The following is a 71,871-nucleotide window of genomic DNA, read 5'->3' on the forward strand; positions in this document are numbered from 1 at the left end:
TCTTCAATTCCTCATCGTCCTTGTCAGTAGCAGCAGGAATGGCCTCTAACCCATCTTCCAGAATGTACCAAAGTTCCAGAAACATAAGATTGAATTTGAGAGTTTCCTGCCAGCGAGTAAAACCCTCTCCTTCAAATCGTTCTAACCTATTAAAAGTTTGATTCATGACGGTGATTGCGCAGCAGCCATTGAAGATTCACCCTCCATGTCGATAGTAATTGTCGAAAACTTTTGGAAAATTGACACTAAAACAGGATGAAGAAAAGAATGTTGTATTAGGGTTCAAGGCTCTAATGAGATTATTTTCGACAATTATTCGACCCTTTCCCAATTGAATTGGCGAGTACAAACAGGTCAATGAATATCGCCGTCAAGATACTTGAAGCCCCACAACAGTGTTGGATTCAAAGCTTGTACGACCTTGATCCAACCAAGAACACACTGGTTTTGTTTCTGATGATGCTTGTAAGAAAGAAAACAGAGAGAGTTGAGATGTGTTTTGAATGAAAAACAAGTCTCCTATTTAAAGAGGAAATCACACCCTTTGAAGATGACTCTTCATCTCTACATGCATCTTTTCATAGTGAACAGGCGCGTCTCTTCCTTCAAAGCGAACCTCGAGAACAACCTAAATACCTACAATACAAGGGTTTGTTGAAAATATTCAACAATTACACCTTCCACAGTCCAGTGTATTTCCTTCATTTATCCAGTCCACAGACGGTAATGTCAGGCTGTTCATTCGTACACAGTTCATATAGGGGATATAGATACCACACTACTAGAGACGACTCAAGCTGTGTGTGGTATCTATATCCCCTATATGAACCGAATCTCATGTTTGAGATTAGTAGTGCAATTGTTCACAACTACATAAACAACCAGTTCATTCGCAATTTGAAGCTACGCATCCAACCCCAATTCGAAGTTTAACTAATGTTTTGCTACGTAGTTTTGTTCTAGCAAAAGATTTAGACTTGCTAATTTCATTCAATGGATAACAAACAATATGGCCACTCATGTAAGAATATCACAATTCTACAAGTAACTACCATGGCAGATGTACAACATTGTGCATTCATCAAAAGTTCACCCAATTAGATAAACAAAACTGCATACAATATGTAGAAAACAAAACCTCTAGAAACCCCAAATGTTGCAATTACAGGGTTTATAAATTATCAGATAGTATACACTGTTATAGAAACCCCAAATTTTACACAGTTAACGCAACCATGAGTGTAATTTGATCATAGGCCATTTTTATACAATGATTCTTGATTTTTGTTTTTCCCTAATGCGATACGAATATGATCTTTAACAGATTGATGTTAAAAATTCTAAGAGAATGAAAACCAAAAGTAGAGCCTAATTTACAAACAAAAACAGACCTCAAGGCCTCAATCGCTGCAAACCCTCACGAGCCAACACGGAACTAGGTTCAATCTTCTTCGCACTTTCATACGCCACTCTGGCTTCATCAACCATCTCCTTCTGTTCATAACACTGACCTAAAATACAATAGGCTTTAGAATTCTCTGAACTCAGTTTAACCGATTCAATCAAATCAGCAATAGCTGAATCAACTCTTCTTCTCCGATTAATATCTATATGTAACTCAGCACGTTTAAACAAAGCATCACCACGTTCACGATCTGATAAAGATTTAACTGCTGGTAATGAAAGAGCAGAATCAAGTGACTTTAAAGCAGATGTTTTATGACCTTGTAGATCTAAAACTAAGGCTTTCAATATATGAGCTGCTGCATCTTTTGGATCTAACGATAAAGCTTTATCAGCTTCGTTGATAGCTTCTTTAGCTAAATTTGATGATGTTGCTTTGTTTTGAGTAGATCTTGCTCGAGCTAAGAGCTGTGCGCCTAATACGAAATGGCGTTTTGCTTGTACGGTTGCTTTGTTTCTGAATCTCATGTTTGAGATTAGTTTTCTGGGGTAATTGTTCATTACTAAGAACATTATTACTCCCAATAGAAGGAGAAGAGCTTGGATCATAATATCTGAATTCATCCTTTCTTCTCTCTGGAATTCGATCTACTGAGTGAAATTTGGCGACAAATTGGATGCTGGGAATTGGATTTTGACTGAAAAAGGTTTTGTTTTCGTAAAGTCTCTAAAAGTTAGTTTATTGTTTTTGTGCGTCTGTGACTCGACGTTGTCGTGATGGAGAGCATGGCTAGTAACGGGTTGGACCAACGACGGGGAACCAGTAGGTTAGTTCTGCATAATCCAGATTGCGGTCGTCTACAGACTCTATAGTCAACACAGTACTGTAGTCCTAATTTATTAGTCGTAGTTGGGTTCTACAATAATGATGAAACCAGACAAGTATTCTCTACAGTCTACCCCACACTACCCCCGCCATAATACAGATGTAACCAAACAACAAGACCCGTCAAATTCTTGCAGAGAAGCAAAGCAGTGTTGGAGGGGTTGGGATGTGCTAAAGCATTGGTGTTAACTCATTAATAATGTAAAACACAGTGCTTCTGAGATTGGAAAATAGGAAGTTCATAAGAGACATAAAGCTTATGTTGGATTCTTTTGCTTTGCCAAAGATTAGTTATGTGAGAAGGAATGTTAATCACGTAGCTGATTTCATTTCAAAAAAAGTTAGGAAAGACATGTTAATTGTTGAGGAATTTAGTAATGATGTGTCGCATCTTGAAACTCTGTTATTCAGATATATTGAACCTGATAAATTTTAATGGATAAAATTCTCCAGTTATCTAAAAAAAAAAGACCCGTCAAATTTTGCAAAGAAGCAAGATTCGAGGTTAGTGGTAATTTGGGATTACAATGAGTTTAAGATAAGAGAATACGAAGAAATAACAACATGCCAAGAAATCTGACAAGAGAAAGAGAAAAATTATTGGAGTAGGACAAAAACAAGTATGACTAAGATCCAATTAAATCAGAGGAAAAATGGTTCTTCTCGGAATTATATTCCAACAATTTTTATTTTTTTCTTTGGAAAGAGGTGTTCCCAGAATAGGAGTGATTTGTTCAAATTTCTTGTTACTAGAGATGAAAATTACATCGTCAAAGAAATCACCAATGAAGATTCCATCGCCGGATAATGATGAAGACTCTGGTGAAGATTTCGTCGCCACAGACAACAAAGATGAAAACTTCGTCATTAGAGAGCATCGATATTGATCTTAAAACCCAAGCTAATAACCAAGAACCGTAATTAAAGCGAGGTAAACCTTCAAAGAGGAGATAAAACTACTATAATGGTGTAGATAAGTAGAAAACATGATAACAATTAAAGTAAAGTAACTGACTAAACTAGAAAGCAAGAAACAGTGAAGAAACCTGCTCAGATCTAGCCCAAACGAGACTACATCTGAGCAGAGGAAGAGTTTTCAGTAATGTGTTTTGTTGGAGAAGAAAAATGAGTGAGAAAGAAGAAATAAGGAGGAACAAAGAACGCAAAATTTCATTTTACGTACCTAGTTTTCTAATGAAATTAGAGTTTTTGGGGGGAAACTTAAGATAATAATAGAGGTATTAAACCTGAAATTTCAGGACAACACAAAGTAAATACAATAAGATTGATTGTAAGTGACTTTCAAAACAGAACCAAGTGATAAAGCTCAGTAACATAATCTCAATTAACAAAATCATGTATACCAAAATTCTGTAACAATAGTAGTAACGCCCGACCCAACATGGGAGAGACCAATAATGGTAACAATAACACTCGCTTATGTACTGGAGAGTTTGGATTGTTGATTACATGATCCACAACCCTAAAGAACATTTTAAAAAATTTATGAAAATCATATAAACTTCCAAGGAAGGTTTATCAAAATCTTTAATGGTTGCAAAATGAAGATTTCGTCAGAATGATCGTTGGAGGCGGAGGTTCCCATCGAAAAATTCTTCACCAAACTTGGCACTAGAGATCATATGGTGACCCAACATAAGAACCATATTACCAAGAAGAACACAAGATCCATCACTGAAAACACCATACCAGACCTACTAAAACAAACAACCGAAACAAAACATGATCTAACCGAACCTATGTCAAAGATAAACCCAAAAAGAAGAATCGTATGATATGTAAAGTTATCAAAATAAAGCCGATCTAAACAACAACGCTGAATTTTTTGTTAAAGATGCGATTTGCTTGTAGATTTGAGTTGAATATGGTAGCATGTATTTGTCTCATCAAATCCCAACCCATAGTTGCACGAACAACCCACAACTCAAACAAACAAAACCAAAATAACTCGGCAACAAAAACTATAACTTAAGCAATAACATAAGTTAAAACACAAGATAAATAAGAACTAAAGATGGAAATGATATTAAAAGAGGCTGGGGTTCAACACAGTCACATGGCAGCTTAGATCTGGTCCAAGAGAGTCAATGTGAGTAGGCGGCGGCTAGGTTTTTTAGGTTTTTGGTTTAGAGAGGAAAGAAAAAATTTAGGTTTTCTTCATTGAGTTTTTGGAAATCAATCTTATGTACTCTCTTTTAAATGGGGTTTTTATTTATTTATTCGAAGTTTCATTTAATTAATTAGATAGTTAATAATTGACCCATTATTTGGTGGAAGGTGATTTATGTTGTTTTTTGGCACCTTTGGAAGGAAATGAACAACAGGGCTTTTGGTGGTAGGGCTATGGAAGTTGAGGAACTTATTTTTTCTTATAAAGAAGACTATTTTTCTTTGGTTTTTGGATAAGGATGTGTTTAAATCTGTTTCTGTAAATCAGGTCTTATTTCATTGGGATACAGTCATCCGTATGTAATTTTGTGAATGCACTGTTCCTAGGCTTGTAATTATTTTTCTTTTTTAATATAACCTTTCCTTATTCAAAAAAAATAATAAAATTTGACCCATTTTCATGCATGCTTATAATCTTATTCTTATTACATAACTACCAAAAATAACTAATCAGATAAAACTGAAATTTTACGTGAACACTTATTCGAGAGTGTGCACATAATTGGATTGTATCTCATTTTGTTATATCTCTATCTCTCCTGCCCACTTGGCGATGATGAGTTGGTAATACTTAACTGGCTCCTACATATCTACAATACATGATCAATTGTGTGCACACCTTTTTTTTTGTATATATGCGAAAAGGCTGACGCCGACAACACCAATTTTTTCATTTGGACCTATAATACAAAACCTAATACAATTGCAAGTAGATAAACTTAATGATCCTATAAACAATATGTAATACGGTTTATCTTTCTTGTACAATCAGTAGTTTAGATCAGAGATCCGTGAACCTGTTTGTATACAAGAACTCTAGACGATCTCAAAAATCAATATCCAAGATCAACCTAGTATATATCGGAACAATACACGAACCAGATTCCAACAAGAACAAGTCTTGTAATCTATATTTTAATATACGAATACTCAATAACAAGTCTTGTAGGTTCCATATAGTTTTAGTTAGAAACTGTCTAGGTCGTTAATCGAATCACTTGGTTTTACTTTAATTATATCAAACACAAATATAATGCGGAAGTAAAAAGTAAAGCAAGACATGGAGAAATTTTTTTAACGAGGAAAATTACACCTGCAGAAAAACCCCGGGACCCCATCCAAATTTGAACACCGAATCGTATTAAGCCGCTACAGACACTAGCCTATTATCAGACTTCAGACTGAAATGTAGTTGAGGCCAAATCCAACCTCCAAGCAATTTAGTTACAGTCGCGCTCCTTACGTCTCTTGAACCTCGCAATGCTCTATGCAATTGATTGTCTTAGTTGACGTCTTTTACAGCCTAAGAGTTGCTTCGACCTAAGTGAATACTTTTTGATATTCTGATTTCACAAAACATTGGTTCGGTTTCCCTTTACATGTGAATCAAGGTTTCGAAAATCTTGTGCTTGTTTTGAACAATTTCAAGGTAAAAGTAATATCAAAACAAACTTGCATAATTAGGGTTTATACTCTTCAAAACTTGTAGAGATACTTAATTATTCTACAACAAGAACAACTAGAAAAAATCTAGATATATCTTGTTAAAACTTGTTAAGGTATGAGACACCTTATATGAAGTTTTTCTTTTTAATCTAGATTTTGACCAACTAGTGTCGACGTAGGATCTTAGATTGAAATCTAGCAATTCTAGGGTTTATGATCAACAATCCTTGAATGGCCTTATATCAGAAGAGAATAACCTTATAGTAGACAAGGATTATTAAAATAACCTAGATTACAAGTTGCTTAACTGTCAAGGAAGATTATTACCAACATGTGATTTGTAATCCTTAAGCGAAGTCTTATTGTCTCACTCTTGTCCACGAAGAACAACGGTAGTGGAAAACAACCTTATGAAGCACACACAAATTTTCCAAGTGATGAATTGCATAACTTACATGAACCCTTTATTTATAGTGAATGGTTGCTTGAATTAAGCAAGTTCGTGATTTATTTCCTTTTACAAGACTCTCCTTATTTTGAGAGTCTTTCCTAAGTTACAACTCTGGCATAAATAATTAAATAAATGATTACATTAGCATAATTTCAAATAAAATATTAAGATATTTCAATATTGTGGGACCACTTGGTTTGTAAACCATATAATATATTTAAATATTTCCAAATGTTGGTCTTTAAAGAAGAATCCTGCTTGCTCTTCCAAGCAAAACTGAGTGATTCAGTCAAGATCAAACTCTTCTGAAAATACAAATAATGCTCGAATGATGACCACCAAAAAATACCAAAATTCTCATAAATAATCAGTCATCGACATGGTGGCCCATGCACTACCGTATCCTGTCCTGGTCGATCCTATTTTTGCCACCATGGACGATCTATCACATATGTTGATTAGTCATTCAATTAATCCTATGTGAAAAGGAGAGGGTACCAAGTACACCATCAACTTTTTCATTCGACAACATGTATGGACAAAACTCAATACAATTTCAAGCATACTAACTTAATGATCCTTGGGTATATGTGTGTGGAGTTTATATATGTATCTCTTCTCAATCAGTATGTATAAACAAAAGGGTCCATGGACCTGATTGTTAAGAAGAGTAGTTGGACGATCCCAAAAATCAATATCCAAGATCAATATAGTCGTATCCAAATAACCCAATCGGAATTATGTCAAATAACAAACTTGTTATCTATCTTTCAAGATACGAATTCAACAAAAAACAAGTTTTGTAATCCATCACAATTGGATGGACCTATCTACTGAAATTGAATACGTACTACTTCCGTAAATCCTATTTTAAAGATAAACAATATAATGGGGAAAAGAAAAAACACAAGTCACCATAAGTTTTGTTAACGAGGAAACCACAACTGCATAAAAACCTGGGACTTCGTCCAGATTTGAGCACCAAACTTTATTAAGACGCTATGGACACTAGCCTATTATCAGACTTCGAACTGGAATGCAGTTGAGACCGAATCCACCCACCAAGAGATTCAGTTAAAGTCACGATCCTTACGTATCTTGAACTTCGCAAGGTCCTAAACAATTGATTCCCTTAGCTGACGTCCTTTATATCCTAAGAGTTTCTCCAAACTAAGTGAAGACTTTTGATACCAATATTCCTCTAACAGATAAGCCTATTTGACTTCCCTTTAGATCAAATATCAAGGCTTGGAAATCTGCTCGCAGTAGACAAAGCTAGCAAACCTCAGAATCCAGAACAATTATACTCACTTAGATGAAAAGCCTGGATCTTTTACCAATTCTCAAGAACAATCTTCAACTTATCAATTAAGAATAGTTTTCAGATATCCATCTTGAGGAATCAAAAAGTCTAAGACGAATAGAACTTTGTGATTTTTATCTATGTTACATGAAAGTGATTATTAGAACCTCGATAACAAAAAAATAAGATCGGGATTCACGAGCTATCAAGGTAAAGATAGTAGATCCTAGCTTCACGAATCCCCAAAGTTAAGTCTTTCAGTTATAGACCTAATTATGTTTCTCAGAAGAAACCTAGGTCAACAGAGGACGACTCTAGCAATCAACTAGGACACAAAGTGTGAGAGATTGAATTTTCTAGTTAAAGGAGCATCTCTATTTATAGTTTTTCAAGAACGAGGGTTGCTTAGAATTCAAGCTAAGAAAAATTGAGAATCAAGCAAACACTTTATATGTTTAGATGAAGCTCTAATTAGGGTTTCAAGTAAGCTTGTGAGAAATTATCTTGAAAATACAATAAAAGAATATACACTTTGGTCCACTAACAGAACCGTGTATACTGGCCGTTCTGTTTTTGGAAAATATTCCTTTCGAACTATAAGCAAATTGATGTTTATTCAAACAAATAAGAGTTTAATCATGATGCACACACACACAAGTGTTTTAGAAATCAATAAAGTCGTAGAAGTGTTTAAGAGAGTCATAGCAATATTAAACATATTAAAAAAAAGTCTTTGAGCATCTGCTGAGTTTTACTAGGACCACTTGTGAAACGGTTCGTGAACCACGCGTAAGGCTAAAGTTCACGAGTCAAAGAGCCACGGTTCGTGAACCGGGTTCGCCAACCCTACGCAGCTCGAAAACTCAGATGTCTACGGTTTGTAAACCGGGTTCGCCAATTGCTAGCATATTCTACAACATTAAAAAATCAGTTCACCACGGTTCGTGAACTGTCCCCAACTGAACTTACGGTTTGTGAACTAGATTCTCCAACCTTCCCTGTATTTATGAAACTCATATATTTATGGTTTGTGAACTGGTTCGCCAACCTACCCTGTGCAAAAATATCAAAAGTTTTGAATTTCTCTCTTATGATGTTTGAAACATTCTCAAATGATAAAATTAATTGTATGGGCGATTTTCAGTTGATCCGCAAATTAATTCTCGAACAAAAAAAATTGTTTCAAACTAATATTGTTAAGGACCTTTGAAGATCTATGATTTAATCATATTTTGAGATATTTAACAAGGCAAGCTTGAGTCAAAATTTCATCTTTGTAAATCTACTAGAAGTCATACAACATAGTCTGAAATGATATAATGGTAGGATAGTGACTAAAATAGAATATTTCAATCCTCGTATACCTGATAAAAGAACTACTTTAAATGTCTTCGTCGATCTCCAGTCTTCGAGGGTGATGTCTGATACTCAACTATCAAATCCTAACCTAGTCCGAGACTTTACTTAGTAGACTAGGAATCAAGATATAGTTTTGATCAACTAAAATTGACAATAAGCTTGAGATAGGAAAAATTGTGGGTTCGACCGAGCATTGCTCAAACGCTCTGCAATCCATTTTGGTGTATCCTCTTTACATCATACGGACAATCATCCATATGCTGCCTAGTCGGTCCCACCACCACCAATGGCCGGTCCTCAAACTTGTTGGTCAGTCGGTCCTCATACCTATTGGTCGGTCTTTCATTAATTGCTCATTGGTCCATCAATTTCCAAATTAGGGTTTGCAGAGCATAGTTCTAATTAGGTATGATTATCAATAATTTTTATATGGATCCAGCTATCAATATTTCATTGGTCGATTATCCAATATTTCATTGGTCGACCAACCTGTTAGAGCATTGCTCGGTTGAACCCACAAGTTTTGTTATCTCAAGCTTGTTGTCAATGTTAGGTAATCAAAACTATATCTTGATTTCTAGTCTACTAAGTCAAGTTTCGGATAGGTTAGAATTGTAGTTGAGTATCAGAGATCACCCTTGAAGAGTGAAGATCGACGAAAACATTTGGAGAAATTCTGTACCAGGTATGTGAAGACTAAACCATTCTATTTTACTCACTATACCATCATTCTATGTTTTGAGACCATGTCGTATGACTTATAGTAGATTTGCAAAGAAAATGTTTCGAGTCAAGATCGTCTTAAGAAAAATCTCGAAATATGATTTAGCGATTATATGTTCAAAGGTCCTTAACAATATTAGTTCTATGAATTAATTTGTGGATCCATTGAAAATTGCCCATGCAAATGATTATATCACCTGGGAATGTTTCAAACATCATAAGAGAGAAATATGAGTTTACTGAAATTTTTACTCAGGGTAGGTTGGCGAACCAGTTCGCAAACTATAGATATATGTGGTATAGAAATACAGGAAGGTTGGCGAACCAGTTCGCAAACCACAAGTTCAGTTGGGAACAGTTCACGAACCCGGTTGGCGAACTGTGGTGAACTAAGTTGGATGAATTGGCTAGCAGTTGGCGAACTCGGTTCACGAATCGTGATCAACTGAGTTTGGTAGTCTTGTAGGGTTGGCGATTTCAATTCACAAACCGTATCACCCTGACTCGTGAACAAGCCCTATGGTTAGCAAACTGTTGTACCAAGTGTCTCGATAATGGTTAGCAGATGCTTAAAGACTTATTATTTTAATATGTTTAAAATTGCTAAAACCCTCTTAAACACTTCTAAGACTTCATTGATTACTTAAAAACTTATGTGTTTGTATCATGATCAATTTCTTATGTGTTTAAATGAACATCAAATAGCTTTTAGTTCTTTGGATAACTTGCTAAATCAACCGAACAATCATTATACACAGTTCCGTAACCGAACTTAATTATGTGTATAGTCTTCTACTGTAGTTTGAAGACCTAATTTTTCTGCTTGATTATCGAGTTATCTTAGATTGAATTTTAACCTAATCTTGGTATATGAAAACTATAAATAGAGCATCTCTGTCAACTGGGAAAGTCAATCCCCGACACTTTGTATCCTAGATGATTATAAAGCCGCCCTCTATTGACCTTTTAGGTATACGACTAAAAGACTTCGCTTGGGGATTCGTGAATCAAGGTTCAACTATCTTTACCTTGATAGATCATGTATCCTAATGTCGCTTTTTTGTTATCAGGGTTTTTGTAATCTCTTTCAGGAAAGATAGATAGTAATCAAAGTTCTCTTCGTCTCGGAATTTGTGATTCCTCAAGATAGATATCTAAAGACTGATCTTAGTTGATCTTTCGACGATTGTTCTTGAGAGGTGGTTAAGAATCTAGGTTGCTCTTCAGGAGTCCTAAGTTTCGGATTTGTGAGTTTGCTAGCTTTGTATTTGCAAACAGATTTCCACACCATGATTTTTGATCTAAATGAAAATCAAATAGGCTTATCTGTTAGAGGAAGATTGGTATCAAAAGTCTTCACTTTGCCGAAGCAACTCTTAGGCTGTAAATGACTTCAACTCAGGGAATCAAGTGCGAAGAACCTTGCGAGGTTCAAGAGACGTAAGGAGCGCGACTGTAACTGAATCACTTAGATGGTGTATTCGGTCTCAACTACATTCCAGTCAGAAGTTTGATAGTAGGATAGTGTATGTAGCGGCTTAATATTGTGTGGTGTTCAATCTGGATGAGTTCCCGGTGTTTTTCTGCTATTGCGGTTTCCTCGTTAACAAATTTTTTGGTGTTTTGTGTTTTTCCTTTTCTTCATTATATTGTTTATCTTTATAATTGTATTTACACAGGTTTGTACGTATTCAATCTAAGTGGATACATCCGCTTAATTGTAATGGATTAAGAGACTAATTTCTTGTAAAATTCGTATCTTGAAAGATATATAACAAGTTTAATCACTTGGCATAATTCCGATTAAATTATTTGGATACGACTAGATTGATCTTGGATATTGATTTTTAAGATCGTCCAAGTACTCTGCTTAACAATCTGGTTCACGGGCCTTGCGCTTATATATATACTGATTGAGTAAAGGTTGAGATATTAACTCGATATACATATTATCAAGGATCATTAAGTTGGTCTACTTGCAATTGTATTAAGTTTTGTCTGTATAGGTTTCCGAACGAAAAAGTTCGGTGTATTTGGTATCCCTTGCGTTTTTCACAATCAATATTACATCTGTCGATTTACTAATATTTTAATATCATAATCTCTGTTTTTTCATTCTACCACTCATGTCATGGTGGATCGAGGATGAATATTTTATAGTAACTCTGCTTTATTCATCTTCATCTAATTTCCTGTCAAATGCTTGACATATCAAAATACATATTTGTCCATGATGGATTCAACAATCTCATCAGCCATGTGCTCATCAATCCAAATCATTCGAGTATCATTGTTGCCTCAGTTGGAACCATAATCTGTCATAATCATCAATAATCTATTAGACTCAACGTCCATGGTCTGCAAAGCATAATTGTTATCTTAGGAGACACCTTATGCTGCATCTATCATAATGACAAGTCACAAAGCATGTCAAGTTCTTCATTAAGAATTATGCTCGACTCATCAAGCTAAGACTCACTGTCTATCCAAGTCAACAATTGACCAAATACATACTTGTCTGCAAAATAGACTTCACATGAAACATCAATCATGTCACATGGGGGATATTAGGGTTTTGGTCTGGCCTACAACATGTGAGATGCAACAATACATACATGATGAGAAAGTGAGTAAGCCATGCTGGCAGTTGAAGGAGTAAATTGAGTAGCGGATGGAAAATCAACCAAGTCTTCCTCGCAAAGCGAAACTGGTTCAACCACGATTCCCCACTTCACTACTCTTCTACTCCTCTTAAACTGTCACCACTTATTGGAGATCGTATTAACTACCCCTGTTATAAATAGGTCCCCGACCTATGATATGAATGGAACTTAACATAATTAAACTTCAACGCATGATAGTCTATCATTATCACACAGAAGCTTTCTCTCGGTCTACCACAAAGAAATCATCTTCGAAGCAGTTTAATATGTCATCCACAATCAATCAATTACCATTGATCTCACATATTCTCATCTTTCCTCCCTACAGATCGACCCTTATCCTTCATTGTGACCGAATTAAATATGGAACGACCATTTCTTGGTTTAGGCCAGAGTATTACAAATTGATCTCTCGATCTCAAAAGCACTCCCGTGCGTGCATCTGTTAAAGGTTTTAGATGATTTGCTTCTTCGAGCATCTTCCTTCTCCACCACTTTACGCTTTAACCAGTAAATCTTTTTTTATCCATCAACATTATGATACACAAACCAATGTGGCTAATGATCCATGTACCCTGAGTATGATTCATGTTTATCTAACTTGATTTGTGTTCAAGTTTTTAAATATACAGGTTAGAAGAAACAATCAAAGTCAGTGACTTTTGGTTTCTGGTTAATACTGCAAAGAAAAGATTTCAAGTTCAAGCTTGTCTTGTTTAAACTCTCGAAATATGATTCAAGCAATGGATGTTCATTGATTCTTAACAACCTTGGTTAAGAACAATTTATTGTTCATAAACTATTTTTATTTCAAGTTGACCATTTGGAAATTACCCAAGTAATGGTATTCATTATCTATGGCTATTAGAAATATTTCAATTGTTTAAAGGGAGTTTTCATAACTACTGAAATTATGGAAACAATGTAGGTATGCATACCCAGTACACCTACCTTAGTGAACGGAGTTCTGGAATAGGGTATACACGCATACCCAGTACGCTACCCTAAGATTTTGAGTTCGTGAATGAAAATATATACCCAATACATGTACCCATGGGATCTGAGTTCGTAAATGGCTAAGGGTAGATACACTTAGTATACGTACCCAATAACCCGAGTTCACGGATTGGTTCATAGGCATGCATACCCTTATACATACCTACCTAGTATCGAACTAGGTAGGTGCTCATAAACTATTTCACAAATCACTCCATATTTATGAATTATGGTTTTAGTCGTGAGTGTTATTCAACAACTCATGATGCACGATCTCTATATGACTCACTCTAGCAGAAATGGGCTCTAAAACGAAAAATGCTGCCACATAAGTTTCGGGAAAATCAGACGGGAAAGCATTCTCCGCAAGCGTCAATAGTCCATGTCTCCCTGACATATGACCAAGGAAGAAAACGTTTTTTTACTGGTGGTCATTCCCAAAAGAAGTTTTTACCAGTTCTTCATAGAAATATCAGTTCCGACTCGACTCTCTTTTCCTCTTTCTTTTTCTAGGGCACTTTATCTGGTTCCATTTCTTCTTAAATCTATTCATTATTTATTCCCAAATCCAGCTCAATCATCTTCAATTTTGCCACATACCCCATTCAAAAGCTTCAAGCAAACTCAGATCCGTCTCTCTTTCATTGAGTAAATCAAATTCTCCGAACTGATCAGGGTAACTTTTTTTGATTGATGATCTATATTGGATTATGTGATTTCTGAATCTCGACTAAAAATGGTTAATTATTTTTCTTAATTTGTTTCTTTTGTGTTATTACAGGAAAAGTTGTGGCAACTTATATTATGCACGTTTATAATTGTTGGAGCAGAAGTAAAGTAGTGGAACCAGTAACTCATACTCATTAATGAATCTTGAAGAGGAACATGAACATTGTTAAAGGTGTCGCCGACCTTATACGGAGAACATCTGGTACCCAACCTGGAGAATCTGGTGGTCCTTGGTCACAATCCGAGAGATTTTCTGTTCCTTCCCCAAGAATTTGCTTCAGGTATGAACTGCTTTTTATGGTTTGATAAGCATCATAAGTAGAACTTGCACATGTTTCCTTTTTTTTTCCTCCAAAACAAGATGGTAATGCACAATTTGTAGTTGGGTCTTTTAAGGGGTTTGTGTTGAGTTGAATTTTACTTGTAGTACATATTTGAGAGTTTTTCCCTTTAGTAAGTACAAATCACTATATGTTACATATCACCTCGACGTATGTGTTTTCAACCGTGAGGCTTGATCTACACATATGCTCTATGTTTTCAGTGAAGCTGGTGACGAGGCAATTCTAAATACACTTTGGAAGAGACATGAAAATGCAAATGATAAGGTGCGTCTAGTGATTATTTTTAGCTATATATGTATATATTCTTTTTCTTTTTGGACAGATATATTTGGTCAATTACTTCTGCAACTTGCTTTACTTGTCACTCTACGACTAGTTATATTTACTAAATTGATGAATCTTTTATTGGAGAAGTTGTTAGTTTGTGTAATGAATTGAAGCAAATAGCAAGAAACAGAGTAGGGATGGCCTAATAGACTAAGAATAAACATTTGTTATTAGTTTGTGTAACTAAGAATAAACATTTGTTAGTTGCTGGAATTAATTTGGGCTGTTAGTTTGTAAGTTTTACACGGTAATAGACTCATGCAATATTTACTATATATTGGTGTCTTTTCCATTCTTCGGTTCTGCTTAGCTGTTTGTCTGTATGTATTGGAACCTGTTCTGAAGAATCATTAATAAATAAAATCAGGGATACCCATTACACTTGCCTTGCAGTGGGATTCCGGTACTTAGTTGATTACATGCTTGCTTGCGCAGGTAGTACTTTGCTTGATTTTTTAGATTCTTTTGGACCTTCATCTTTCTTCGTCACTTTGTAGGAAGAAAAGAGAAGGTTGTTTCTTATCTTTCTCAAGCAGTTCTTGCTCGTATACGAGAACTGGGAGCCTGTATATTCCGGTCACTTAGCAGAAGCTGGTTCATCTACCTCCGCTATCCCGGAGTCTTCATCAGGTTTTCATGATACCGTTATTGGCTGCTCTGCTGGACATCCTGCTGAGATCATACTTGTTTTAACTCAAGAGATTGCTCAGTTAACTTCCCATGTTACTGAATGTAAGTTGGTCTGCTATGTTGCCGAGTCTTCGCCAAATACTTTCTTCTCTTTTCTTTTCTTTGGAATCAAGGTTCTCAGCTTATGGTGTATATGAAAATATTAGTAAACGGAGGCTAGTTCCTGCTACAAAGAGTTAATTTCATTTTTTTTCTTACAATGGGAGTAATTAAGGGTAAGGAGGCTGTCTTTATTTCTTATAATTTATGACTGTCCACTCTGATTCTGTCCCATGCCTTGGATAATTTTATTTCTAGATAGCTAATATCGGGGTTGTATGTTTCCCTCCTAATTCAGTGAACAGCAGCTCTGCACAGTATACTAAAGATCCTCTAGGGGCTTCTCTGAGCTTTAACGTTGTTACAGAGGGGGTACTTGTCTTAGAGGTCTTGACAATTATAACTCGCTCAATGCACAACTGCAGAATTTTCGGCTACTATGGAGGGATACAGAAGCTGACTGCACTAATGAAGGGTACATAATTTTGTTTGCTGTTTCAATTTTTCTTTGTATAATTTCTGTCATCGGTATCTTTATCTCTGTACATCTGTGAACACTATTTCTCAGCTGCTGTTGTCCAACTCAAGACATTCACGGGTGCTCTTGCTGTCGATGAAAACTTAACAAGTCTTCAAGTGGAGAAGCCTAAAGTCTTGCAGAAGATACTTTTATTCGTCGTGTCAGTGACTTGTACCTTCATTAATTTGAAGGCAACTGTAAACAAGGGGGCTCAGTTGTTCACAACGACTGGGGAGTTTTCTCTCCCAAGTGGAGAGGCTTGCTTCACTGATCTTTCAGGTGATACAGGGGGCTCTTTGTCGGAGTCAAGAGTTCATTGGCATCAAAAGGCAATCGTATCGGTGATGGAAGCAGGTGGCCTTAATTGGTTAGTAGGTAAGGTATGCCATTAATTAGTTTTGGAGTATCTTTCAACTGGTAAAGAAGCACAGTATTTGATTTATCTGCATTTTCCCTAATTCTAACTTTTGCTTTTCCAAATGCAAAAGTTTTAAGCTGAATCCATGAATTACTTAATTTAGTCTCTCCTAGGATTTTTTAGAGCAACGTTTAAGAAGAATGACTCCGGTCACTCTGATGTATCAGTGTGAGATTTTTTCTCAGAAACATAAAGAAAGAAAAGAAAGTACAGAAATCATAATATTTTTTCACAGAAACATAAAGAAAGAAAAGAAAGTACAGAAATCATAATAAAAAGGTAGATGCAAAGCTAGATATATTCTCCTTTGACACCCTCTTCTTGATCTTCCAGCAGCTCTTGGCCGTATAAAACTTCTACTTTGATAGAAAACCTATAAGATATATCCATGTATCGATCTGTCATGATTTTCAGTTCATTAGATAACTTCTGCGGGGTAAAGGAGGGATTCACTTGCTCTCTCATGTGGGGTGGAGGTCTAGTATGTGTTAATAGTAAAATATATACATGTATGATTATTAGGCTGGTACCTGGTAGTATAGGGCCTTCAGTCATGGATAGAGATTCTTGTTTGTATCATTTACTTTTGCAGTTGAATAAAGGGTGATTGTGTACCTGTCCCAGTTTTTCAGTTCTTGTGATCGCTTTCCATAGTAAAAAACTTCACAGTTTTGCGCTATTTTTTCATCTTACAAATATTCCTTCACTCTACCAGTCACAAAAATTGATTATTTTGTTCCAGAACTTTTGCGCGTAATGAGAAGACTTAGCATGAAAGAACAGTGGACAGACATATCACTCCAGTATTTGACTTTGAGCACACTTCAATCTGCACTGTCCGAAAATCCTAGGGCTCAAAATCATTTTAGAAGTATTGGAGGTCTTGAAGTTCTACTGGATGGGCTTGGATTTTCATCAAACAGCGCATTGGCAATAAAAAATAATTTGAATGCTGATACAGACAGGTAATGTGAAGTCTTAAAGCTTTTTATTCTTTCATTTTCCGGTTCTATCATTTTGTCAATGTTTCTGCTTAAAAACAGTGATGAGCTCTGTCACTTCCATGCACTGTGCGTCTATTTGTATGTTCTTCTGCGATGGGAATTTGTGAAACAGCCATCTTATTTGATCGGATACAAATAGCCAATACTTCCATGTAAAAAATGTTTTTTAGGCTAAACCTGATGTTTTCCTCTATTAGAGCATCTTCAGTTCCATAGTTGCAGTAGCTATTTTGTGACTGGGATTCCTTCGCAATTTATCATAATAGACATCTTGCTAATAGGGTCAAGAGGCCCTTCATTTGGAAGATTGCCGTTTTTTCAACAATGGAAAATGTTCTTGGTTCTTCATGGGATTCTTGATCTGTCCCCCCCCTTTAATTATCTTATACATACACTTATCTTTTTCTAATTCTTTTGCAGTACTGAGAATCCATTTTTGGCAATCATCCAGCTTCAAGTTCTCTCTCTGGAAGTCCTACGAGAAGCTGTGTATCCTTCAAAAGTTTTGGTGCACGTTTCATCTGATTGCGGTAAAATAAATTTTATAAAATGCAAACATTAGGAAATACATATATCTAGTGAAAGAGGAACAATGAGGCTGGTAACAAGGGTCAGTTGGTGGAAACTAATGCTTGTAGCTCTGTACCATAACCTCCATATCAATACTAACACATACTAGCCCTGAATATGTTGAATAAAGATCTATCACACTTTAAGGTAGTTTGATCAGTGGACCTTCCGTTGATGTCAGGCCATGAGATATAAGGACATTAAAGGCTATGCAGATGATGCAATGAAATGGTTTCATTTATCGACTCTTTTGGTGAAATCCACATGCAAAAGAATGAAACATGTAGGAATGAAATTCCTCGTATAGAATTCCAAACTGACCTACTGCTTTGCTAGAGACTGTGAATGATGTAGCATCTGGGGTCAGTTGGGAAAGCTCAACTGCCCTGTCCCACAGGCCCACATGGGTCTCAATTCAGAAGAGAAGTCAATCTGCAATAAGTAGGCACAATTTGGCAAATATTAGTTTTTTGTGGATTATGATACAGATGAAGCTTTAACGTATTCCAATATGATCCTCTGAACTCCCATTGCTGTACAAAAGCTAGGTTTCTATGCTAAATGCAACAGATCGAAATACACTTTAATGGAACTTTAGAAGCGGCAACATTGAGATTCTCTTCTCTTGTTTCCCAAGGTGGATTAAGTTTTGAAACCTTTCATGAATCTCATGAACTTCAGGATTTGTTATTATTCTTGTTTGCACTGAATTTGGTTGACATCCTTAACCATTTTCCAGCTTTGGAAATTTGAGTAACTTGCAGTTCCTTTGTGAAATCGGAAGAGTGCATAAATTTGCAAATAGTATATGTTCACCTGCTTTCATGCTTCAAGAGATCCAACAACAGAGAGTGAATTCAGTTCATTCTGATCTCTGCGCACCTATTTTGGTTTCTGAGAAGGACGTTAATGTTAAGACTTCTTCGATGGAGTCACTATCAACCTATTCTTTTGATTTCGGTTCATGTCCACAGTATTGGAAGGATTATGCTGTCAAACTGAGCAGAGTACTATGTTCTTTCCTCCTGGCTCTTGAAGATATTAAATTTCATCACGTCCAGGCATCATCAGTTGGTCGAAGTGCCGTTCCAGTTTCGTCACTCTACTGGGAGCTCTCCATAAAATGGATCATGAAGGTCCTTCTTACCGTGTTTCCTTGTATAAAGGCTTGTTCTGATCAGAATGAGTTGCCAAGTCATTTAAGGTGAAAATCTGTTCTTTTAGGTTGCTTAAATGTCTTATTCTTCTTCGTATTTATAGGGTCCTACAGTCCAGTGGGTTTTTATGTTGACCATTAAAGAGTCGTACGTCGTAAATATTATTTTAGCATAACCAGTAGTCTCGGTGACTTGAATCAGTAGTCTCGGTGACTTGAAACTTGAAATCACTGTTGATCAGTTGGGTAGTTTAACTGATGCAGATGTGCAGCTTCTGATTCTCCGTCTTTTGTGATTAACTGTTTGAATGTGATCTTACAAAAAACATGTTCTGTCAGCTACTCTACTCTTCTAAGCCTTTAGTCCCAAGCAAGTTGGGGTAGGCTCCCAGCTGTCTGATCAAAAAAAAAAAAAGTTGGGGTAGGAGAAAGGGAAAACGAGGACTTCCCAGGCAGTCGCCTATCTTGGTACTGCTCCCGCCCTTTCCTAAGGGAATGACTGGTTTTTAACCAAAGAAAGGTACACAAGAACTTTCCAAGTGGTCACCCATCTTGGTACTGCTCTCGCCCTCTATTGGTCTATTGCTCGCTCTCCAAGCCTATCGTGACCACTATCTTCATAGGGAATGGCTGGGGTTTTACCATTTGCTCGGCAAGTCTATCACGAATGTTCCTCCATTATCCTGGCTTACGACAGGCTGTGCAGAAAAACTACACAGGCGGAGTTTGTCAGCTACTCTATATTTACATGAAATCACCTCTCAATGTCTTTAGTTGAACACAGAACCATACAACAATGATAGAGGATTCATACAGACACCGTGAGATAATGTATGACTGGAAATCTGAAAAATATCAGATTGAAGTGCATCATTGTCAGTGTCGTATTGAAATCAATGATGATTAGCATTCTTAGTTTTTCATTTGGCTTATAGTTTTGAATTTACAAGTGGACATTGTAAACTATATTGCTAGTGTAGGATTCCATTTTTTTATTCGTTGAAGTGAAGCTGTCCCTTGTTTCATATCGAAGAGTAGCTGTAGTGTTTTTTTTATGTTTGTTGCTAGTTGACTGTTTGTGCATTTAGGCATGTTCACTCGTATCTGTTTCTGCCTCTTTTGATATGTTTGTATCATTTCTTGATGGTTATTTGTTTTAATTTTTCTGCAGGATTTTTGTCAACACTCTGCAGCATTACATACTCTATGCATTTAGAAAAGTTCTAATTTCCTTGCCAACGCTGCTCGAGGTCTTTCGAGAAGAGGGTATATGGGACTTTATCTTCTCTGAGAATTTTTTCTATTTTGGTCCAAACTCAGAAGAATTTTCTGGAAACTTAAGCCCATTTGTTGAGGGAGATCCAAATTTACTTGAGCCCCCTAGCTTAAATTCCACAAACAATCAAATGAAGGCTAGTGAAGTTCAGATACTTCAAATGGAAATTATTTCATTTGTGGAGTTTGCTGCAACATCCAGTGGAACTAAACATAACTTGGTATGCTTTTCTTCTTTCGTCATCATATTATAGCTAGTCTATGGAAAGTTCATGTTTAAGAGAGTGTTTAGAACTCTTGCATTTCTTAGGATGATAATAACTGGCAGAGCAAATCTACCTTGTTAGGATGGAATGGACATTGGAATGCGGTTAGCAAAGTTCACGGAATACTGAAATTTAAATCTACTGTGGCTGTCAAATACTAGGTGATACTTCAAAGTCTGAGTTATTGAACTTATTCCCGAGGAGTCAAAGCTAGACACTTATTGAACTTACTTCTCTTACTATCACAGCACTGCTAGTGTCCTATGCTAGTTATGAAGTCTAGACTCTACATCTTTATGAGGATTATGATTCTATTGTTTGAAGGGTGGACCAAATCAGCAGTAGTGATGACAGTCAGACTCTAAACTATGCCATTTTCCACAACCACAAGTCAGCTTCTAGATAAGAACCAATGAGATAGTATGGTAGACAATAGCCATGCATAATGACGGAAATGGAAATTAGCACCTAAGCATTATTTATATGGTCCGTTCTTTGATTCGTTTAATAAAATTTTATATACATGACCTCGAAGCAGATTTTTCATGGAGTCCCCCAAGCTGAGCTCATACATGTGTATGTATTGGCATGATTTTTGTACTTACACAGTTACTTTCTGTGCTGGCAGCCGGAGTGTTCTGTTCTGTTGGATGCCCTTGAGCAATCTGCATGTATTCCTGAGCTTGCCAGGGCTCTTGTGAAGAGTCTGCATCGTATATTACAGCTCACAGTTGAACAAACTATTGCTTCTTTTCAGACTCTCGATGCACTTTCTCGGGTGCTAAAAGTTGCCTGCGTTCAAGCCCGTGAATTCAAAAGGCCTGAGAATTTTAGCTCTTCTGATGTCATCGAGTCCGCTGAAGCAACTAGTTCATCAGAAGTATATCGAACTTGGCTCAAAAGCATGGATGCAACCTTGGAGCTTTACACTGCATTTCTTTCTATGGCAGAAGATGCAAAAACACTGGTTTTGCATACCCCCTCATGTATTGATTGTTTATTTGATTTGTTCTGGGAGGAAGGTTTGAGGAAGCTAGTGGTGTCGCACATTCTTGACCTTATGAAGGTACAAATTTACCCCTTTTCGAATGTTTCTTCATTTCTTCCAATGTAAAGGTAAATTTTTGTAAGTTTCCCTCCTTTTGTACACTGTTTTGCAGCTACCCCCGTCTTCCGAAGAGGATCAAATGGCAAAGTTGCGTTTATGCTCCAAATATTTGGAAACATTTACTTCTATAAAAGAACGTGAAAAAGACTTTGCAGAGCTAGCGATAGATCTGTTAAATGGTGTGAGAGATATGCTTCAGAGTAATCAATTGGTATAATTTCTAATGAGATCCGTCTTTGGTTCTAATTCAGCAAATATTCACCTCTTATACAACCTATGTAATCAAACACCAATTCAGTTCTTGATTAAAAGGACCTAACCGCATCATTTGATGTCATGAATTTGTTTTTCTTCAGTACTACCAGGCTTTGTTCCGTGATGGTGAATGTTTTCTGCATATTGTTTCCTTATTAAATGGTAATCTAGAAGAGGAAAGAGGAGAACAACTGGTTTTGAATGTCCTCCAAACACTGACCTGTTTGGTCAAAAGCAATGACGCTTCCAAGGTACCTCGATATTTATCCTAGCAAGAATACTGTTCATAAGCATCATTTAGAACTTGCTTGCACATTAGCTAATTGTTTCCAGTTTCACCAACCAATATCCTAGCTACGTGTTAACCGTAAAGTTGTTCTCTTGGTGCTATATTTCCACTGCTATTTTGTGAAATCAAACTTATTTGGAGGGCACATATCGATCTTAATATATAGCACCATCAAATCACGGAACTATTTATGCAATATATGCATATATTTATCTTCCATTTATGATGTCATTCTTACTACATGAACTTCTGGTAAATGAATTTCAATTTCCTCTTACAGTAATCTTAGGTCCCACTGCTTTTTTGGTTCCTCAAAATTTTTGCTCAGTTTATAATTGTTCTCCACTTGGTGCATGATCAATGATGTGTGTGTAAGCTCTATTCATTTTTTTCTATCAATTCAGGGAGCGTTTAGAGCTCTGGTTGGCCAGGGTTACCAGACACTGCAGAGTTTGCTGCTGGATTTTTGCCAGTGTCGGCCCAGTAAAGGACTTTTAAATGCCTTACTTGATATGCTTGTTGATGGAAACTTTGACGTCAAAGTTAACTCTGTAATAAAGGTTTGTTGCTTGTTGTTTCTCTGCTTAAAGTTTGTCAGTAATTGCTTTGCTTGCGTGTATTTTCACTTTCTACATATTTGAGTAATCAGAAGGTTCTCCTTTTCTTATTTTTTATTTACAGAATGAAGACGTGATTGTGCTCTTCCTTAGTGTTCTTCAGAAGGTTTGCTGTAAACACATTTTTTCCTCTTTAGATGTTTTCTTCTTCTGTTATTGGACCTGATGTCATTCTGAATCATACCTTGGCTGGTGTTTTGGTTGGGCAGAGCAGTAACTCATTGCAGCATTACGGGCTCGATGTGCTTCAGCAGCTCCTAAAAGATTCCATCTCCAATAGAGCTTCATGTGTCAGAGCAGGAATGCTTAATTTTCTTCTTGATTGGTTTTCTCAAGAAGAATTAGAACAAGTGATTTTGAAAATTGCCCAACTAATTCAGGTCATTGGTGGGCATAGCATATCTGGAAAGGACATCCGCAAAGTTTTTGCTCTTCTTCGCGATGAGAAAATCGGGTCTAAGCAACATAACTGCTCCTTGTTGCTGACCAGCATTAAATCCATGCTCAATGAAAAGGGACCAACTGCTTTTTTTGATCTGAATGGAAACGACTCCGTATGTTGCTTTAATGTTCTAGTTGTATATTTCATTGTTGAAAATCACTTAAAGAGTCTTTGTAGTGCGAAACTAGATAATACTTGGAACCCCTGTGTCTATTGGCATAGCTCCACATCTTCAAATGGTGTATCATTACTTGCATTTTGTCTTGTCTTCTAGTTTATACAACCGTCAATATCAGTGATTAGCACTCATTTCAACGTCACTTTTAAGAATTACTAAGTAGAACAAGGTGCCGTATTTATCTTGTCATTGCTAATTGTGTTCTATTACAATGTTAGCGGTAGCTGACATCTTTTCTTCCTTTTTTTTTTCTTTTCTGCTAGGGGATTGTTGTGAAGACACCCTTGCAGTGGCCTCTCAATAAAGGCTTTTCTTTTTCATGCTGGGTGAGGGTAGAAAGCTTCCCTAAATCTGGAACAGTTGGTCTTTTTAGTTTTCTCACAGAGCACGGAAGAGGGTGCTTTGCTGTGCTTGGAAAAGATAAGCTGGTTTATGAGGTAAAAGCTTCTTCGACTCTATAATATTGTACCTGACTAAATCTGTATCTCGCGCATACAGCCATTATTTGGTGCATGGACTATGAGCTGATGCATTAGAGTTATTGCGTCTTTTGTGTTTGCTATGGGCAGTCTTTCAACCAGAAGCGGCAGGGTGTCTCATTGCCGCTTAGTCTTGTAACAAAGAAATGGCATTTCCTTTGCATTACACACAGCATTGGAAGAGCATTTTCTGGGGGAAGCCAACTAAGGGTTTATGTAGACGGTGTTCTTGTATCATCTGAAAAATGCAGGTTTGGACTCCTCCCTTTTTGTTTAGTTCTGTCCCTTCTTCAGTCTGGGGAAATAACTTTCTAACGCTTATACTGTTTATGCTTCAGGTATGCAAAGGTTACTGATTCTGTGACACACTGTACAATTGGAACAAGAATAACTCCAACTCTCGGTGATGAAGAGAATTCCCTGGTCTCCGTAGAAGATTCATCTCATTTTCTTGGTCAGATTGGTCCTATATATATGTTTAGTGATGCTATTTCTCCTGAGCAAATTCTAGGCATCTCCTCACTTGGACCAAGTTATATGTACTCATTTCTTGACAATGAAGTTGCACTTGCTTCTGATAGCCTGTTGCCTAATGGACTTCTTGATGCTAAGGATGGGCTAGCATCCAAAATTATTTTTGGCCTCAATGCTCAGGTTATGTTTATTTGCCTCAACTGATGCTGTTTGACCAACTTTTGAACCCTGAATTTTATAAAGGAACCAATGTTTCTTTTGTTTGCAGGCAAGTGATGGTAAAACTTTGTTTAACGTTTCACCAATGCAAGATCTTGCATTGGAAAAGAGTTCTTTCCAGGCCTCGGTGATGGCTGGAACACAATTATGTTCTCGTCGGTTGCTGCAACAGATCATATACTGTGTCGGCGGTGTTTCGGTATTTTTCCCTTTATTGACTCAGTTTGATAGAATGGAAACTTCAGAAACTGGACAACTTGGTGATACATTGCTTAGATCTGTTATGAGGGATTGTCTAACTGCTGAAGTTATTGAGCTCATAGCTTCTGTTTTGGACGAAAATCTTGCAAACCAGCAGCAAATGCATCTTCTTTCTGGATTTTCAATCTTGGGATTTTTATTGCAGTCAGTTTCCCCTCTAAAACTTAACTTGGAAACACTAGCAGCACTGAGACGTTTGTACAATGTTGTTGCAAACTGCGGTAATGCAAATTTTTCGTTATAGCGTGTAGTTGAAATCAATTAAATTTCCTTGTTTATCTCTCCTTTATCTAACACTTATTTATTCTTCCTTCTCTATTTATACCAATCAGGCATGTCAGAGCTGCTAGTGAAAGATGCTATCTCTAGTATATTTCTTAATCCATTTATCTGGGTCTATGCTACGTATAAAGTGCAAGTGGAACTGTATATGTTCCTAATCCAGCAATTTGATAGTGACCCAAGATTTCTTACGGGCCTGTGTCAGCTTCCACGCGTCATTGACATATTACGCCAGTTTTATTGGGATAAAGCTAGATCTCGTTCCACTTACGGAAGTAAACCTCTTTTGCATCCTATAACAAAAGAAGTGATTGGTGTGAGACCATGTCAAGAAGATATTCGTAAAATTCGTCTTCTTCTACTGAGCCTTGGTGAAATGAGTCTTCGGTGATTCTCTACTCCCTTTTCTCTTCCCTGATGGTTATACTTGTCAAGTGTATTAGAGATTCAAAAAGTTTAAAAAGTAGGCAATAGAAAGATGAAGAGACTGATTGGATATGGATTATCTTGTTCCCAAGTTTTGCAGCTGTGGGCCTGTGCTCATGATTGTGCACAGACTTCATTAGTTTTTGGTATCAGTTTATTGTAAATATATCATAGTTTAGCATAAGATATTTATCAGCACTACTCTATCAAATTTTAAATTGTGGACTGTGGAATTTGTAGGCAGAATATTGCAGCATCAGATATAAAATCCCTAATAGCTTTTTTTGCGGCAAGTGAGGATATGGCATGCATTGAGGATGTATTGCATATGATTATACGGGCTGTTTGTCAGAAGCCGCTGCTAGCATCATTCTTGGAACAAGTTAATTTGCTTGGTGGATGCCACATTTTTGTTGATCTTCTCCGTAGGTATGTTGTCCCTCTATTCAGTAGTTTGTGCCTTTATCTTTCTCTGGTTCCCTACAGAATGAAAATATACATTTTCTTTCTTACTTTTGCTTGACCATTCTTTTCGTCTTCTTGTTCTTCTGTAATTTGAAAGTTAGAAAGTTGATGTTTTCATGAAATGCAATAGTGAGACAGAAGGCCCTTTAAGATGAATCAACCAGAATTTAATGCTAGCCTTCCTTTTTGATGGGGAGGGATGTATATTATGTATTCACCCCAAAAACCCATTTAGCAACCCAATGCACTATCCTTTTTTCGCACTTTTCCCCTGTATTCCTCAGTTACGTATTATCTTCATTGGAAGTGATCAATGTTAGCCAGTTTGGCAGGTTGTACCTGCCATTTGCCTATTAGGAGCAAAAGCTCTAAGGTTGTGTTTTAATTGGCTTACATTAAAGTATCCAGCTAATGGTTGTTGCAGAATCATCATACTATATTGTAGAATTTCACTGTTTAATATTAGTTATATGAATCAGCTTAGGATGCCAGAAGATACAGATTTTGGTAGTTATGATTTGCATGTTGCTGAAGACTATGGAATCTGGCTGTTGATTATTCTTTCGATGTGTTTGTGTTTATCGTAGGGATTTTGAACCAGTCAGGCTGCTTGCACTGAATTTCTTAGGAAGGCTTTTGGTTGGTCTTCCATCTGAGAAGAAGGGTCCAAGATTTTTCAATTTAGCAGTTGGAAGATCCAGATCTCTTTCAGAAAGTCCTAGGAAGATTGATATAAGATTGCAGCCAATCTTTTCTGCCATATCTGATAGGCTATTTGCGTTTCCACTGACTGATCTTTTGTGTGCCTCCTTATTTGATGCTCTTCTTGGTGGCGCTAGCGCTAAACAGGTAATTACCTGTTTATATGCCCGAATGACTTTAGATTCCCCAGTACTCATGCAAAGCCATTTGGTAACTGATGGTGATTAAGCAATCTTGCAAGTGCCTTGACTCCTGTAGGTGTTGCAAAAATACAGTCAATCCGAAAAGCATAGGAGCAAGAGTTCTCAGTTCATCCTTCCTCAGATGTTGGTGCTTATTTTCAGATTTTTGTCAAGCTGCGAGGAAGTAGCTTCAAGATTGAAATTGTTTAAAGATCTACTTGATCTTCTTGATTCAAACCCTTCGAATATTGAAGCACTGATGGTATTGCAGGCTCTACGTTGTTGTCATTTTATTTACCCTTCCAAAAATCTCTCTAATTGTATAATCCCAAACAGGAATATGGGTGGAATTCCTGGCTAGCAACATCAGTTTCTAGGCTAGACACGTTTTTGAAGTACAAAGCAGAGTCACAAAATCTATCTGATGATAGTATGACGGAGCATCATCTTGCTAGGACCTTATTCCGTGTTGTTCTTTCCCACTATGCTCTCTGTGTAAAAGGAGGATGGCATCAAATTGAAGAGACTTTGAATTTTCTACTCGTGCACTTTGATCAAGTATGCTAATGACCGCAATCTTGCATAATTTGTTGTTCCATATAGCTCCGCAATCTTCATTAACTTAAATAAATTTTAGGTAGTTAATTTGGCAATTCACTTCAATTGTGTTCATGAATTTCTGTAGGAGGAACTCGTACGTCGGAAATTTCTGCTCGACATATTTGATGATCTAACAGGAAAGCTTGTAGATTTATCATCTGAGGACAATATTTTGGTCTCACAACCAAGTCGAGACAATACGCTGTACCTGTTGAGCCTAATCGATGAGATGCTTTTGTTTAATTTGGAAATTAAGCTTCCGGTATTTTGCTTGGTCTTTATTAGTCTTCGACATGTGTTCTACCTTTCATTATTAATACTACTTTTTAATGAATTGATGAGGCTTTATAGATATTTCAAACTTAATTATGAGATAGTCTATGGGGTAAGATATTTCTTTTACATATTTTATTGCTAGAAACTTAATGGAGATACCACTATCTTATTTGGCAGTATCCTGGCAGTAGCTCAGATTTTCCTGCGGACTGCCTAGAACTTGAAAGCCACAAAGATCTCACTACTCCTTTGTTAGAGTCTGTTTACGACGATGCCGGTGGCCAAGCTCTTAGGTAATCGCGAACTTTGTCTTGCGTGTCTTTTATTGGCTCTTTTTTTACTGTTCTTTTGTCAACTCAATATATGAAGTTCAGCATCTTTCTCTTGTTTTTTCAAGTCTCTGTGATATCCGTCTTCTCATTTTGAATGTGAAGTTTCACTAAATTCTGTATTCGTATGAATCTCCCTGAAATTGGGGGCCATTATTTCCTTTGCTTGAAACTTTTGCTTATTTAAAAAGGAAATCATTCAAATAAATAAGATGTTTCCATCGAGGTTCGATGCTTGAAGTAAATTCATTTTCCTACTTTCTTACTCTCTAGCCAAAGGAAGGGCGCCCAAACTGTACTTTCGATAACAGTTTTGCCTCTGATTTTCATTGAACTGATCTCCTGGAAGCCTATATTTGATTCTCAAGTTCAATTTCTGTTCAACTCAAAGTTTGGGACATTGGTTGTTGAAGGATGCAGGGCAGGGCATAAGAGTTGAGTATTACGGTGAAGCAGAATTCCCTTGCACTCTTCTCGCGGTTTTAACCTTTAAATTTGTCTGAGCTTTTAGATTGTAGAACATGTCTCCATCTGGCATGGAAACCACATTTCCAGTGTAAGAGACCAAAAAATTGGACCTGGTTTAGTAAGAAATTAGCAAATTGTGCTCACTTAGGCTACCTCTCCCTACATGACCAGATTGATCATGTATAGTCCTCTGCCAAACCTATCCATGTGAAGGCAGTTTATGATCTTTATCCATGGTTCAAAATTTGGAATTACTCATGTGTTACTCATTTCAGTGTAAATACTCCTCAGTTCGTGGGGTACTACTCCTGTACTGTTAAATGAAGTATCTGTTCTGACCAGTCTCTCGTATTTTAATGACTTAAAGTTCGACTTCACTGTATATCCAGTTATGTAGATGTGGTTCATTACTTTTCACTGTGCTCTTCTTAACACATGAAATCTTTTGTGCCGTTGCACTAATATGTTATTTGGAATTGTGCTACTTCTAGAGATCCAAAGGCTAGCGTGCAAGCTTTGAATGCAGTCGACACTATTAGTGATGACTACTGGGATTTGTTTGACAAGCTGTGGGTTATGATTGGTCAGATATTTGGGAAAGGGACTAACAAGATGTTACCGAAATCTTCATCATCAGTAGGACCATCTTTTGGACAAAGAGCACGTGGCTTAGTAGAGTCGCTAAACATTCCTGCAGCTGAAATGGCTGCGGTTGTTGTATCAGGTGGTATTGGCAACGCACTGGGGGGTAAGCCGAACAAAATTGTTGATAAGGCTATGTTACTAAGAGGGGAGAAGTGCCCAAGAATTGTTTTTCGACTTGTAATTTTATATCTTTGCAAAGCTTGTATCGAAAGGGCGTCAAAATGTGGTCAGTTGGTTGTTTCACTTCTTCCGTGTTTTCTGCCTTTTGATGACGAGCTAAGCAAAAGCAAACTGCAGCATTTCATTTGGTATGATTGTTTCATGTTTTATTTTTCGTAGTCCATAATCTGATTGAACCTTTTCTAGTTTTATCCCGTGAGTTAAAGTATGAGAAGCAGATCATGTATTGGTTCGTATATAACGTGTATTTCTGTTGCAATAAATGGCAGGTCTTTGCTCACTGCCAGATTACATTATGGAAAGTTGGATGATGGGGCTCGTTTTCATGTTATATCACACTTGATCCGGGAAACAGTTAATTGTGGAAAATCAATGCTTGCCACCGGTATTATGGGTAAAGATGATCCATCAGATTCAGGCAGCAATATGAAGGAAGCTGGCACCATACATGCTTTAATTCAACAAGACAGAGTCCTTGCAGCGGTATGTTACAAACTCAGAAGCTCTGTTTTCTCTGTATGAGTATATTATTTTTCTAATTATCATTGTTCCTTCTGCAAATTGCGTAGGATATAACATCAGATTTTGGAACTGTTGGGGAGCCATGTTACATTAATTATCTTTTTGAAAACCAGTCGCATTTGTGTGTATGACATTCTGACGTTCCATTTGATCTTATATCATCACTCGTAGGTAGCTGATGAGACAAAACACATTAAGAACTCCAAAGAAGACAGGGTGAAGCAGTTGCAAGAACTGCGTATTAGGTTGGAGGAAAGTTCTGCTGCAGAGTGCAACCACAAAAAGGTTTTTGAAGATGAGATAGAGAGTAGCTTGAGTTTCATTGTAGCTTCAGATGATGGCAGAAGAGCTGCTTTCCAGCTTGCTCATGATGAAGACCAGCAAATTGCTGCGGTGAGGACAGTTTGTTTTTCGACTCTATGTCAAAATATGGATAGTTGTTATTTGTCACCTTGTAACTTAATTACAAAATGATGAAATAATTTGGTACTTCTCTTTCAGGAAAAATGGATCCACATGTTCCGCACATTGATTGATGAAAGGGGTCCATGGTCTGCCAATCCCTTCCCAAATAGCATTGTCACACATTGGAAACTCGACAAGACAGAGGACACCTGGCGACGGAGACCAAAACTAAGGCGGAACTATTGTTTTGAAGAAAAGTTATGCAATCCTCCATCTCTTACTCCCAGCGGCGAAGCCAGCCAGACCAGTGACCAGAAAACTGGTTTCGCGAGCCATATTCCTGACCAAATGAAGCGCATTCTCTTGAAGGGAGTACGTAGAATAACTGATGAATTAAGCTCAGAATCTGAAACTACCGAATCTGCGGGAGCACAGGCCTCTGTGCCTGAAGATCCTTCAGAGAACTACCCAGAGCCTTTAAAAGACAGCGTAGTTCAGAAGGATGGTGGTCAAGATAGAAAGGAGTCTACCTCTTGTCCACCTGATGCAGATGCGAGTGAGGTATGATGACACCATGAACATGTAAACTGTATCGCGAAAGTTCTCTGATTTCGATTTCTAGATAGAAGAGTTAACTGCCTGTGAACCGTTGATTTATTTCCAACTTTGGAGATTTTCGGTTTATTCTGTTTTGAAACTCCTAAAGAGTAAGCTGTATCATTAGCCACTCATGGTGTGATGTTATTGCACTCTTCTTCTATACAGTGCCTTTTGAGAAAAAATTCCAAAATTTTAAGCGGTTTTACGCTTTCTTTTCAGGTTCTCATGTCTATTTTTTGTGTGCTTGTAACGCCAAAGAGAAAAATAGCTGGGCATTTAGCAGTAATGAGAAATTTTCTCCATTTCTTTGGCGAGTTTTTGGTGGAAGGAACCGGAGGGGCATCTGTTTTCAGTAGCATTTGCGTTTCAAAAAATTCAGACTCCAGCAAGGCAGTTCATCAGGGTGTTCAGAAGGAGAAGTTCCCCAAATGGCATGTTAATCTGGATATGGATCAAGAAAAAGGCCAGACCAGCAATACCACAGGGGAGGCTTCAAATAAGAAACAACCAAAGAAAATCAAACGGCATAGGAGATGGAAAGTTAGCAAGGTATCCGTTTTTGAACTTTTATACGAATCTGGTTAATTTCTTGTCTCTCTGATGCCTATGTACTGATCCTTAATATCCTTTGGTAATAGATAAAATCTGTTCATTGGACGCGCTATTTGCTAAGATACACTGCGATCGAGATTTTCTTCAATGATTCTTTGTCCCCCATATTTTTCAACTTTGCGTCACAAAAAGATGCCAAAGATGTTGGAATGTTTATTGTGTCCTCAAGAAATGAATCCTTGTTCCCCAAAGGAACCTACAGGGATAGGAGCTGTGCTATTTCTTTTGTTGATAGACGTCTAGCGATTGAAATGGCAGAAATTGCACAAGAGAGTTGGAGAAGAAGGGATATGACCAACTTCGAATATTTGATGATACTCAACACACTTGCTGGTAGATCCTATAATGATTTGACTCAGTATCCTATCTTCCCTTGGGTGTTGGCTGATTATTCATCAGAGAAACTTGACTTTAACAAGTCATCTACCTTTCGGGACCTTTCGAAACCTGTTGGTGCTTTGGATCTGAAGCGGTTTGAGGTGTGATTTCCTCACCCATTTCACAGTAAAACATTTCTTCCTGCACATAATAACTTCTCATCATAATAACTCGTCATCATAATAACTTCTCATCCAACTATGTTTTGATTCCGCAGGTTTTTGAGGATAGATACCGGAGCTTTACCGACCCTGATATTCCTAGGTAAATATTTAACCATGTTCTTGATTACATTTTGCAGTTCCCCTGATAGGAGATGTTGAGACTGATCTGAAAGATAGTACTTTGACACTGCTCTCCTTTTCATATTGCAGTTTCTATTATGGTTCTCATTATTCAAGCATGGGGATAGTACTCTTTTACCTACTCAGGTTGGAGCCTTTTACAGCTCTGCATCGTAATTTGCAGGTATTCAACTTTATAAGCATTTTTTATCATATATGCGGCCTGTTCCATATTTGTTTTTGTGCAATAGTTCCCCTTTTGGAGGAAAAGGTTGGACCAGGATTATCATTTTGGGTTTGGGGAAACACATTAGAGGAATCTAGCGGTACTTGTAGTAAGCTAAAAGGTGGAAGTTACTTTTCCCCTTTTCTTATTTTTCAGTTTTTCTGGTTAGCTGATTCCAGAGACTAGAACATCCTTCATGGACTTGACCTTCTTATTCTTTCCCTTTATCCGGCTTTGTGTTAGGGAAAGATCTTTTTTTTTGTCACCCAAAAGATGATGGATTCTGATGTAATAATTCCTAGGAAGAAACCCTCTGCTTTGTATTTTTATGGGGATCTGATACATTAACTTTTTCGGACAGGGTGGGAAATTTGATCATGCAGATCGCCTTTTCCAAAGCATTGACAGCACTTACAAGAACTGCCTCACCAATACAAGTGATGTGAAAGAGTTAATTCCCGAATTCTTTTACATGCCGGAGTTTCTGGTCAATTCTAATAGTTACCATCTTGGGGTGAAGCAAGACGGAGAACCTTTAGGTGATGTTTGTCTCCCACCTTGGGCCAAGGTATGTGAATTCTTGCTATGAATCTCACCAGTGTAGCTGATTAGCTTTTGGGATTACATTAATACAGAGGTTGAAATCACTTGTGCAGGGTTCCCCTGAAGAGTTCATACAGAAAAACCGAGAAGCCCTTGAAAGTGAATATGTGAGTTCCAATCTGCATCAGTGGATTGATTTGATATTTGGTTACAAGCAGCGTGGCAAACCTGCAGTTGAGGTATTGTGATGATTTCGTAAGACTTGATGATCAATTCTGAATCACTTGAAAGTTGAAATTTGTTTCAGAAATGCTGATCTCTGTGGGTTTAATGTTGGATCACAGGCAGGGAATATCTTTTATTACTTGACTTATGAAGGTGCTGTAGACTTGGAACAAATGGAAGATGAGTTGCAGCGATCTGCCATTGAAGATCAGATAGCAAATTTTGGCCAGACCCCGATTCAGATCTTTCGTAAGAGGCATCCCAGAAGAGGGCCACCAATTCCTATTGCTCATCCCTTATACTTTGCTCCTGGTTCAATTAGTTTGACTTCCATCATTTCTAATGTTACGAATCCACCGTCCCCTGTATTATATATTGGTACATTAGATTCGAACATAATCCTTGTGAATCAAGGGCTCACAATGTCCGTCAAAATGTGGTTGACTACCCAACTCCAAGCTGGAGGGAACTTTACTTTTTCAGGGTCTCAGGTTTGATACTTGTTCAAATTGCTGAAGCTTTTAGTAGATAATTAACTCCTTTTATTTTTTCGGGAAATCATTTATATTAATGTGAACTGTAATTTGTCCAACTGTTTTTCAGGAACCTTTTTTTGGAATTGGTTCTGACATTCTTTCACCTCGTAAAATTGGTAGTCCACTAGCAGACAATATTGTGCTTGGTTCCCAATGTTTTGCTACAATGCAATCTCCATCTGAAAACTTCCTGATTTCGTGTGGAAACTGGGAAAATAGTTTTCAAGTCATATCTATAAATGACGGAAGAGTGGTGCAGAGTATTCGCCAGCACAAAGATGTAGTTAGCTGTATTGCAGGTATCCATTCTTATGATTTGTCCTTCAGGCATAGTCTTGCTGATTTCCCTTTTTGTTTTTTGTACATGAATTATTCGTATGAATCTAGAACTTTTTGTAAAAACCTTCTCCCATATATGCGATAGCAGTAAGGGTCAAGAACTTAACCAAACTCACCATTATTAGGTCATCCCCACCAACAGTTCACCTGTAGCCAGCATCTTTCTGTTAAGTGTGTCCTTTCTTAGTTAGTAGATTATTCTTCAAGTTTCAACTTAATCAAATAAATGTAGGCTGTAGCTTGATTTTAAACGTCTCTGGCTTATGTAAGTCGATTAATGTTGCAGTGACATCTGATGGAAGCATCCTTGCTACTGGAAGTTATGACACAACAGTGATGGTGTGGGAGGTTTCTAGAGTCAGATCTATAGAGAAGAAAGTCCGACCCACACAAACAGAGATGCCCAGAAAAGATTATGTCATTGTTGAATCTCCATTTCATATTCTCTGTGGGCATGATGATGTTATTACATGCTTATTTGTTAGTATAGAACTTGATATAGTTATCAGTGGGTCAAAAGATGGAACTTGTGTTTTTCATACTTTACGGGAGGGAAGATATGTACGTTCCCTTCGACATCCATCTGGATGTGCCCTGACAAAGCTTGTTGCATCTCAGCATGGACGAATCGTCTTTTACGCTGAAGATGATCTCAGTCTAAACATGTATTCAATTAACGGGAAGCACATTGCGTCCTCTGAATCCAACGGCCGCCTTAATTGTGTTGAGCTCAGCAGTCGTGGTGAGTTCCTGGTTTGTTCTGGGGACCAGGGTCAGATAGTGGTACGTTTGATGAGCTCACTTGATGTGGTTCGAAGGTATGATGGAGTTGGGAAGATAATAACTGCTTTAAGAGTAACACAGGAAGAATGCTTCTTAGCTGGGACAAAGGATGGAACCCTTCTTGTATATTCTATAGAACACCCGCAGCTTCGCAAGGCCAACGTTCCTCGAAACATGAAAGGCAAAGCTTCTGCAACATGATTGTTGCTGTCAGTTGTGAAGTAACTCCAAGACATCATTTAACACTTTTGCTGGTAGCCTAGTCTCCCTCCAAGGTACAACAATACTTGCCAACTTCTGTTTTTCTTACTTTGTAATGCTACGTTCTGGTCCTTTGAGGTAATCCAGTTTCAACTTTATGACATGTTTGGGCACTAGTTTAGGTTATTTTGATTCCTCAGTTGCCATCGAATCATGTGCAGGAGAAAATACAGCAAAAGAAGGATGTTGTAGCGTCATGTTTTGCAGGAACCATTTTGGATAACTTGTGAAACTTCATTCGCTCAACCTACCCAGTGACGGAACAAGAAGGGCATAACCTAGGACTTGTTGGCAGAAGTACATAGCTATTTTGGCGTTTGTATATACTTGGTAAATCATAAACGGCTTCAGCTTTCTTTTATAAACACACACTATAGAGGTTGTCAAGTATAGTCAACAGCTGCACTTGGCGGCAACATTCATATTCATCATCTGTATGTGTAGATTGGTGATGTCATGTACATTAGTTATATTATTGAGAGAGTTGATAAGCAATAGTCAACACTGATTAGGTCATTTTCAACCTTTTCTGATGACAAGTTTGAAGTCCCCATCTAATGTGGTATCAGGCTTAAATAAATTGTTTGTATCTCTTGAATTACTAATCCAAATATTAAGAAGGGGAAAATAAAATCCTTATATCAAACCTTACATCTACTTCAGTGATAATTCTCATGCAATTGCTGATGGATTTGTTGGACCATATGCTGATATTTATGCGTTTGCTGGTAAGTAACTAAACAAAAAACTGCATCATCCTCTCATCAATAAGAGTAGAAGAAATACAGCTCCTAATCTGTGTGTTCTCTAAGGTACTGAACAAAACAATTTAAATATGTATCATTCAGTTCCGCATTCCCCAACGTTTCTGTCATCTCCTTGGCCTTGTTTCTAAACGATCCATCAAGTTCAAGGTACTTCCCCTTCTTTTTCCACCATGGCCTACTGATTTACTAGAAAACGATCCATCAAGTTCATTTCTTGGTATTTCTAATCCAACTTGTTTCCCTCCAAGCAATCTGGCGTTCAAACCTTGATCATTCAACATAGGTAACAAAATCAAAACTCTTCGAAAGGCTAGACCTTCTATAACCGAGTTATAACCACAGTGAGTCAAGAATCCACCAACACTAGGATGATGCAGTATCTTCACCTGTGGCAGCCACGTCATATAAACCACACCACGGTCCCTGGTTCGATCTTCAAATCCTAATGGTAACAAATCGGAGCAACTGGCCGACCCAGTCAATGGCTTCCTTAGTACCCACAAGAAAGGTAGCCCGGAAGATTCCAATCCAATAGCTAACTCGTTCACTTGTTCTTCACTCGGTGCCGCTTCCGTTGCTAATGCAACATAAATTACTGACATTCCTCTAGATGCTTATCCTCCCTTAATGGAGGAAGAAATCCTAACGGAATCACTGGTTTTTTATAAAACTGGTTAAGTAGAGTCAACCACTCCGATTCAAACTCACCAGAACTTCTTACTGCAATAAACTTACTGTCCCTTATTACCATCCCGAATCTACGTGTATCTGGAACAGCTTCGTACTTATCATCATCATCATCATTATGATGATCAGGCTCCGGTGGTGGAGCACCCTTGAAGTATTGTACTACTTCATGATGGTGGTACTTGATATCAGAAGGAAATGGAATCCACTCAGGAGAAGTACACAAATCCACTGGGCTCAAAATTCTATTTCTCTTTTCATCAAGTAACACTTCTGGCGGTCCTAAGAAAGCCATTGATGAAGCAGTGAAAACAGCAAAATACACACAAGGGATACCCAGTTTTTCTGAAACTTTTGGTAACCAATAAGAAGCAAAATCATGGATGATAAAATCTGGTTTAGAATTTTCAAGAAACTTAGTAAGATATAACTCTAATCCATCAAAAGCCTTTTTCAGAAACTGAGTTTTTTCAATTGGGATGTCAGTTGATGATTCAGCATGTTCTGGTAAGTTTTGATCATGATTTAATGGAAGAGAAACTAAATTTATCAGTGAAGATAGTTCTTGTGGGATTTTTGGAATTCTTCGGTGTTGAGACAAATGAAATTTGAATACGTTTTTTAGCTAAGGATTTAGCGAGATGGAAAAAGGGTGTTAGATGACCTATTGCTAGCCATGGAAACATAACTATATGAAGCTTCTTTTCAAGCTCTGGTTTTTGTTGATCCATGGCTGATTTACACACTTGAAAGATTGGGCAGATTTTACCTTGTATATTCAGAGGCTTATACGTACATTTAAATAGGATCCCCTTCTGGATAAAAGTTGATTATATTATCAACAATTTAACTTTACATAAAATAAAAGCTTTCTCCTTTAAGAATTTTATCAAGAAACTGAGTATATAGAATATCCTTCTATACTTATCGAGTCATCACTCATCATGGATTGGTTAATAAAGATATTCGTGTTATTTGATGATTATAAAATGAAAACGAAAACGACTTAGTTAAACACTAGTGCTTGTATATTGGGGTAATTAGAAAATAGATGATGAACAATCAAGATAATAATAAATCAACATGAATTTTGTTTTCATCGTTTGTTTTGACTATCTAACAAACTGCCGGCAGCAGAGTAGTCTATGTATTGTAGTCGATATTTTGCCCCAGAAAACACACCACAAAATCCCAGTAAAAAGTTCCGGAAAACATCTTAGGCTGTGAATCTTTAGTTGTTTGGAGAGAGGTGTACATGGTTGCATCAAATTTTGAGTAAGTTGTGTTTGTAAAACACAAATGAACAGCCGCCGAGCTAAAAACTAGACCAAGGGGAAGCAAAACTTTATTAGGGGAGCAAGAAAGCAAAATTAGGCTTATAAAAGATTTTGGGCTTGAAAAATTAGGCTTGAAAGTCCAATGAGGAGGGGTGGCAACTGCACACCCTTGTTGCTCATTGAATCCGCCAATGCAAATGAAACTTTGTTTTCCTTACACAAAATTGGTCGATTAAACCAATAACAATAATTTCTGATAAAATTTGATACTGTTTAAATGGATAAAAATGTAAAAATAGTCAGGTAAGAGTTTCATCCTACCCATTTTTAAATTTTTTTTCTTATTTTTAATTTACATCAGGATGCATCCAGTTTCATCCTCACTATTTTTTAAGTTTAAACCAGAATGAATCCAGTTTCATCTTTGCTATTTTTTTGGTGTCCATTTCACCCATAATAATTTTTACTCGTCCATTAAAACTATGTTTTAAAAATATTTGGACAAATGTCCCATTTACAGGTTTCGTTATGGCTCTCCATCTTTGGATTCCAATTTATATTCTGAGAATGACAAGAACACAAAGTTACAATTAATGACTCACGTATCTGATATCAAGAAAAAGTTGATCAAATCTAGGCACCTTTCCACCTTGCAAAATGGCCACTATATGCATGCACTCACCACTAACTAATTTTTAACTAATTTGTCCCGTTTGTGCTCCTTGAGATACTGAGAAAATCTCTCCACATACCCATCGTGCAATGACTTATTGCCAAAAACTTGTCTCATTTCTTTAACTTTGGCTCTGTACATTTCTCCTTCTTCATCCACCATTACAGTCCTTAACGACTTCGCAACTGCCTCCCTTGTGAAAGACCCATCTTCTTCATCCCGTTCAATCTCTAATCCTACCTGTTTCCAAACCAAAGTTCTTGCATTCAGTGCTTGATCATTTATAACTGGCAATAGAATTAAAGGGCATCCAAATTCAAGTGCTTCAATAACTGAACTCCATCCACAATGAGTCATGAAACCTCCCAGTGATGGGTGTCCCAATATCCTCATTTGAGGTGCCCAGCTGAAGCACATAAATCCTTTTCCTTTTGTTCTCTCTTCAAACCCTTTTGGTAACATACTTGAAGGATCGTCGTTTGATCCAGTTGGTTTTCTTAGTACCCAAAAGAATGGTATATTAGATAACTCTAAACCAAGAGCTAACTCTGATGTTTCTTCTTTACTCAGTGCTGCTTCAGTTCCCAGTGCTATATAAACCACTGATTTTTGCTCGTGTTTGTCGAGCCACTCCCTCATCCTCATCCACTCTTCATGTTTGTCATCTTCGTCATTCACATCTGGTGATGGAGGAGGGAGTAAGCCTACTGGGACGATTGGTTTTTCGAAAAGCTTTTCAAGAAGACCCACATGCTCGGATTCAAATTCCATGCAACTCCGAATAGCCACGACTTCGGAGCCTTGTATGGTACATGCAAAGCGACGTCCGTCGGAGACTCCTGACACGTTTATTTGAATACTGCCGAAAACTTTACGTATTTCATGCATTCGAAAAGCCAAATTAGTAGGAAAGGGGATCCAACTGGGAGTAGCAGTGAAATCCTCCAGCGTTTTCCTATTCCTACTGACAGAATCATCTATATCACTCTCCGTATGACGCGATGGAGGCCCGAAGAAACAGTTGACGGACGCATTGAATATGCTAAAGAAGCAACAAGGAATATCTAGCCTTGACGCGACGGGTGGCAACCAGTGAGGAGCAAAGTCGTAAATAATCCAATCCGGTCTTGAAGTTTCAAGGAAGATAGATACCGGACCTTCCAGACTGTCGTAAGCTTTCTTCAAATATGGAACTTCGTCTAGAGGAAGGTCGATTGTGGCCTCTGCTTGGTCGCGTAAGTTTTCGTCTTTAGCTAATGGAATAGAAATGAAGTTGATGAAAGGAGAAGACGATTGATTCTTAACGAGTCTTTGGATATTTCGAGGAGTAGAGATAAAAGAGATACGATGACCCATTTTAGCCAAGGATTTTGAGAGCTCAAGAAATGGTATTAAATGACCAAAAGCTAACCAAGGAACCATAACAATATGAAGCGGATGATCTTCATCTTGATTTTTGGTTGCCATGGGTGATTTGAGAAACAGACGGTCGAGAGTTGAGGCGAGAGACTAAGTCTGGGTTAGATTATATAGGACCGGACTTGTTGATTATGTCACTGCTGAGATCAAATCATTAACTTGTCCCCGATAACTTAGATTCAGATTGGAAACACAAGTACGTAGGTGGTGCTGATATAATAATTGAAGAGAGAGAGAGAGAGGAAGATATGGTCAATTTTGGGTTCCATTCAAGCTTTTAACCCATTTAATAAAGCCTTAATAAGATTCGGGTTGCTTAAAACATAGACAGAGAGATTGATGAGCGGTGACTAATTATGTATAGAAAATTGTACTTCTAGAAACTGGCACGACTAATATTTGTCATCACATGCAAACCATGATTTGATATTTCCAAATGGATGGACGGGGGATAACAAGGTAGCCATGATTAATTTAAAGAGACAAGCATCTAGTGCAGTTTTCCTTACTTTTTCCTTGGTGTAATACGTTAGTACTTAACTTCAGAGTCGGACTTTGACGTTATTCCAACAGAAATTGTAAAAAGGGGTGAAAACAACCAAAGGTGGTAAACTCCAATTACCTTTTTGGTGCTGGAACTCTGTCTTTTTTACAACTGTTCCTTTCTACTTCAGCTGTAGGAGGACTACGGCCGCAAAACTTGACATAACTACGAAGTCTAACAACTCGAGGAGACGTCACTGACGGCCTTATTGCCACATATCAGCTCACCTCAAGCTGAAATTGATTATGGATCAGAACAATTTAGCAGATTCTACAACATGTCACGTCACCGTGCGGCCCTTGTTAGATGCACAATAGTTGAGCATGAAAACCTGAACGCTCTAAGTCTTTTTCTTCCAGTTTTTAGGCTATCACTATCAGTACCAAAAATCTTTTTCAGCAACTCTGGCTCGGGCAAAATGAGAACCACAGTACATGAAGAATAATCTTTTGTGTATAATTTTCTTCTAGCAGTATAAACCTAACGTCCCTTTCTCCAAAAACAAATAAATAAATAATAGGTGAAGAACAAACATAAAACTTCTTAGAAGAAAAATACCCATTGTTATACAAACAGAAAATTTACGGAACAACCAAAAGAACAAACTAGTACATGTCGCATGACCTATCACTTTTTATTTATTTCACAGAAGAAAAAGGCTACAACCACTCACATTGGCCCAAGGCCACCTAAACACAAGGACCACAACAGTCACCACTGATATTTCTAGGGAAGAAACAATCAACCTTTTTCCATTAGCTAGTTTGCTGACGTTTATTTTCCTTGAGATAGTGCGAAAATCTCTCCACATATCCATCATTTAGTAACTTATTTCCAAACACTTGTTTCAGTTCTCTAGCTCTGACTCTGTATTTTTCCCCGTCTTCATCTGCCATTACTCTCCTCAACGCCTTTGCAATTGACTCTCTGGTAAAAGACCCATCTTCTTCCTTTCTCTCTACCTCTAATCCCATCTCTTTCCATGCCAAAAATCTTGCAACTAGTGGCTGATCACATGCCATTGGCAACAAAATCAAAGGACAACCAACCCCAAGTGCTTCAATTACTGAACTCCAACCACAGTGATTCAACGAACCTCCAACTGATGGGTGTCCTAATATCCTCATTTGAGGTGCCCAACTGAAGCACATGAATCCATTTCCTCTTGTTCTCTCTTCAAACCCTTCCGGCAACGTACTTGGAGGGTCCCTTAGTACCCAAAAGAATCGTAGCTTTGACAACTCTAAACCAAGAGCTAACTCGGTTATTTCTTCTCGACTAAATGCTGCTTCAGTTCCCAGTGCTATATAAACCACTGATGCTTGCTCTTGTCTGTCAAGCCACTCTTTCATCCTCCCCCACGCTTCATGATTCTCATCTTCCGGTGACGGAGGTGGAGGGAGTAAGCCTACGGGAATGACTTGTTTCTTAAAAAGATTTTCAAAGAGACCCAAGAACTCGGATTCTACTTCCATACAACTTCTAATAGCCATGATTTCACAACCATTTATGGCACTTGAGATGCGATGGCCGTCGGTAACGCCTGACAGTTTTATCTCAACGGTACCGAAAACTTTACCAAACTCATAGTTTCGAAAGGCCAAGTTAGATGGAAAAGGAATCCAACTGGGAGGAACAGTTAAATCCCTTGGCTTCTTTGTACCACTTGAATCATCTTCACCACTCTCCCAAAAACTGGACGGAGGCCCAAAGAAACAGTTGACGGATGCGTTGAATGTGGTAAAGAAGCAACAGGGAATCTCAAGCCTTGACGCAATGGCAGGCAACCAATAAGGAGCGAAGTCGTAAATTATCCAATCAGGTCTTGATGTTTCAAGGAAACTAGATACAGGACCTTCTAGGCCATCGTAAGCTCTCTTTAGGTAGGGTACTTCTTCGGCAGGGAGGTCAATAGTGGCCTCTGCTTGGTCGTGTAAGTTATCGTCTTTAGGCAATGGTAAAGAGACAAAGCTGATGAGGCTTGAAGAAGATAGGTTGGATGAGAGATTTGGAAGGAGTCTTTGAATGTTTCGCGGGGTGGAGATGAAAGATATGCGATGACCCATGTTAGCTAAGGACTTGGAGAGCTCCAGAAATGGATTTAAATGACCAAAAGCTAACCATGGAACCATAACAATATGGAGTTGATCTTGAGAAGCCATGTTGGTTTATTATAGTTCAGATAAACTCTGACACGGAGAGATACCAATCAGATCAGAGACTTGAAACCAGATTGCTCCAGAGGAATGACTGTAACGTGTTACTCTCTCTAACTCTGTCTTGCTTCGTTGGTTGTGGTGCATGAGAGTATGAATTGCTAAGAGTATATACAGGACGAGGTTTGTCGATTGGTGCTTGGGTAACTCCTCATCCAGCAAGGCTCTTTAAAACAGTACTCTAGGTTTGTTGTTGAAAGGAGAGGTAGGTAGCATCTACCAATTTCATGTGATGCAACAGTTAAATTGCTGCACAATTTTTTATGGAATATGCAACAATGCCCTCCTGATACTCATTTCTTAGCGAAGGCAGTTTAGTGGGTGAGCAGTCAACGGGTATTCTTTCCGGAATCCTGGGACGGAAGTCTTGACCAGTTTTGAATCTCTAGCAGGAAGGAAATTTATCAAGTACCGCAACTCAGAAATTGTGAGATGAACAAGGCTGATTTGTCTTGGCACGACAACATACAATTCTCAAACCAAGCTAAAAGGATTAAGGTAAGGGCTTACTATCAGTGAAATTCGCAGTACTGACGACAACGATTGCTCATTCTGCAGACAGGGACATCAAAATCAAATCAAGGTCTATGATTTGAACAAGACATAATGTATCCATGTAATGCAAACACCAGAAGTAATTATTATACCTGATTTAGCAAAATAATCTTCATAATGAGTTCCCGCTGTGCAACTACGATAAAGCTAGCTTCACGCGCTGGACCTATCCAAGTAGAATGTTTAGGCCGGTTCCTATGGAGACTAGCTAATCAAGAGAAATACCATGTAGGTGGAGTGGCAAATGGTTTCCGCCACTATGGTAAAACCCGTGCAGCGATCGAGCGATTTGAAAGTCGGTCGCTGAGTAAAACATTAAAGTAACTAAAGTTTGTCCCCACCAAATAAAATATTCCCATAAAATAATGCAGAAAATGGTTGAGTAGTCTTAGGAGTCGGACTTTATTAATTAAATACCCAAAAGTGTTACTGAGCAACAGACACTACATCGCTAGCGATGTACATTAGGTCGCCCGGTCAACTCTAGATAACGTGGTCGACACTATACCGCTCAGTAAAGATTAGATCTGGCATGGTTAAGTGTCAAATTTGTCACTTTGCCATGTTTATAGTGGGTGCAAATATGGAACTTTGCCATGCCCATAGGAACCGGCCTTATAATCCACGTGAAAACCCATCTCCACCATGCAACCAACCACAAAATAATTACAAAAATTCCTGCTATTTAAAGGCAGCAAAATTACCACCCTAAATCAGGCAAGACAGGAACAAAATTGCTTAAGAAAAACTATACAATTATCCAAGTGACTCTGATTGGAAAAAGAATTCCCCTGCTGTCTGCACTCCATGCTAGCCGTTTATTCAAGGATCTCCCAAGTAAATAATAGATTTAAGAAACCCGTGAAAAATTCCCATAGAGTGTACAAAAACAATCTTGCTACTATCACACACTAAATTCTGCCATTAGGTCCATGATTCACTTTCTTTAAAAGACATAATACGCCCAGCAGCTCTGATGTGCGACCCTGGGAAGTTTCTGACAGGAAAAGAGTACATTTATTAATAAAAGATTATTTTAAAGTGAGACTTTCTTTTTTTGGGTAAAGTATCCATCTCACCTGCATCTGAAACTAACAGATCACTGTTAAAAATTACAGCAAATAAAACTATACAAGCTTTGCACTCAAGAACTGTGAAACAGAAAACATGCTACAAATGCCAACCGCAAAAATATGAGAACATCCATACGATAATGCAACGTAGAAAGAGCATAATAAAAACAATCATTTGATGGAAAATTTTGAAGCTTATGAGTTGGGTTAGCAATTGTAAAGTAGAAAACATCTTACTGAAGGCAATCACAGAAGAATAAAAACATGTGGAGAAATTAATGTGAAGTAGAGATAGCATAAATAAACATGAATAGGACCAACAACTCAGAGTCTAATTTCTATAGATGGATTTGAAACCAATTTGAACATGAATGACAAATACTTGAGACTGGACAATTCCACTTTTCATGGAGCGACAACTAAATCTAACAATTGATTTTTCAGTCACTGAGTAGAATGTGTAGGCTTTTTTGTGCTTTAGCAACAAATCTTAATTAGCTTAAGTTTAACCAATACGTAGTAATCCATGAGGTATTCTTATTCCAGTATGAAGTGTTTCTCCAAACATGATGAAGAGTTTGGAGGACACAAGACAAGGACTCTACTCTAGCTCCTTGCGTAAAATAAGCTTACTTCATCTGTTAAACATGAGGAAATAGAAGTAGAAATCCCAGTCAGAATTTTGTAGTGTACTACCAATAATCTGGTTTGTTTTATGTTGATTAAGTTGTAGAACATGTCGAGTTTAGTTCTTAAGAAAAAATCAGAATAAAACTATATTGTAAAATCACGTCCATGAATAAATGAAGTTAAGGAGCTGAATGCCTTACACACTGTACATCAAGGATGATAAATGTATACTTCCACATCAGCATAAAATGTATAACTTAATAAATATTCCCTCTGTTTCAGAAAGGTAGGCTTGTTTGATGTGTAATTTGTCCATGAAACAAGACTATCTTTTTGACAAAGAGGGGGTATAGTGAATGTACGAAATGTTGTCTGTTCACTGCCTGAAGGATAACAAAATGCTTTTATAGGGAGCTCTCTTACCTCATTCAGCTGCATCTCAGTGAGTACTAGTGACCCATGGATATTGCGGTCTTGCTGGCTAGACATCTACACATAAGTCTTTGGTCTTAGTACCACAATAAACTAAACCCATCTGTACCATTAGTATCAAGGCGAATATCTGCCTCACCCTGAAAATCATTAAGCAAAAACTATAAGCCAAAAACGAAAACACACAAGAACGTAGCAAACATCCAGTACTACTTGGCACCTCTTTAAAAGCCTCGAAGATAATAGTTAAAGTAATCATTGCTATAACGATAAACAAGTACAAAAGATATGAATACAACGAGGAAATTATTTCCAGCCAACCTTCTAGCAACTAGAACCTAATTACAGACATTTGTCAATACTGCTACTGGACTCTTTCAATCTCTCAGAACATTTTTCATATATGTTTTTGAACAATATTCACCAACATAGACCACCACCAGCAACTTCCCACAGCAGGTTATAGACAAGTAAGGTTTAAATGTATATCCACCTGAACGAATACGTAAGTAACTATCTTAAACAAGAGGACAAAACGCTTTGGCTACGTATGGGATCAAAATGAGAGATGCATTTTTTTCACCCATAGTAGAAAGACAATGAACTATTGCTTCCAAAACGACAGAATAACACATTTTATTCTCTTCGTGGAAAGAAAAAAGTATAACTGCAAAAGAATATTATTTGCAAAAGGTAAATTGTCACTCACCTTGATGATCAGTAATGCATTGATAAATAGTTACAGGTATAGTTGCAAACCAGCCATCTGAAACTTCCAGCCGTCTTCAAACATGGGAGCATGTTATCCCAAATTCCCAATAACTTGAAGCAGCTTTCTCATCATTGATGTGTTGATATCACCGACTTTTGTAGGAGGAGGCGGGCATTGAAGTGGTGCAGCCATAAGGATCTCTCCCAGATCCACTGCTTCACCTCCATCAGCTTGGACCATGACAGCAGATACCAGGCCAGTATAAACAAATAACCACTGTTGATCGTTATATGATGACCCCGTCAGGAAGGCCCTCAACCAACATTGAATAAGTCTGATTGTTAGGCTGGCGACCCTTTTCCTCCATAATGTCTAAGAGTTTAGAACATCTATCAGCATGACCCTTCTTATGTAAGCCGTCAACAAGAATCGTCCATGCTACTTCATCCTTATGATAATCACCTCGGAGAAGACGAGAGAAAACCTCTTCAGCCTCCTCAACATTTCCTTCATCATATAGCCCACAAACAACTACCTTGTAAGATTCTAAAGGTGGAAGATGACCACACGAAACCATATTATCAAGCAGGGTTGATGCTTCAGTGTACATTCCCAACTTGCAGCAGCAACCGACAAGAGAGGTGTAGATATCCTCATTTGGAAGTAACCCTATTTCATTCATATAAAAGGCCAAATTTTTGGCCTCCTCCAACCTCCCCCCTTGGCAAAACCCAGCGATGAGGGAATCATAGGTGTCAATATTGGGGGTACAACCATGTTCAACCATTTTCTTCAAAAACCGCAATGTAGTCTCAGTATCAAGTATCTTCCAAACATTAGAAATATCCATAGAAGAAGAACTAGCAGCCGCCAAAACAAGACCACCATCTTTGTTGCTTCTTTCCTTAACCCGTGTATCATTTATGAAATGCTTCAGTAAAGCAGAATAGGTAGCCACAGATGGCCTACACCTGGCACTAAACATCCTCTTTAGAACAACAAAAGCACCATCTATAGATCCCAAATTTCCATACCCATTTATCAATACATTGTAAGTAACCACATCTGGTAAAACTCCTTTGTTGATCATTTTAACCATCATGTCTTCTGCTTTTCGTAACTTCCCTTGGATGCAATACGTATGAATAAACACTGTATAAGTACAAACATCAGGCTGAATTCCTGAGGAAAGCATACGCTCAAAGATTATTAGAGCTTCTTCATCAGAATGGCCATTTTTCAACAGTTCGTCGATGAGATTTGTATGTGTAAATATTGTAGGCTCCAGCCCTTTCTCTATCATCTCTTCCACTAACATAGCTGCTTTATGAATTTGTTTTTCTTTGCACAACCCATTTATCAATGCATTGTAAGTATGCGAGTTTGGCAAACAATTCTCAGTAATCATTTCCTCGAGCAACGAAGAGGCAATATCGATCTTTCCCGCTTTGCAATGCCCATCTATCAACGCAGTGAATATAGCTTCATTTGCCTTTGTGCCTTTATCTTTAACAGATCGAAAAAAGGCATATCCTTTTTCTACCTTCCCTTCTTTGAAAAGAGTGTCTATTAACATCGAATAAGTCCACTGATCAGGTTCCGAATCATCCTCAGACATCAACATTAGCAACCTAAAAGCATTATCAAAATAACCCGCCCTGCACTGTCCCTGGATTAACGAATTGTATGTGATGGAACTAGGAGACATGCAGCGCTCACGCATCTTACTGAAAAGCGCCATTGCCTTGTGCACCTGTTTTTCCTTACAAAGCCCATTTATTAACTCATTGCAAGTGCGTGTCTCTGGGTTACATCCATTTGATTCCATCAAGCTCCAAAGGGTAAATGCATTATCCATTTTCCCCTCCTTGCAATACCCATCAATTAGAGCATTGTAGGTAGGCACGCCAATGACCAAACCTTTCTCAGACATCTCATTAAACAACTTATGCGCATCTTCAAGCTTTTTCTCTTTACATAGGCAGTCAATGAGAGTGGTATATGTGTGATGATTTGGATGACAACCTTTTTCTCCCATCTCTCTAAACAAATTAAAAGCTTCTGACCTCCGACCCAAGCGACAAAGTGCATCTATGAGAATTGTATACGTATGAACAGTTGGATGACAGCCATCATCTGGCATTTGACGAAACAATTCAAAAGCTTCGTCAATATGCCCATATTTACCCAGCCCATGGATGAGAGTATCATATACGGCCTCGCTTCTACGACCACCCTTCTCCGGAATCTGCTTGAACATCATACGAGCATTACCTAAATCTTTATTCCTACAGTATCCTAATATCAGAGATGTATATGTAAATGTTTCTGGTGTTACACCTGCTCGTAACATCTTACTGAGATACAACCTAGCCTCCATGACCTTTCCTACCTTGCAATACACATTTAATCATTGTATTGAACGTATAATTATTTGGAGATATCTTATCAATCAACATATCTATGAAAACAGCCTCCATTTCATCAATCAAATTAAACTTAGCTAACCCCATTAACAGATGGTTATAACATCTAAGACTAAGGGTAAACCTTTTCTTTTCACTATATTTCTTCATCCTCCTAACCTCATCAGAAACAAACAGCATTTCTTCCGCGGATCCACACGACTTGATCATCAAATCTCTAACACTCTTGGCATCACTAAACAAACCAGCACGAATAAGTAGAACTAATAGACATGAATAAGATTTCACATCGTGTTTATATCTATGTTTTTTGGATTCAATCCAATTAAAAAAACCTAGAGCAGTTCTAGCATCAAGATTGAGATTATTGAGTACATTACAAACATGTAATGGAGTAATTGATGGAACCAATTTGAGCAAAGACGGGTTTTTATCCCAATTTTTTGAATGAGAAATTATATCAAATACTTGATTACATAAACCAACTGATTCTGAATCTAGGGAGTTACCAACCGGAGTGATTGACGATGATGATTTAGCAGTAGTAGTGTATTTTGACAGACGATTGAAAATATTAAGTATACTGTTAATGTTACCTGGTTTATCCTTACTAATAACCCAAGATTTTATCCGGCATCGAAAAATGTTGATGAAGAATCCATTCATCGATTAGAGGATGAATGAGTGTACTTGTAAATATAAAACAGATAATCAGGTTAACCGCTCCATTGATGGTGCATTGGTTTGGGTTGATGAGGCAAACCTCAGTTCATCCTCCCTCAATGAGGGAACATAAATAGGCTGATTAAAGGTATTAGGGTTTTGCATAAAGAGGAAGTTGAGCACGATGATTCGGATCTTCTATCTTGTGCGTACTGCGCATAGTCGTATACCGCAATCGTCGTTCGACCAGCATATGACAACTAAATCGCCGTCCTAGGGCGCACACCGATGACTGACCCAAGTGGTATGCGTCACAATTACTAACTGCACGTAATCATGAACCCGTTAGTATGAATGTCATGATTCTGAATGTAAATTTTTTATTTTTTATTAAACATGATAATTTATTGATGTTGTGATGAAATTATGCCGCTACATTGTACCTAAATAATCGGCCTTTATAATGGCTGACTTTTCGGACGAATTTATACGGGATACATTATATCCAAAAAGTCGGCCATTACATAGGGATGTTTTATGATCTCAAATTGTTGTTGATAGATTTTCTAGTACGTCGTCGTCCGTTTCTTTGTTTACCAATCTGTCTGCTGTTTGATTTTCTGCCAATTGTGCTTTATGGTGCAGTGTGGGATAAGGGTCGATCCAAGCTTGATTTCAGCTATCATGTTGATTAAGTACCAAGGGGTTCGGTGGTCGTGGTACGTTAGAAATCTCAAAAGATTTTTGGAATCCATTTCGAATTGTACCTTCAGCCACCCTCGATCTGTAGTCGTTTTTGACGCTATAAGGATACAAGGCAGTGAGGGTGACGGTTATACCCAGAAGTTGGGAAAACGCTAAGATTGTGATAGCTTCATCATTTCTACATATAATACCCGCTCATGCTAGTCTCGACTTTCCTATAGCTGTCCAATTTGTGTTGATTTTATTCCAATCTAGGTGAGGTTTTCTCCATCCCACTAAGATCGTAACTGTATAAGGGATCTTATGTGCAAGGTTTGTAGACGATTGCATTCTAGGCAGCACTGGTGGGAGGTTGTGTTCTGTCCACGTAAATTAGTGCTGAAGTTTGGTAGCCACTTGCATTATGCTTGTTGGATTTTTTTTGTTTTTCTTTATATACTACATCATTTCTGGCTAACCAAAGGGACCAAAAAGAAAGCAGAAAGTTATGGTGGTGTTAGAGCAATGCTCGGTCGAACTCACAAGTGTTGTTATCTCAAACTTGTGGTCAAATTTAGTTTATCAATACTATTTCCTAGTTTCTAGTCTGCATTTAGTCAGCTCTCGGATTAGGATAGAAGTGTGTAGTTGAGTACCAGTCATCACTGCGTTATACCGTTTGAAGGCGAAGATCAACCAAAGTTTTTGGAGAACTTTATCAACAAAAGGTAAGTGAAGACTGAACCACCTATTACTCAAGTTTTCACCTTTCTATCTATGAGACTATATCGCATGACTAAATTAGATTTTACATGCACAACAAAAATTTCGAGTTAAGTTTATCTTGATTAATTATTCTCGAAATATGTTGACTAAGCTTAAGAACATTTATTCATACTTGATGAATTTGGTTGAAAACAATTTATTGTTTATGACCTAAATTATGATTCAAGATTATCATTTGAAAATTGTCTGAAACTGTGATATGTGGCATTGATGTTATTCGGGAATGTTTAAAATTGATTGATAGAGGAGATATAAAACTATTGTAAATCTGGATACAAGACAATACACATACCAGCTTAATACTAGCAAAACTGTTATAGATCTGGATCCGTAGTACATGTACCCAGTACACGTACCGGCGTATCTATAGTTCGAGTGACTTTCGGGTACACATACCTGGTATGCAAACCCAAAAAGTTCTGTGACTCGTGAACTCAGGATGGTACACATACCCGGAATACAAACCCAAAAATTTATGTGACTCGTGAACTCAACTTGGTACGCATACCTAGTATGCAAACCGAAAAAGTTCTGTGAACTCATGAACTCTTTTTTTTCTTAAGGGTGTCCAAACCCGGTACACGTACCATGACAAAATAATTCACGAACCGGGTGTAGGTACACGTACTTACCCTGTCAGAATATTTCAGATGCATCAGAATTATTTCTATGAGATAATCGGCATTTGAACAACTATCTATAAAAACACATCTAGACATATTTGATCACATTAACCTATGATTGTGACTCAAGATTAAAGTCTTAAAGTGTTATATGAAAATGATTAAGCTTATAGCTCGTCTGGCTAGTTTCAACTAACCTTTCATGAACAAGTCATTGTACACGGTTCGTTTATGGTCCACCCTAACCAGAGTGTATATTTTGTTGTGTAAATCTCAAATCAAAGATTCATCTAACGGTGAATATTGATTGCTTGATTCCAAAGCTACTTTAGCTTAAATCTGAAGCAACCTTTGTTTTAAAAGTCTATGTAAGGAGAACCTCAAGCAACTGGGATCTTTGAATACCATAAACTTTTCTTGTGTGTCCAAGCTGTAAACTAGAGTCTTCCTATCCTTTAAACCTTTTTAGGTTTAGATGCTAAAAAGACTTCACCAAGGGATTCGTGAAGCCAGGTCCAACTATCTTTATCTTGATAGTTCGTGTATTATGATCTTTCTACCGATTGTTGAGACTTTAGCTCCAACAGGCGAGATAGATAGAAATCATAAAGTTTTTTCTTCACAGACTTTGTGATTCCACCGATGAATAACGATTTCTTCGTCTCAGACTTCCTCTATAACGATTTTTTATTTAAATCGGAGTAGGAATTACTTGTGAGGTGAATAATAATCTAGGCTTCTCTCAGGGAGTTGTAAGTACCGAGTTTTAAGGTTTTCTAGACTTTGTCTATTGCAATCAACTTCCTATCTCACCTTGAACTTTCATCAGTACGGAAATCACATATAGGCTTATATGTGGAAGGCAAATTGGTTTAAAGTCTTCAATTGAGTTGAAGCAACTCTTAGGATGTAAAGGACGTCATCTAAGGGTATCAATTGTGCAGAGTCCTGCGAGATTCAAAAGGCGTAAGGAGTGCGACTGTAAATGAATCGCTGTGACGGTAGATACGATCTTAACTACATTTCAGTCCGAAAATTTGATAGTAGGTTAGAGTCTGTAGCGGCTTAATACAGTTTGTTGTTCAAATCTGGAAAGGTCCCGGGGTTTTTCTGTATTTGCGGTTTCCTTGTTAACAAAATTTCTGGTGTCTATGTTATTTCGTTTTCCGCATTATATTGTTTATCTTTATAACTGAAAAATCACAGGTTGTACTTACAATCAAAGTATATACTGAAAAAGCGGGGGTCTAACAACCACACCCAATATTTTGTTTGGAAATCTATGTGGACTAACTCCAATATAAGTCCAAGAGAATCAACTAGACAGTCAGACTCAATCAAGGAAAGATATCCAAGATTTTTAGTTTTTTCTCAATCAATCAGCGAATCAACAGGATGAAATTCGTGAACTGATTGGTATGAGAATAACTTGAACGATACCAAAGACCAATGTTCAAGTGTCAATAATCAATTTATATCAACAACCAAAGGTTGGATTTACCAATTGATTGAACTACACACAATATGTGATATTTCAATTATATATACAAATATAACGCGGAAAAGAAATAACACAGACACCAGAAGTTTTCTTAACGAGGAAACTGCAAATGCATAAAAAACCCGGGACCTAGTCCAGATTTGAACACCACACTATATTAAGCCACTACAAACACTAGCCTACTACAAGTTAACTTCAGACTGCAATGTAGTTGAGACCTAACCAAGTTTCACACCGATTAATGTACAATCGCATTTCTTACGCCTCTGAATCCCAACAAGACTCTACGCAATTGATTCCCTTAGCTGATCTCACCCACAACTAAGAGTTGCTACAACCCAAAGTCGAAGACTTACAAACAAATGTGTCTCCCACAGATAAGTCTATTCTGATAGATAAATTTGTCTCCCACAGAAGTACCTATGAAGTTTTTTTCCGTCATTTGATAAATCAAGGTGAACATGAACCAATTGATAATCCGGTGTTATATTCCCGAAGAACAGCCTAAAAATATCAATCACCTCACAATAACTTAACTATATGGTAGTAGAATAAGTTATTGTGGTATCAAAAAGAATGAGACGAAGAGCTTTGTGATTACTTTTTATATCTTAATTATCAGAGCTAAATATCGAGCAAATCTTAGAGAAGATAGTACTCAATATGATAGAATAAGTAAGATCAGAACACACAACTACATAGAAAACAATTGGGTCTGGTTTCACGAATCCCAAATGAAGTCTTCAAGTCGTTAACCGATAATGGTTTTGGAAAAACCTAGGTGTTGATGGTGGTTTTTAGGTCAGGGCTAAAATTGTAAAACCTGGCATTTAATGTTCCGTCACTCCGTAAAGAAACAGAGCCATACAAAAGTGATGAGTGTCCAACCTCTTCACTGGCGCATTTATTGAGCAGTTCAATATATTCACATGAAATTTACCCATAATGGTGCATGTAGCAAAAATCCCGTATACTCTGTAAATTTCAACACCTTGCTTATATTATTCACTAATGTAAGGCCCCCTGAGTACTTTTCTTGTGTTATGTTCCCTGGCAGAACCCTTAATATTGATATGGCATGACGGATTTGTGTTCACTCGCAGCAGAGTAGCACGGATTTCCAAGTATCAAGGTTAAGGCCCTTGCACAAAATGCTCAATCAAAAAGCGTACTGCTCTCTGTAAATTCTATGTCAACACATAAATTATGCTTAAGCAACTAAACAATTGATCCACCGTGGATTAGTTGGTGCAAAATCTTATCCAAAATCAGAAAGCAAAGAATAACGGAGCCGCGGAGTAGGAGCAACAATGAGAGGGAGTGTGGCCATGCTACAGGCTAGACGGCGCCACTTGGCCACGCCCCATGCTACATAACCGGCCCTTATTCCTTTTTCGACCAATCAGGTTGCTTTAAACCCGCCACGCTTCCATGAGTTGTGGCTGGGCCCATAATTGCTGGCCCTATTCCCCATCGACCAATTAGGTCGCATTAAACCTGCCATGCGCACCAAAAGGGTAGCCGCGCCCGTGCTTAGCCGGACCCCTACTTTCATTGACCAATCAGGTTGCTCTAAACCTGCCACAGCTTTAAAAAAGGTGGAAATTGTGTCAAGAGGTCTCCATACTAAGTTGGCTTTCCAAAACCGTTCCAACATGCCAAAACAAGCATACCAGACGCACATGACAAACGCCATGACAAACGCACATGCCAAACATGCCACTTACCGCGACAGCATGCCAAAACTTGCCAACAAACTCTCCGTGCGTGACCATCCTCACAACGGACTTCAATTTGGCTAGCCTAAACCCTAGGCGCGGCCATGCTCTAGTGGCGGTGGAAGAAACCCTAATTTATAATCGTGGCACAAAATTATGCCACCTCGGGCCCACAACATGCCATATATGCTAATTAGGTTTCGACATGCCAAACCCTAATTTAGGAAAAGTTGTTGCGCCATCCGAGCCAAACAATGTTCCACATAACATGGGGATCAATGTGGCCATCGAAACTGATGTTGCCACACCACGTTTGAGTCTAACACCAACGTGCCAAAATTTCAGTGGCCATGGCTACGCCACGCGCCACTTGCACCATCGTGCCGCTGGCATGCACAAACTATGCCAGCCATTCCACCGTGTCACTGGCATGCAAGAACTATGCCAGCCATGCCGCAATGCTGCTGGCATGCACTAAAGGCGTCATTGTGCCACTATCATGCGCCAACAGAAGGTATCCATAATCAACAGCTACCCTTCCTCATGAGATGCAATCTCAGCCATCCAAGTTCGCCACCAAGCTGGCAGGCTTATGGCAAGTTTTGGGCGACCAGCCGCCTAAATCTAGTGGTCATGGCTACGCCAGGCGCCACTTGCACCACCGTGCCACTGGCATGCATGATCCACGCCAGCCATACCACACTTCCACTGGCATACACCAAAACGCCACTGTGCCATTATCAGTAGCAAACACAAGGTAGCCATAATCAACGGCTACCCTTCCTCATGAGATGCAATCTCAGTCATCCAAGTTCGCCACCAAGCTGGCAGGCTTGTGGCAAGTTTTGGGCGACCAGCCGCCTAAATCTAGTGGCCATGGCTACGCCAGGCGCCACTTGCACCACCGTGCCACTAGCATGCACGAGCCATGCCAGCCATGCCGCACTGCCACTGGCATACACCAAAACGCCACTGTGCCATTATCAGGTGCCAACACAAGGTAGCCATAATCAACGGCTACCCTTCCTCATGAGATGTGATCTTAGCCATCGAAGTTTGCCACCGAACTGAAAAACTTGTGGAAAGTTTTAGGCGACCAGCCAAGACGAGCCTAATAACATCACATGCTATTTTCCTACGGCAAGCCTCTTGAATTTAACTTGCCACATGTAGCAAAGTGATGTATTTTTTCCACGAAAACACTCGAGACATCAAACATGTCACAAACTGGGGGATACTCATCAGGGTATTGGTCTGGCGGTTTACAACGTGCGGCGTGCAATACGCCTGTTACAATAAAGTGTCATAAAGTGGGGCGGTTAATAATGGGAATAAGTAATGGTGTAAACGAATACTTCATTATGGGAGCATAATTTCTGATGTTACACGTTACTCCACTCTTCCACCACCCAATCGTTTTCCACTTCCTACAAGGCCAGGGTACGTTTTATTACGACTTGTATAAATAGGTTTCACCTATTTCCACCAGATAACAAGTTTCGGTCGGGGGAACAACATAGTATCCAGAAATCACCTGGTAGCTTTCCATTATGCTAGCCAGTTATACTTTCTGATACAAGTCATAAACAACCACACCTTCAGGATCAACGATTCGGTCTCAACACTTTCTTCGCTTTCCTCCATAAGACCAACCCTTCTACTTCACTTTGTGACCGAAGCAAGCCTGCAATGACCATTTCTTGCTTTAGGACAGGATTATACAGATTGATCTCTCGAATCAAAAGTACTCCCGTGTAGTACATTGTTTAGGGTTTAGACTCGTTTCTCATCCACACGCACGAATTTACCAAAACCAGCAGAAACCGTTTTCACCCTCAAACAATTGGCGACCACAGTGGGAGATTAATCTCTCGGTCACAATATTAATTTCCAATTTCCAATTTCATTTTTCAATCCCGATCTCAAGATGGTAGAACTCAGGTCTGGACCGGCAACAAACCCTGAAAACACTAGCGCTGAAATCATACTCGGTATCAACGTTCCTTCCAGTGACATTAATACGCCACCTGTCAACACCAGCGGCGCGGAAAATGTTCCTTCAGGCGTTATGCCTCCGATCACGAGAGCTACTGCCGCCACACCCACTGTTTCTTCAAGTGTGATGCTCCCAGTCGTCGCCAGAGTTGTTGTCACTCCACCATCAGGACGAGAGACCGGAGGAGTCAGAGGAAGCCAACCCCTTATTACCATTGCTGATTTGATGGAAATACAAGAAGTTTTTGCTAAGGCTCATACGGGTATGGCCACAACTCAAAAGGAGCGAAACAGTGAACATCTGAATGATTAGTCAAGGGATTCAGAATTCAGGCGTTAGATTGTCATAAACCAAATGTGACCGAACATCAATTCGTGGAGTTGTGCATTAATGCTTTCTGGGGACTCTGTTCATAAAACCATGTAATCTATGATGGATTATGTGTGTGATATTTTTTATTTCTCCAAGGTGCAACGCCGTGTTGCATTGGCACTTCGAACTTTGCTCCAGGAGCCGCTTCAACTTTTCGCTCCAGAAGCCGCTCCGCTTCAACGTTTCGCTTCCAGAACCGCTCCTCTTCAACGTTTCTCTTCAGGAGCCGCTTCAACGTTCTCTCCAGAAGCCACTCCGCTTCAACGTTCTCTCTAGAAGCCGCTCCACTTCAACGTTTCGCTCCAGGAGCCGCTTCAACGTCTCACCTCCATAAGCCGCTCCTCTCCAATGTTTCGTTCCAGGAGCCGCTTCAGCGTCTCACCTCCAGAAGTCGCTCCTCTTCAATGTTTCGCTCCAGAAGACGCTTCAACGTTCTCTCCAGAAGCCGCTAATCCTTCCTACTAAGGTTTGTTCCCGTATCCGCCACTCCTCCTTGTCAATGATTGTGATCGCAGCCATCCAAATCTCTTCTGATCACAGCTGCTGCCAAGAATCGTTGTTGCTCGTTTGTTGATACCTGATGAGTGCTAAAAAGTGCATATTTCTATATATTTTTCTTGGCATTTAACTCATCTTTTGTGCATTAATTCTACATTTTATCCCATATTCTGTATTTTCATTGTTTTCAAGAATAAATACTTTTCTTAATTAATTTTGCATTTTTAGGTACTAAATAAAGCCTGGTTAACTCACGGAGCGAAAAGAACAAAGAAACGGCAAAGACTCCCGCAAAAAGGCAGCGAAGAATGATGTTTGCAAGAGCCGGATCAACTGGAAGTGGGCTTGAAGAGGAAGAATTGTCCTTAAAGAAGATATGGGCTTGGAATACCCAAGGCCCAAAACCCTCACCCAAACCCATTTCCAATATCCATACACGTCTCCTTCGCCAGCCGTCAGATTGGATCACATCTGAATCCAATGGTCGCAGCATCGCCAGTACATCAAAGTCTGAAGCTCCTGTCTAACACTACAGCACCTAACTCCATCTTGAGCCGTCAGTTTCGTTGTATTAGAAATCCGATGGTCAATACCAGTCTCTTCACTTGTAGCCGTTAGATCAATCTATCATTTCCGCATTCCACGGCTCAGCTTCGCGAATCATCGAGACTTGATGAAACCGCTCAACACCCTAATACCCAATTCTATACCCATTAGCCAAACATGCCTTAACCCTAAAACTATCGATCCAAACTTTCTTCTTTCATCTTCTTCACCCATTCCCTCCCATGCCGTCGCTGCCAATACCACCAACTCCGTCTGCAGCCTCTCAACCACCACCATCCTTCATCATAACACACCAACCCTAAAACCCATCATCACTACCACTTTCACCAACTCTATAGACTTCTATTCCACCAATTTCACGCCTCACAAATCTCATGAACCCTAGATGTGAAATTGGTAGAATATGTTGAAATAGAGTTGTAATTAGAGCATGGGTAGACGCAGGAGAAGGAATAAAGGCATGGGTCGAAGAAGATTGAGTGATTTCAGAGAGTTAGGTATGTCAATTTTTCTTTTTGTAAAAACCCTAATTTCAACTGTTTAATTTGGGGATTTGGGGATTTTCTCTGTAAACCCTAATTGATTAATTTGGGTATAAATATGGGTTGTGGGTGTGTGTTGTAACGAAGCCTGGACTATCCAGTGTTTCACCCAAGAGGACTGGAATAGCCAGTGCCTCAAGGGTTAGTTTTTAGTTCAAATGTTTTTTTTGTTTCAGTTCATGTTTTAGTTCAATTCTAGGGTTTCAATGAAGCCCTAGCCTGCTGTTGTGTGTTGCTGATGATGCCACTCTTGAATGATAACATTGTCTATGAAAGATTCAAACTTAGCATGTCATCATGTTACTTTCACAATGTATGCCATGTATGCATTGTAGTTAGGATTATTCCGTGTTGATAGAGCTACTACTCATGCTAAACCAGGTCAATGCTGATCCTTAGACTAGTTGTACTTTAGTTAGACAATTAGTGCTATGGGAAGATATCTTAGTGGGTTTGAACATTCTAATGGGGAAACACCTTAGACATAGGTAAGACCAACATCTTAACCCATGTCATCACAAGGACAAGAGTTGTCTACTCAGCAAATGCATGATGTAGGTTAGAGGTGGAATTAGAGACCCTAGTTCACTCATCTCACCATTTAGTTTATTCACTGCCATCATCTTATGTCACTGCCTTTGGCTCTTTGCCACTGTCATTCTTTGTCACTCTTTGTCACTCACTGCCACTGTTACTCTTTGCTTCATTAGTTCACTGCTTAGAGAATTAGCTTAGAAAACTTCAACTTACACACACAAGTCTCTGTGGATCGACTCGCACTTGCACACACTACATAACGACACCGTGCACTTGTGGTTATAACATGTAGGCTTCTTATTCTCTTATTTCATACATCTTTCCTAGCCTACCAATACCATCCAGAGCTTCACCATAGAAGCAACCACTACAAAGAATATTTCGTCCATGTGATGTTCCAAGCATCCCATCCAGGAGAGTACAATAAACTTGTATCAAATCACAGAGGCGTGGATTCAAGGTGGTACAATCAAAGTAAGCTACACTTGGGGACTGAAGTCTCCTTCATGTTTAGAAGTTTAAACGCAGTCACCGCCTTACCAGCGAATGCAATGGAAGCACATCTTCCACGAGAAAATAAGCTCAGGATAATTACACATGGGGACTTTTGTCGCGCTGCTTACTCACGGGAGAGCCTGATACACCTAAAGCCTAATCATGTGCGAAAGACATGCCTAGCGGAGACAGATCTAAGTAACTATCATTAAACTAAATGTTTTATATCTATTAGGCATATCAAATAAATTCTAAATCTCTTAGTGTTGAGACGTGAAAATTCCTCAACACTCACCACTGTGTTGCCGGGAAAACTGCCTCAACACATTTTTCCTCACGTGTAAATTCCTCAACACTCACTACTATGTTGCGAGACATGCTTCCTCAACACATCCTTCCTCTTAGTGTTAAGACGTGTAAATTCCTCAACACTCACTACTGTGTTCCTAGGCATGCTTCCTCAACACATCCTTCCTCTTAGTGTTGAGACGTGTAAATTCCTCAACACTCACTACTGTGTTGCTAGGCATGCTTCCTCAACATATCCTTCCTTTTAGTGTTGAGACGTGAAAATTCCCCAACACTCATGCCAGGCAAACTGCCTCAACACATATCTTTCCTCTTAGTGTTGAGACGTGAAGTTTCCTCAACACTCACCGTTGTGTTGCCAAGAAAACTGCCTCAACACATTTTTTCCTCTTAGTGTTGAGACGTGTAAATTCCTCAACACTCACTATTGTGTTTCTAGGCATGCTTCCTTAACACATCCTTACTCTTAGTGTTGAGACGTGGAAATTCCTCAACACTCACTATTGTGTTGCTAGGCATGCTTCCTCAACACATCCTTCCTCTTAGTGTTGAGACGTGTAAATTCCTCAACGTTCACTACTGTGTTGCTAGGCATGCTTCCTCAACACATCCTTCCTCTTAGTGTCGAGACATGAAAATTCCTCAACACTCGCCGATGTGTTGCCAGGCAAACTGCCTCAACACATTTTTCCTCTTAGTGTTGAGACGTGAAATTTCCTCAACGCTCACCACTGTGTTGCCAGGAAAACTTCCTCAACACATCTTTCCTCTTAGTGTTGAGACGTGAAATTTCCTCAACACTCACCGCTGTGTTGCCATGCAAACTTCCTCAACACATTTTTCCTCTTAGTGTTGAGACATGAAATTTCCTCAACATTCACCGCCGTGTTTCCAGGCAAGCTGCCTCAACATATTTTTTTCCTCTTAGTGTTGAGACGTGAAATTTCCTCAACACTCACCGTTGTGTTTCCAGGAAAACTGCCTCAACACATTTTTTCCTCTTAGTGTTGAGACGTGAAATTTCCTCAACACTCACCACTGTATTTCCAGGCAAACTGCCTCAACACATCGTTCCTCTTAGTGTTGAGACGTGAAATTTCTCAACACTCGCCGCTGTTTTGCCAGGAAAACTGCCTCAAAACATTTTTCCTCTTAGTGTTGAGACGTGGAATTTCCTCAAAATTCACCACTGTGTTGCCGGGCAAACTGCCTCAACACATTTTTCCTCTTGGTGTTGAGGCGTTCAAATTCCTCAACACTCACTACTGTGTTGTCATGCATAATCCCTCAATACATTATGGTGTTGACAGCTCCACCACCTCAATACTCGTTTTTGTATTGAAGGCTCGCTACACCAACACTACATGGCACTTGTACTCCGTGGCCAAGACAGAAGCACGCCAGCATACAAATTGCAGACTACTCATGCCTCTTGCCAAAGGTCAATCGAATTTTCCTGGTAATCTTCTCATCTCTTGCCTTTTCGATTTTTATCCTCGTTTGTGACCATCTCATGCTTACCCCGCAAAAATGCCACTGTTACGTGCTAAGCAGGGGACTTAATGTTGATGGTGGTTTTTAGGTCAGGGATAAAGTTGTAAAACCTGGCATTTAATATTCCATCACTCCGTAAAGAAAGGGATCCATACAAAAGTGATGAGTGTCCAACCTCTTCACTGGCGCATTTATTGAGCAATTCAATATATTCACATGAAATTTACCCATAATGGTGCATGTAGAAAAAATCCCAGATACTCTGTAAATTTCAACACCTTGCTTATATTGTCACTAATGTAAGGCCCTCTGAGTACTTTTCATGTGTTATGTTCCCTGGTAGAACCCTTAATATTGATGGCATGACGGATTTGTGTTCACTCACAGCAGAGTAGCACGGATTTCCAAGTATCAACGTTAAGGCCCTTGCACAAAATGCTCAGTCAGAAAGCGTACTGCTTTCTGTAAATTTTGTGTCAACACATAAATTATGCTTAAGCAACTAAACAATTGATCCACCGTGGATTAGTAGGTGCAAAATCCTACCCAAAATCAGAAAGCAACGAATAATAGAGCCGCGGAGTAGGATCAACAATGATAGGGAGTGTGGCCACGCCACAGGCTAGCCGGCGCCAGTTGGCCACTCCCCATGCTACCTAACCGTCCCTTATTCCTTTGTCGACCAATCAGGTCGCTTTAAACCCGCCACACTTCCGTGAGTTGTGGCTGGGCCCATACTTGTTGGCCCTATTCCCCATCGACCAATCAGGTCGCATTAAACCTGCCATGCGCACCAAAAGGGTAGACGCGCTCGTGCTTGGACGGCCCCCTACTTTCATTGACCAATGAGGTTGCTCTAAACCTTCCACAGCCTTAAAAGAGGTGGAAATTGTGTCAATAATTCGCCATACTAAGTTTTCTTTCCAAAACCGTGCCAACATGCTAACGACATGCCAAACATGCCAAAAAAAGCATGTCAGGCGCACATGCCAAACGCGCCACTTACGGCGAAAGCATGCTAAAACTTGCCAACCCACTCTCCGTGCGTGACCAACCTCACAACGAACTTCAATTTGGCTAGCCTAAACCCTAGGCGCGGCCATGCTCTAGTGGCGGTGGAAGAAACCCTAATTTCTAATCGTGGCACAAAACTATGCCACCTAGGGCCCGCAACATGCCATATATGCTAATTAGGGTTTTGACATGCCAAACCCTAATTTAGGCAAAGTTACTGCGCCAACCGAGCCAAACAATGTTCCACTGAACATGGGGATCAATGTGGCCATTGAAACTGATGTTGCCACACCACGTTTGAGTCCAACACCAACATGCCAAAATTTCAGTGGTCATGGCTACGCCAGGCGCCACTTGCACCATTGTGCCGCTGGCATGCACAAACTATGCCAGCCATTTTACCGTTCCACTGGCATGCACGAACTATGCCATCCATGACGCAATGCCGCTGGCATGCACTAAAGGCGCCATTGTGCCACTATCATGCGCCTACAGAAGGTAGCCATAATCAACGGCTACCCTTCCTCATGAGATGCAATATCAGCCATCCAAGTTTGCCACCAAGATGGCAGGCTTGTGGAAAGTTTTGGGCGACCAGCCGCCTAAATCTAGTGGCCATGGCTACGCCAGGCGCCACTTGCACGAGTCATGCCAGCCATACTGCACTGCCACCGGCATGCACGAGTCATGCCAGCCATACTGCACTGCCACCAGCATACACCAAAACGCCACTGTGCCATTATCAGGAGCCAACACAAGGTATCCATAATTAACGGCTACCCTTCCTCATGAGATGCTATCTCAGCCATCCAAGTTCGCCACCAAGATGGCAGGCTTGTGGCAAGTTTGGGGAGACCAGCCGCCTAAATCTAGTGGCCATGGCTACGCCAGGTGCCACTTGCACCACCGTGCCACTAGCATGCACGAGCCATGCCAGCCATGCCGCACTGCCAGTGGCATACACCATAATGCCATTGTGCCATTATCAGGCGCCAACACAAGGTAGCCATAATCAACGTCTATCCTTCCTCATGAGATGTGATCTCAGCCATCAAAGTTTGCGACCGAACTGACAAACTTTTGGCAAATTTTAGGCGACCAGCCAAGACGATCCTAATAGCATCACATGATATTTTCCTGCGACAAGCCTCTTGATTTTAACTTGCCACACGTAGCAAAGTGCTACATGTTTTCCACGAAAACACTCGAGACATCAAACATGTCACAAACTCGGGGATACTCATCGGGGTATTGGTCTGGCGGTTTACAGCGTGCGACGTGCAATACGACCGTTACAAGAAAGTGTCATAAAGTGGGGAGGTTAGTAATGGCAAGAAGTAATGGTGTAAACGGATCCTTCATTATGGAAGCATAATTCTTGACGTTACACGTTACTCCACTCTTCCACCACTCAATCATTTTCCACTTTCTACGAGGTCAAGGTACGTTTTATTACGACTTGTATAAATAGGTTTCACCTATTTCTACCAGACAACAAGTTTCGGTTGGGGGAACAACACAGTATCCAGAAATCACCTGGTAGCTTTCCATTCTGCTATCCAGTTCTACTTTCTGATACAAGTCATAAACAACCACACCTTTAGGATCAACGATTCTGGTCTCAACACTTTCTTCGCTACCCTCCCTAAGACCAACCCTTCTCCTTCACTTTGTGACCGAAGAAAGCCTGGAACGGCCGTTTCTTGGTTTAGGACAGGATTATACAGATTGATCTCCTGAATCAAAAGTACTCCCATGCAGTACATTGTTTAGGGTTTAGACTCGTTTCTCATCCACACACACGAATTTACCAAAACCAGTAGAAATTGTTTTCACCCTCAAACACAAGGTTAAAAGGAGAATCGACTCTAGTCACAACTAGGACACAGGAAATTGTCGGGATTAGGTTTTAAAATTGCTAGAGTTCTCCCTTATATATTCTTTCAAATCAAGGTTTGCTAATAATCAAAGCTAGGTTATCTTAAAAGCAAAGCATTCAATATTCACCGTTAGATGAAAACCTGATTTAAGATTTAAGCTAAGTTTGCTTAAAACCCACCGTTAGATGGTCTTATCTTGTTATACACAAATGAAATATACCTCCATTTAGATATGGGTAACCATACCTAAACGTGTATATTGAGTTGGCTCAACAATAGTTAACTGAAGTTAGCCATATGAACACTTTTGTATTAACCACTTTCATATAACACTTCTAGATCAAATATGATGATCAATCAATTATGAAAGATAATCAAATGAATCTAATTGTGTTACTTATAGAGTTTTTCAATTGTTCATATCTCATGGAAGTATTCAAGACACAATTGAAACGAAATCAAATTTTATTCATGATTGTACAAAGTACTTATACAAGAATCAATTCATGAACATTAATCCATGGTTTGCAAAGATTGCATTCTTTAATTTATAGATGCATTTTTTCATGAGTATAAAAACATACTTAACCGATTTTAGAACTTTAACCACTAGGTTTGCAAACGGGTACGTAAACTATAGTTTCGTACTTTGGTCTTGTCCAGCAGTTTGCAAACCGGTATGCATACTGTTGTCCCGGACCTTAACTCAGGTAGAATTGTTCGCATACTGGTATGTAAACTTGGTTCTCGTACTTTAACGGTTAAAACCGTTTGCATACTGATATCATATAAGGTTTCCTAACCTGAATCATACCAAAATAGTTTGCATACTGGTATGTGTACTGTGTTGTATCCAGACAAAGGGTTAATTGTTCAAAACTCCCATTTCAATCATTGAAACATCCTTAGAAGACGACAATAACTGTCTCACACAAACTATTAGCTTATAAGTAATTTTCAAGTGGTTGAATAATCAATACGAAACATTCCGAGTCGACATCAAATGACTGTCTCACACAAATCATGTAAGATGTTTCAAGGCAATTTTCACATGATAATCTTTTGACTTATTATTTAGTTTCTAAAAAATAAATTGTTTCCAACTAAACTCGTCAAGAATAATGATGAACGTAGCTAAGGAAAAAAGCTTCCAACACATATTTCGAGAAATATATAAGCGAGTTAAACTCGGCTCGAAATATCAAATGTGTATAAAGTCTATATAGCTATACGACTTAGTCTCATTAGGAGATAGAATAGGATTGACTTCTGAGTGATAGATAAGTTTTAGTCTCCACATACCTTTTTTTGATGAAGTTCGTCCAAGCTCTCCTCAACAGATCTTCGTCTTCAATCAATGAACGTCGTGAAGTCTAAAGCTCAACTACACATTTGATCCTAATCTGAGACATAGCTATAAGTAAACTAGAAATCAAGACTTATAGTTTTGATCGCTTAAACTTGACAAACAAGATAGAGATAACAACGCTTGCGAGTTCGACCGAGCAATGCTCTAACAGATACGTCAATTGTAATTGTTGGATACAATTTGATTGATCTTGGAAATTGATCTTTGGAATCATCCAAGAACTCTCACGGTATAATCATGTTCACAGACTTGTTTCCGAATACATATTGATTGTAATAGAAAGGATATAAACTCTCTTTATAATTCCTAATTGAGATTCATTAAGTTGTAACTCTCGGAATTATAATTGAGTTTAGTCCATACATGTTGCCTAAGAAAAAGTTGGTGGTGTGTTTTGGTGCCCCCGCATTTTCAATTGGTATCAGAGAAGCCAAACACGCAAAAGACCTAATAAGTCCGTGTTTGAAGCAATCTGACTATTATGGACAAATGTACTATCTCTAATAATGTATCACCAGTTCAAAATCAACCAGTTCCTTTTGATCAAAGATTGGATCCAACACCTGAGGAAACTGTCACATCTAGATCAATATTTAAACATCCTCTTGATGTAGAAACTGTTGATAACTGGGAAACACGCCTAGAAGAACAGTTGGATGAACTTTCAGATAAAGGTGACTCAAATATTGATCGAGATGTTGATGAGGAAATCTCATAGTATGTTAAGTTGTTGAAACCGGTTGAAAAGTTGACAGCTTCTTGTGTCACTCCTTTTCTGACCCATCTCTGTCGAGAAAATAATAAACTAAGAAGAATTTACTCAGGTCTTCATGGTTGAAATTCCCTTAACAATTCGATCCTCAAAAATCATGAGAATGACCTAAATAAAAAGTCACTTGAATGTGATAATCTTCGTAGAGATTTCTATAAGTTGGAAGAAAAAGTTGAAACATCCGAAGCAAGGATTAACTCCTAGCAAATAAGTTTTGATGACAGAGAAAACGTTTGTCTCGCTTGACAAAAACGCTTTGAGGCTGATTTAACTACTGCTCTAGATAAAATCAAGAGGTTGGAAGAGGACTTGAAAATTTTCAATACTAGATCAAACAAATTAACCACGATGCTAGGAGCAAGTAAAAATCACCGTGATACAACGAGGAATGTGCTATAAGGGAAAAGATGCTCCAAGTACTAGCAAATTGGTAAAATTTGTCAAGGCAAATAATTCTTCTGAACAGAAGGTGTCCACTGATGGAAAAAGTGAAACACCTTCACCGACAGTTAATGTTCAAAAGAGCAAAGTATATCAACCTCTAAAGTCGGCACACATGAACCCAGGTAAGAACATTCCTTATATTTGCTATTATTGCAGAAATAAAGGTCACATGCAAAGGGGATGTCGTTTTCGTATAAGGAATGAGAAATTTCACGATTTTCTTGTTCGGGCATCACAAGAAAGTGATCAAACCTAAATCATATGTTAAGGATAATACCCTTGACATTACGGGTTGTAATTGTCCAACTTTTAGGTAAAGGAATCAGTAATGTGATAAACCTAGATTTTCCAATAAACGTCATACGAAGCCTTTTCAAAATTATAATGATCATCAAAAGGATAACTTTGTAAATACGAAAAAAAGACCCGATGCTCACAGTTGGAGAAAGACTAACTTGCAAAAGAATGGTCAATCTGATTCTTTTCCGAGGAACCTTAAAAATAATAATGGGAAAAAGGTTGTGGTTGTTCCTAAACACACTCAGAAGTGGATACTAAAGAAAGTCAATGATGCGTTGAGTGTAAAAAGGAATGATCTCCCAAAAAAAATCATTACTATGGAATAGGCAAAATCCATGATTTTCGAAGTTAAAAATTTCTTGGGAAAGATGGATATAAATCTGAAGGGTTCTAAAATTGATTCCTTTTATGATAATCCAAAGGTGAAACACAAGAACATGTGGAAGAAGAAACGAACTAAGCCAAAAACTATAGATGGTGAAAAATCCATAGATGTGGAAAAGCCAGTTTCAATCGCCTGTGTTGATCAAGACATTGTTCACCTCAATACAACTTGATTGTTTCGGAAGTGTACCCTCACCAAGAAAATCCCTATAAGAAAGATGGTGAGGAAGGCACGACAATTAGGGTACACATATTATGATTGGGTAAGATTTTGAATATTTAATAAAGTCGTAGGATTCACGTTTGGATTCGTCTAAAAGGTATGTCTATAACTTGAGCAAGCTTTATGATTATTTTGTTATATGCTTTATGCCATGATATATTAATATCAAGAATTTATTGTGTTTAATTATTTGTACTCTTATTTTTCTCTAAGTGATTTGGCGGAAACCTGAGTATCGTCGTGATTGGTTGTTGAAATGTATACTTGAAGTTCAATACCCAATGTTTCGCAAGACAGGATTTTTTATCCCTATCTTGTTGAGCCTAGGCTCCAAAGAGATGATTCCATGTCAAGAGGTTTATAATCTTTTTCTTTTAAATGGTACAATAAAATCCGTAGTGGTTGTCATATTTGTCTTCTCTGCACCTATAAAAGAGGCAATATGGTTTTATACGACTCTAGGTGTACCATGTCGCTTTTGAGTCCAAATTGTAATGACTCGATGTGGGTATCAACACTTCTTATGTTATTTGTAAGAGTTCTCCCTGCCTAACTGACTTCTTATAAGAGACGAGAACATGTTTCATGAGAATTTCTGCATAACAAGCTAAGAAGGATATGCAATGGATATTCTATCTAATCATAATATTGATATTTAAACTTAGGTTCTGGGTAAAACTCTCAAGACATGATAATCATATTGATTCGGGTACATTATGCGCTATTAGCTAAGAAATAATAGATCGTAAGTAAAATACTTATAATGGACAAACCAGAGAGGCTAAGAATCCATGTACCTTGTGTATTATACTATCATTCATGTCTACTTAACTTGATTTGTGTTTAAGATTCTTAAATGTTCAGGTCTGGAGAAAACAAACAATACTGATGACTTGTTTTTGGTAAATTGAACTGATATCTCATATATGCTCAAAAGTTAAACCTATTAAGTCTTTATGGATTTACTGACTAAAGGTAGAATAAACTTTTTGAGATTTCCGCAATATTGATCTCTCCGTGGTCACACTCTTGCGTAATTACCGCATTATCAAACTCCGTAGGATTTTATTATGTTGAGTCATATCGATTAAATTGTCTCCTTGTTCGTAACTGGCGTTGTTTATGTCGATGTTTAGGATACAAATCCATGTGATTTGTTAATATCCGACAAAATCCTTATTTTTTATTAAAGTAAGGTCGCGCATGTTGTTCTCCGGGGAATGACATCAAATGGGCCGGGGAGAGTTCTTAATTGAACTTGTGATTAATTGCTATATCTTTGTGGGGAGAGTGGATGTGGAATATAAAGGGTATTCTTGTGTATTAAATCTCCCAGATGAGACGCTAAATATTTTATAATCTGTGATATCATCTAAATTAAAGTTGATATGTTTTTCCTTTTAAGTCTTGAATCATTTTTTTGTTAGAATCCATTATGATCCCATAGTTTTCGTACCTTTGCCAATTTTTACTGACAAAAAGGGGGAGAATTAGTTGGTAGTTTCACACTACATACATATGGTTTACGGATCATTAAGTAAGGGGAGTGAATCAACATTAATAGGTTTCACCTATTATGCAAAAGATGTAAGTATGAACTAAGGGGGAGAAACACATCACCATGGTATTACTTTGAAGTTGTGATACAATTGAACTTTGGAGAAGATAATAATACTATATTTCTGTATAACAATGATTTAAAATATTTATTTTGAAAATTGTTATCGCTACAAATCTTTAACAACAACGATGCTGAGTTGAACACGTTCAGAATCATTGCAACTTGAAGTGACGAAGAATTCAAGGAGTTGCAAAACCAAGGAAATCAAGCATGATGGATTCTGGAGTTTTTGAAGCTTTATTTTCTAATCCATATGTATTGATAGTTTTTCCACTAAAATTGACAAAAGGGGAGATCGTTAGAGCATTTCTCGGCCGAACTCATAAGTATTGATATCTCAAGCTTGTTATCAAATTTAGTTGATCAAAATTATATCTTGATTTCTAGTATACATTTAGTCAAGTCTCGAATTAGGATAGAATTGTGTAGTTGAGTACCAGACGTCACTGCGTTCTACCGTTTGAAGGCGAAGATCAACCGAAGCTTTTAGAGAAGTTCATCAACAAAAGGTAAGTGAAGACTGAACCACATATTACTCAATTTTTCACCTTTCTATCTATGATGACTCCACTAACTTATTCTGGAAATTAGTGTATTCTTGATTTTGTAATTATTTCCGATAAAAACCGTTACAAGGATTTTGGACTAGGCATTGTATATTATATATGTTAAATTTAAACCATAAAATCTACTTAATTTCTTACCTAATTATATTAAAATTGGAGGAGACAACTCCCCACTCTAGAATTGGTGAAATTAATAGAGCTCCTAAAATTTCGGGCGGCCTTTGACTGCATCTTTGTCTGAACTTTGACTCTAGTGAAAATAATTGCTAGGTCCGCCACTGTCTTTATTGTTGCAATGTCTTTCCACTTTGAGGATCATTAAAAATACTTCCTCCGTCCCACTCCTAAGTGATCTATTTGAAATTTGCACAATTTTTAAGGCAAGCAAGGAAAATATTACTTTTAAGCATTTTTTACAATTATACCCTTATAAATAATAACTATCGAAATTTAGAAATGGTTTACCTCTCAAAATACTCCACGGATGTTCGCAAACTTCATACCATTGAAAAGCATTTTAAAACACCTACGTAACGAATATAAACATGCCTATCAAATTATGCGTATTTCGTATATTCTTTATAATTAACTAAAAGGATAATTCCGGAATATCTCATTGTTTAATGATATAGGTCACTTATCATTGGGACAAAATCTAAAATCAAATAGGTCACTTAGGAGTGGGACGGAGGGAGTAGGTTTTTTACTAGTTTGTTTCGTATGATTCATGTTCGAAAAAATTAATCAACTATAAAAAAATATTCGAGAACAGACGATTACAGACGAACTGATCGACAAGTTCTTTTCATTTGAAAATGATGGAGAAGGAGAGAGGAGTGGTCGTTAGGGTAAGAAGAAGGAGAAGGAAATGAAATGATTCTGATAAAACCAAGGGGACTACTTTTAGTTAGGATTTGGACACGGATAATAATGTAATTTTATAAGGAGTATCATTTTACCTCCCCTTATCTTTCCTTTTTGGTCCTTTTAAAATTCTATAGCCCCAAAATGAATTCATAGATATCCCAGTGTGTATACATATATCTCACCATCAGACACGTGTATATAGAAAAATACGTGGAAAGCATGCAGGTCAGGACATCAAAATACGATGCGCTACGGAACACCAAATAAACCACAAGGAGTTACTTTACCTCATCCCAAAAGAAGCTAAGATCAACGGTGGAGAGAAAGTTAGCTGACACGAACGTGACAGGGGCAGAAGACACTTGTCTGACACGAGCAGGCATCTCAACCACCTTCATTAAACACTCTGAGCAGTATACGTGTCGATCAACCCGTGGAACGAGCGAGGATGTCTCTGCGTGATCAAGTAGCAAACGCAGACCTCTGCGTGATGGACACAAGACACTAGAAGATAAGGTTCCAACGGCCTTCAGAGATGGGTCCCGCACTCTAACCCTATAAATACCCCCTCTCCACCAAGAGGAAGGGGGATCGGAAAAATCAGGAAGGGAAGGAGAGAGAGATTGCAAGTGTAAGTTAATCCTTTAGAAGAGAAAAACATGTAAACCCAAAAGTCATTCGACTACTCTTGTAACCGTGAAGAATATAGTGAAACAACAAACCCCGTGGACGTAGGCCTTAGTGCTGAACCACGTAAACCTCGGTCTTGTTTACATTTCAGCACTTTATATTTGTCTAACCCCATGGATCTTTACTTATACGTTTTGCTTTCTTTGTTTTTACCTATATCCCATGCGCAAACGCCTCGCATGGAGTTGTTAGATG

The 71,871-nt window shown here is 38.4% G+C and overlaps 6 protein-coding genes across 10 annotated transcripts; 1 reads left to right on the forward strand and 5 right to left on the reverse strand.

The window, feature by feature from the left end:
• Window positions 1–1,075: 1,075 nt before the first annotated feature.
• LOC113289408 lies at window positions 1,076–2,227 on the reverse strand. Its single transcript, XM_026538658.1, has one exon. The coding sequence runs from the start codon at window positions 2,026–2,028 to the stop codon at window positions 1,393–1,395; it is 636 nt and encodes a 211-aa protein (XP_026394443.1). The 5' UTR covers window positions 2,029–2,227; the 3' UTR covers window positions 1,076–1,392.
• Window positions 2,228–13,889: 11,662 nt separating this feature from the next.
• On the forward strand, window positions 13,890–35,992 carry LOC113289410 (BEACH domain-containing protein B-like). 5 transcript variants are annotated; one of them, XR_003331006.1, is made up of 41 exons: window positions 13,890–14,097; window positions 14,203–14,431; window positions 14,695–14,758; window positions 15,319–15,553; window positions 15,849–16,025; window positions 16,119–16,445; window positions 17,231–17,453; window positions 17,913–17,981; window positions 18,802–19,266; window positions 20,390–20,714; window positions 21,388–21,825; window positions 21,920–22,078; window positions 22,224–22,373; window positions 22,816–22,971; window positions 23,093–23,134; window positions 23,238–23,582; window positions 23,912–24,085; window positions 24,218–24,378; window positions 24,466–24,781; window positions 24,870–25,302; window positions 25,414–25,750; window positions 26,030–26,218; window positions 26,842–27,103; window positions 27,215–27,400; window positions 27,475–27,696; window positions 27,824–28,000; window positions 28,192–28,307; window positions 29,303–29,764; window positions 29,906–30,119; window positions 30,330–30,551; window positions 30,660–31,124; window positions 31,383–31,712; window positions 31,802–32,254; window positions 32,371–32,417; window positions 32,528–32,621; window positions 33,025–33,231; window positions 33,320–33,445; window positions 33,551–33,922; window positions 34,035–34,266; window positions 34,593–35,364; window positions 35,512–35,992. XR_003331006.1 is itself a non-coding variant. In XM_026538659.1 (40 exons), the coding sequence occupies exons 2-40, from the start codon at window positions 14,307–14,309 to the stop codon at window positions 35,288–35,290; spliced, it is 9,795 nt and encodes a 3,264-aa protein (XP_026394444.1). In that variant the 5' UTR covers window positions 13,890–14,097; window positions 14,203–14,306; the 3' UTR covers window positions 35,291–35,365. The 5 variants fall into 5 exon arrangements, 1 of the variants encoding a protein (XP_026394444.1); XR_003331007.1 differs by having other exon boundaries at window positions 21,517–21,825; XM_026538659.1 differs by lacking the exon at window positions 35,512–35,992 and having other exon boundaries at window positions 34,593–35,365.
• Window positions 35,993–36,221: 229 nt separating this feature from the next.
• LOC113291525 (UDP-glycosyltransferase 91C1-like) lies at window positions 36,222–37,535 on the reverse strand. Its single transcript, XM_026541049.1, has 3 exons — window positions 37,421–37,535; window positions 36,826–37,308; window positions 36,222–36,694 (listed from the first exon to the last, which is right to left on the reverse strand). Exons 1-3 carry the CDS (start codon window positions 37,533–37,535, stop codon window positions 36,222–36,224), a joined length of 1,071 nt encoding a protein of 356 aa, XP_026396834.1.
• A 1,234-nt stretch (window positions 37,536–38,769) lies between these two features.
• Window positions 38,770–40,221, reverse strand: LOC113291526 (putative UDP-rhamnose:rhamnosyltransferase 1). Its single transcript, XM_026541051.1, has one exon. The coding sequence runs from the start codon at window positions 40,219–40,221 to the stop codon at window positions 38,770–38,772; it is 1,452 nt and encodes a 483-aa protein (XP_026396836.1).
• Window positions 40,222–41,280: 1,059 nt separating this feature from the next.
• On the reverse strand, window positions 41,281–43,680 carry LOC113289412 (putative UDP-rhamnose:rhamnosyltransferase 1). Its single transcript, XM_026538662.1, has 2 exons — window positions 43,581–43,680; window positions 41,281–43,485 (listed from the first exon to the last, which is right to left on the reverse strand). The coding sequence occupies exon 2, from the start codon at window positions 42,877–42,879 to the stop codon at window positions 41,473–41,475; it is 1,407 nt and encodes a 468-aa protein (XP_026394447.1). The 5' UTR covers window positions 42,880–43,485; window positions 43,581–43,680; the 3' UTR covers window positions 41,281–41,472.
• A 193-nt stretch (window positions 43,681–43,873) lies between these two features.
• LOC113289411 (pentatricopeptide repeat-containing protein At5g65560) lies at window positions 43,874–49,711 on the reverse strand. Its single transcript, XM_026538661.1, is given in 4 exon segments — window positions 43,874–44,485; window positions 45,615–45,763; window positions 46,333–48,742; window positions 48,744–49,711. Coding segments are annotated over 2 exon segments (2,805 nt in total). The 5' UTR covers window positions 49,428–49,711; the 3' UTR covers window positions 43,874–44,485; window positions 45,615–45,763; window positions 46,333–46,621.
• Between the last annotated feature and the right edge of the window lie 22,160 nt (window positions 49,712–71,871).

Source organism: Papaver somniferum, chromosome 6, assembly GCF_003573695.1.
Source record: "Papaver somniferum cultivar HN1 chromosome 6, ASM357369v1, whole genome shotgun sequence".
Lineage (NCBI taxonomy): Eukaryota > Viridiplantae > Streptophyta > Magnoliopsida > Ranunculales > Papaveraceae > Papaver > Papaver somniferum.

Bases quoted from the DNA above. Each gene is read 5' to 3' on its own strand.
- LOC113289408 (XM_026538658.1), bottom strand. From the start codon at position 2,028: ATGAATTCAGATATTATGATCCAAGCTCTTCTCCTTCTATTGGGAGTA.
- LOC113289410 (XM_026538659.1), top strand. From the start codon at position 14,307: ATGAACATTGTTAAAGGTGTCGCCGACCTTATACGGAGAACATCTGGT. The intron at 30,120-30,329 runs GTATGTTACAAA...CATCACTCGTAG, and splicing joins AAGACAGAGTCCTTGCAGCG to GTAGCTGATGAGACAAAACA. The intron at 33,923-34,034 runs GTTTGATACTTG...ACTGTTTTTCAG, and splicing joins TTACTTTTTCAGGGTCTCAG to GAACCTTTTTTTGGAATTGG.
- LOC113291525 (XM_026541049.1), bottom strand. From the start codon at position 37,535: ATGGATCAACAAAAACCAGAGCTTGAAAAGAAGCTTCATATAGTTATG. The intron at 37,309-37,420 runs GTATTCAAATTT...AAAACTTACCAG, and splicing joins TAAATCCTTAGCTAAAAAAC to AACATGCTGAATCATCAACT. The intron at 36,695-36,825 runs GTGAGTTTGAAT...ATGTTGCATTAG, and splicing joins TATTGCAGTAAGAAGTTCTG to CAACGGAAGCGGCACCGAGT.
- LOC113291526 (XM_026541051.1), bottom strand. From the start codon at position 40,221: ATGGCAACCAAAAATCAAGATGAAGATCATCCGCTTCATATTGTTATG.
- LOC113289412 (XM_026538662.1), bottom strand. From the start codon at position 42,879: ATGGCTTCTCAAGATCAACTCCATATTGTTATGGTTCCATGGTTAGCT.